The 72,089-nt window shown below is 41.8% G+C and overlaps 1 protein-coding gene and 2 long non-coding RNA genes across 4 annotated transcripts; 1 reads left to right on the top strand and 2 right to left on the bottom strand.

The window, feature by feature from the left end:
* Nucleotides 1-21,335: 21,335 nt before the first annotated feature.
* LOC111959742 (uncharacterized) lies at nucleotides 21,336-56,489 on the top strand. 2 transcript variants are annotated; one of them, XM_023981531.2, is made up of 5 exons: nucleotides 21,336-21,542; nucleotides 30,786-31,106; nucleotides 32,693-32,798; nucleotides 33,031-33,076; nucleotides 56,273-56,489. In XM_023981531.2, the coding sequence occupies exons 1-5, from the start codon at nucleotides 21,479-21,481 to the stop codon at nucleotides 56,369-56,371; spliced, it is 636 nt and encodes a 211-aa protein (XP_023837299.1). In that variant the 5' UTR covers nucleotides 21,336-21,478; the 3' UTR covers nucleotides 56,372-56,489. The 2 variants fall into 2 exon arrangements, with proteins under 2 accessions (XP_023837299.1, XP_023837300.1); XM_023981532.2 differs by lacking the exon at nucleotides 30,786-31,106 and having other exon boundaries at nucleotides 21,386-21,542; nucleotides 56,273-56,473.
* Nucleotides 56,490-66,185: 9,696 nt separating this feature from the next.
* On the bottom strand, nucleotides 66,186-67,027 carry LOC139023753 (uncharacterized). Its single transcript, XR_011474916.1, has 3 exons — nucleotides 66,881-67,027; nucleotides 66,493-66,603; nucleotides 66,186-66,399 (listed from the first exon to the last, which is right to left on the bottom strand). It is a non-coding gene; the product is annotated as an uncharacterized lncRNA (long non-coding RNA).
* Nucleotides 67,028-67,372: 345 nt separating this feature from the next.
* Nucleotides 67,373-68,120, bottom strand: LOC139023747 (uncharacterized). The gene is made up of 3 exons (XR_011474903.1): nucleotides 67,639-68,120; nucleotides 67,523-67,558; nucleotides 67,373-67,426 (listed from the first exon to the last, which is right to left on the bottom strand). It is a non-coding gene; the product is annotated as an uncharacterized lncRNA (long non-coding RNA).
* Between the last annotated feature and the right edge of the window lie 3,969 nt (nucleotides 68,121-72,089).

The raw sequence follows: 72,089 nt of genomic DNA on the forward strand, positions 1-72,089 counted from the left end.
AGTTATCTTTGTTTTCTTTATTATTTTGGTTAGGTCAGGGTGTGACATGGGGGATGTATGTGTTTCGTCTTCTCTAGGGGTTTTGTATGTTTATGGGGTGTTTACTAGTCTAGGTGTTTGTATGTCTATGGTTGCCTAGATTGGTTTTCATTTAGAGGCAGCTGTTTATCGTTGTCTCTGATTGGGAACCATATTTAGGCAGCCATATTCCGTTGGGTATTTCGTGGGTTATTGTCTATGTATTGGTTGCTTGTGTCTGCACTCTATATATGTAGCTTCACGTTCGTTTTGTTGTTTTGATTAGTTTGTTTAAGTGTTCTTCGTTTCGTGTTAAATAAATAGAAGAATGTATTCGTATCACGCTGCGCCTTGGTCCTCCTCTCTTCCTCCATACAACGAATGTGACAGACTGAAATGACTGCAACACTCAACAAAGAGCTGCATTCAATTTCAGAGTGTGTGGCAAGGAATGTTAGCCCTAAATATTTCTAAAATTAAAGCACTGTATTTGTAGCAAAACACTCACTAAACCCTAAACCTCAATTAAATATTGTAATAAATTATATGGAAATTAAGCAAGTTGAGATGACTAAACTGCTTGGAGTAACACTAGATTGTAAACCGTTATCTTCTTTGGGATAGGGGGCGGTATTTTGATGTCCGGATGAAAAGCATGCCCAAAGTAAACTGCCTGCTACCCAGGCCCAGAAGCTAGGATATGCATATGATTGGTAGATTTGGATAGAAAACACTCTAAAGTTTCTAAAACTGTTAAGATAATGTCTGTGAGTATAACAGAACTGAATTGGCAGGCGAAACCCCGAGGACAAACCATAAAAAAAAAGAAAATTCAGCATACCACTGATTTTAATGCCTGGCACTTTTATAATAGGGTGAAATCGTCCCCGATTGGAGTTCCTATGGCTTCCACTAGATGTCAACAGTCTTTAGAAAGAGTTTCAGGCTGGTTTTTGGATAAATGAGGGAGAAGTTGTAGTTTTTCTAAGTGGCTCCCATTTTGGCTGTAGTGTTTCCAAGCGCATGGCCGAGAGAGCACGTTCTTTTTGTTTATCTCCGGTAAAGACAATAACGATTCTCCGTCTTAAATGTTATTGTTTATTTGCATATTAGGGTAGCTAAGGTTTGATTATAAACGTTTATTGACTTCTTTGGATAAGTTTATTGGTAACGTTTGGGATTCATTTTGTATGCATTTTGAAGGAGGGAAACCGAGTGGATTATTGACTGAAGCGCGCCAGCTAAACTGAGCTTTTATGGATAAAAAGAAGGAATTTATCGAACAAAAGGACCATTTGTAATGTAACTGGGACATTTTGGACTGCCAACAGAAGAAGATCTTCAAAGGTAAGGCATATATTATATCGCTATTTCTGACTTTCGTGTCGCAACTCCCTGGTTGAAAATGATTTGTTATGCATTTGTGTGTTGGACGCCGTCCTCAGATAATCGTATGGTTTGCTTTCGCCGTAAAGCCTTTTTGAAATCTGAAACCTTGGCTGGATTAACAACAAGTTAAGCTTTATTTTGATGTATTGTACTTGTGATTTCATGAAAGTTTAATATTTATAGAAATTTTATTTGAATTTGGCGCTCTGCCATTTCACCGGATGTTGGCCAGGTGGGACGCTACCGTCCCACGTATCCATAAGAAGTTTTTAAGACACTAACAGCTTACAGACGGTAGGCAAATAAGGTCACAGTTATGAAAACTTAAGACACTATGCAGGCCTTTCTACTGACTCTGGAAAAACACCAAGGGAAAGATGCCCAGGGTCCCTGCTCATCTGCGTGAACATGCCTTAGGCATGCTACAAGGAGGCATGAGGACTGCAGATGTGGTGAGGGCAATAAATTGCAATGTCCATACAGTGAGACGCCTAAGACAGCGCTACAGGGAGACAGGTCGGACAGATGATCGTCCTCGCAGTGGCAGACCACGTGTAACAACAACTGCACAGGATCGGTACATCCGAACATCACACCTGCGGGACAGGTACAGGATGGCAAAAACAACTGCCCGAGTTACACCAGGAACGCACAATCCCTCCATCAGTGCTCAGACTGTCCGCAATAGGCTGAGAGAGGCTGGACTGAGGGCTTGTAGGCCTGTTGTAAGGCAGGTCCTCACCAGACATCACTGGCAAAAACGTCGCCTATGGGCACAAACCCACTGTCGCTGGACCAGACAGGACTGGCAAAAAGTGCTCTTCACTGATGAGTCGCGGTTTTGTCTCACCAGGGGTGATGGTCGGATCTGCGTTTATCGTCGAAGGAATGAGTGTTACACCGAGGCCTGTACTCTGGAGCGGGATCGATTTGGAGGTGGAGGGTCCGTCATGGTCTGGGGCGGTGTGACACAGCATCATTGGACTGAGCTTGTTGTCATTGCAGGCAATCTCAATGCTGTGCATTACAGGGAAGACATCCTCCTCCCTCATGTGGTACCCTGGTGCTCATCCTGACATGACCCTCCAGCATGACAATACTGCTCGTTCTGTGCAGGATTTGCTGCAAGACAGGAATGTCAGTGTTCTGCCATGGCCAGCGAAGAGCCCGGATCTCAATCCCATTGAGCACGTCTGGGACCTGTTGGATCGGAGGGTGAGGGCTAAGGCCATTCCCTCCAGAATTGTCCGGGAACTTGCAGGAGCCTTGGTGGAAGAGTGGGGTAACATCTCACAGCAAGAACTGGCAAATCTGGTGCAGTCCACGAGGAGGAGATACACTGCAGTACTTAATGCAGCTGGTGGCCACACCAGATACTGACTGTTACTTGTGATTTTGACACCCCTTTTGTTCAGGGACACATTATTCCATTTCTGTTAGTCACATGTCTGTGGAACTTGTTCAGTTTATGTCTCAATTGTTGAATCTTGTTATGGTCATCCAAATATTTTCACTTGTTAAGTTTGCTGAAAATAAACGCAGTTGACAGTGAGAGGACGTTTCTTTTTTTTGCTGAGTTTAGTACTGTGTGCCTCCCATAGTCTTTTCTGGACTTGGGGACTGTGCAGAGACCTCTTGTGGCATGTCTTGTGGAGTATGCATGTGTATCCGAGCTGTGTGCCAGTAGTTGAGACAGACAGCTACCTCTCATAAATAAAAGTAGTGATGAAGTCAATCTCTCCACTTTCAGCCAGGAGAGATTGACATGCATATTATTAATATTAGCTCTCTGTGTACATCCAAGGGCCAGCCGTGCTGCCCTGTTCTAAGCCAATTGCAATTTTCCTAAGTCCTTTCTTGTGGCACCTGACCACACGACTGAACAGTAGTCAAGGTGCGACAAAACTAGGGCCTGTAGGACATGCCTAGTTGATAGTGTTGTTTAGACGGCAGAGCATCGCTTTATTATAGACAGACTTCTCCCCATCTTAGCTACTACTGCATCAATATTTGTTTACCTTAACGACCGTTCCGCAGGTGCATGTTCATTAATTGTTTACGGCTCATCGAACAAGCATGGGAAACAGTGTTTAAACCCTTTACAATGAAGATCTGTTGAAGTTATTTGGATTTTTACGAATTTTCTTTGAAAGATAGGGTCCTGAAAAAAGGACGTTTCTTTTACATAGAGCCATGACTACATGGAACTCTATTCCACATCAAGTAACTGACGCAAGCAGTAAAATTAGATTTAAAAAAAACAGATTTAAAAACACCTTATGGAACAGCGGGGACTGCGAAGCAACATAAACATTGGCACAGACACATGCATACACACGCACACACACACTATAACATACACACTATACATACACTTGGATTTAGTCCTGTAGATATGTTCTTAGTGGTGGAGTATGGGTGTATGGGTGTTTCTTGCTATAATGTTACAGGAATACACCTTAACATAAATAAATACTCGCCGTGTCTACTCATGCTCCTGAAGCGCGCAAGAGAGATAATACTTTGCTTCAGCCAAACGAATATATCTTCTCAAATTTCTTTAAATCGGCTGACCCTTATGTCGTAGCTCCGGAAACTTAATGATTCACCCTACACACTCTGACCTTTTGTCATGACTTGACTTTAACATTAATCTGAAGATGTATTTATTTAATTACCTAAATATGTTTAGTTGTTACCTGATTTAAATGAATCATGTAACAATTAACTCATTGGGATCTGGGGCACCATGAGAGCGGTTCTTTAAAGAGTTACCATCTCCCGAATTAACTCTATCACATCTATAAACAGTCAATTTATTTATCATAACCTAGTATCATATCATCATTCTGAACAGTCGTAACCTACTTGCATCTGCAAAAACCCAAGCCTTATTTATGATTCAGTATAACACAAATTGGTTTAATTATTTATTTACTTGCTAATTAAATGGTAACACAGGATAAACATACACAGTCCCTAGCGGACTGACAACAAAACGGCTGCTTGTTACAAAAGACATGGAGATGGCCAGAGAGAGAGGGATAGAGACAATTAACGTTGGCACATATAGAAACTACTCTCACTTATAGTACTCTTATACTTTGCACATGAATCGCCACACACTTGAAGTAAGAAATAATGAATGTATTTACGTGAAATGCCTTGGTTTCTCTCAGTGGACAGGGCCTTGGAAAGGGGGTTGGGGCTTTTTGCGGGAACGCTTGTAAGGCTCTAATTGTCCCAAAATGGTTCCAACAAGTCTTCTACTGTTGTTCTTTTCTGTAGTTGTCTGGTATCCCTTGACTTGTGTAGTCCTGAACAGAACTACAGAGTTGATTTTCCTTCCATTTGCTCCTGAAGCTGCCTCTTTGAAGATATGCTAGCCAGCCGTGTCAATGGTTCCCAGTAGTGTGATGAGAGTAGCGTAATACGATGGTTTGAGCAGGGTAGTAGAATGGTCCTACTTCAATTCACTTTTCTAGATACTTAGGACAGCTAATCAGCCGTACCAGTGATTGTTCAGGAGGTGAGTTTATAGGAGGTGAGTTTATCATCTCTACCTCGTGTTGAGATTCAGAGGTCAAACCACTTTAAACGTAAAGCTGCAGCTCTATGTCTCTCTGGTCTGGTATGTTAATTCTTAACCCATCATTTTATACAGTTTGTTCAAAAGGGGTGGTTCCGTCAGGCTGACACACACTCCACATCCTATCGCCATACACACACATATCAATATAACTTATGTCATGTTATGTAATTGCCGTGTTGTTCTCTATGATCAATGTTTTGTTTAATCTCTTTTTTCTTTGCAGGTCTCCATTAGAGGAGTGAGAGGCAGATTCAGAGATAAAGAAACTGAGCAGAGCAGTCGGTCTGGGTCTGCACCACAGGCTCACACCAACACCAACACCAACTGGGACTCACAGCAGGTTTTGTTTGTGTGTGTACTCATATCTATGTTCTCAGTGATCACAGAACTTTAAAGTAGTATGGAGTCCTATTTGTAAATGAGTGTGTGTGTGGGAAAGGGGATGCCTAATCAGTTGCACAACTGAATTAATTCAACCAAAATGTATCTTCAGCATTTAACCCGTACTCCAGCCTTCCATACAGAGGGAGGACACGCTAGGCCAGGCAGGGCCAGGTTTGCTCGCCATCCTGCTCTACTCTGTGTTTAATGTAGCTGGAACTCTCCTCTAGGTGTGTGTGCTGGTGAACATGCCAAAGGAGTCTGAGACTGTAGCACACATTCATTCATTAACATGAGAGAGAGAGGGGGATAGAGAGAGATAGGGAGAGCATGATTAGGGTGACCATAATCAAGGGCATGTATTACTGTAAGACATATATCAGAGGCCTGACATCTACAAAGCTGGCTCAATCACACATGCATGCATGCATGCACGATCACACACCTATCCCAACACCATAATGTCCTTGGCAGCACATTAAGCACATCCAAAAATAATGTCAAAAAGAGAATCAGAATGAGAGAAAGAGAATTACAATAAGAAAGACAGACAGACCTACACCACATCACCATGGAGACACAACATGGCAACGGGACACCCAGGCGACATTTCCTCTAGGGGAGAAAAGACTGACGCGTTGCTAATTGACTTTATTCCCTGCATGTCAAAGCTGAACGCTTCCCAATCCAAATAATTTCATTAGACACACACATCCCCCCACACAGACACACGCACACAGTAGACACACCATGGAGAATGATAGACCCCTCTAGTGGCCAAAAGTGTATTTAGCATGGGCTCAATGTGGTGCATTGAGGACTTCCACCATTTTAGTGTAGTCAACTGGGTGGGACTTCCAACTTCTTTGGCTTATCCTTCCTAGTGACCCTGTTGGAGTCATGTCTAGGGTTGCATATTTTGGGGAATATTCAGAGGTGGAAACTTTCTGTGCGAATGAATAGGAATATGGGAATTAACGGAAATATATGCTAATTAATATTAATACCATTTAAAATGTAGATGTTTTTTGCATTGGATATATTTACCATATCATATGGAGACAGAAACATAAACCTTTAACCTTATCATAAGTAGATATAATTGCAAATGTTTTTTTTTTAAATAGTTACGAATTGAACTTTCATTAAATGAGTTGACTCTTCACATGGGATGATTTCACTGAACATCAAAAGAAAGGGAATATTGAATGATCCCCAATGATCCATTGCATCTCCCAGAAACATTTTCAACATACATCTGTAAAATGATAATCTTGAAACTAAAGCTTTGTTTGTCTTCCTCTCAGGCTTCCATGTCTTCTCCCTGGACTTCCTCAATCTCCACCTATTGAACATCAGACTCTGAGGCCTCATCTTCACTGTGACTTTCCAACCTTGTTGAGGATGGCTCATTGTCAGTCTCAAAAAGCCTCAAATTTGCCCGGATGGCCACCAATTGTTCAAACCTTGTATTGGTCAGCCTGTTGCGTGCTTTAGTGTGTGTGTTCCCAAACAAGGACCAGTTGCGCTCTGAGGTGGCTGATGTTGGTGGGATTTGGAGGATGATGGAGGCAAAGTTCCTTCCACCAGGTGGCTGATGAGATATGTTGGCACGACTGCCATATTTTATCTCCATCCCAAAGCCCTTGCTTGGAAGTGTACTTCACCAGACTGCCAAGAACCTTGCTCTCATCCAGGCCAAGTTGGCGAGACACGGTAATGATGACACCATAGGCCTGGTTGATCTCTGCATCAGACAGGATGCTCTTTCCAGCATACTTGAGGTCTAACATGTACGCTACGGCGTGTATGGGCTTCAGGCAGAAGTCTTCACGCTTTTTGATGCATTTCAGAACTGCAGTTTCCTCTGCTTGGAGCAACAGTGCTATAGGTTTCAGGAGTTTCAGGCTGCTTACCACTCTCTCCCAAATTACATCATCCAGGAGGATCCTCTTAATGGGGCTGTCCATATTGGCCATTTCTTCGAGAGACTCCTTCCCCTCCAGGAGACTGTCAAACATGATGACAACACCACCCCAATGGGTGTTGCTGGGCAGCTTCAATGTGGTGCTCTTTTCTTCTCACTTTACTTGGTGAGGTAGATTGCTGCTATAACTTGATGACCCTTCACATACCTAACCATTCCCTTGGCTCTCTTGTAGAGTGTATCCATTGTTTTCAGTGCCATGATATCCTTGAGGAGCAGATTCAACGCATGAGCAGCACAGCCAATGGGTGTGATGTGAGGGTAGGACTCCTCCACTTTAGATCAAGCAGCCTTCATGTTTGCAGCATTGTCTGTCACCAGTGCAAATACCTTCTGTGGTCCAAGGTCATTGATGACTGCATTCAGCTCATCTGCAATGTAAAGACCGGTGTGTGTATTGTCCCTTGTGTCTGTGCTCTTGTAGATACAGTCGGCTTTCTCTGATTTTGCTTGACCTTCACTTGAACTCTGTTGAACTCTGCATCCAGCAAATTAATAGATAAAGCATGTCTGGTTAGAGGGGTGTATGCTGGGCGAAGAACATTCAGAAATCTCTGCAATACACATTGTCTGTGAGCATCAGAGGTGAACCACTTGCATACACAACTCGAGCAAGACATTCATCAGCATTTCTCCTCCATTGAGTCCAATAAACTTCGGATTCCAGGAGGACCATGGGCTGTTGCTATCGATAAGGTGTCTGGTTCATTATTTTCACCTTGAATAGAAGTAGAGGGACTTTTGTCTGAGGTTGCTTGTTTAGAGTGCTGAGGGAACTTTATGCACTTGGCCAGATGATTCTGCATCTTTGTTGCATTGTTCACATATGATTTGGCACATTAGTTGCAGATATACACAGCTTTTCCTTCTAGATTAGCTGCAGTGAAATGTCTCCACACATCAGATACTGCACGTGGCATTTTCCTGTAAGGAATAGAAAAAAAGGAGTAGAAAAACACCAAATGCAATTCCATGTACAAATAAATAGTTAAGCAGATAGATTAAACTACTCCTTTGTAAGATAAATGTTTTAAAATGAAACATGTATGGAAACAGGTGAATTAACACTCATCAAATCAAATTTTATTAGTCACATGTGCCGAACACAACAGTGAAATGGTTACTTATGAGCCACTAACCGACAGTGTAGTTTAAAAAAATATGGATAAGAATAAGAGATAAAAGTAACAAGTAATTAAAGAGGAGCAGTAAAAAATAACAATATATACAGGGGGTGCCTGTACAGAGTCAATGTACTACCTGTACTACCTGGGGGCGGCCCGTCAGGAAGTCCAGGATCCAGTTGCAGAGGGAAGTGTTTAGTCCCAGTGTCCTTAGCTTATTGACGAGCTTTGAGGGCACTATGGTGTTGAATGCTGAGCTGTAGTCAATGAATAGCATTCTCACATAGGTGCTCCTTTTGTTCAGGTGGGAACGGGGAGTGTGGAGTGCAATGGAGATTGCATCATCTGTGGATCAGTTGGGGCAATATGCAAATTCGAATGGGTCTAGGGTTTCTGGGAAAATGGTGTTGATGTGAGCCATGATCAGCCTTTCGAAGCAATTCATGGCTACAGACATGAGTGCAACGGGTCTGTAGTCGTTTGGGCAGATTACCTTAGTGTTCTTGGGCACAGGCACTATGGTGGTCTGCTTAAAACATGTTGGTATTACAGACCTGGACAGGGAGAGGTTGAAAATATCAGTGAAGACACTTGCCAGTTGGTCAGTGCATGCTCGCAGTACACGTCCTGGTAATCCATCTGGCCCTGCGGCCTTGTGAATGTTGACCTGTTTAAAGGTCTTATTCACATCGGCTGCAGATTGTGATCACACAGTCTTCCAGAACAGCTGGTGCTCTCATGCATGTTTCAGTGTTATTTGCCTCGAAGCGAATATAGAAGTAGTTCAGCTCGTCTGGTAGGCTCATGTCACTGGGCAGCTCTCGGCTGTGCTTCCCTTTGTAGTCTGTAATGGGTTGCAAGCTCTGCCACATCCGACGAGTATCAGAGCTGGTGTTGTACGATTCAATCTTAGTCCTGTATTGAAGCATTGCCTGTTTGATGGTTCGTCGGAGGGCATAGTTGGATTTCTTATAAGCTTCCGGGTTAGAGTCCCGCTCCTTGAAAGCGGCAGCTCTAGCCTTTATTTTAGTGCGGATGTTGCCTGTAATCTATGGCTTCCGTTTGGGGTATGTACGTAATGTCACTGTGGGGACAACGTCATCGATGCACTTATTGATGAAGCCAATGACTGATGTGGTGTACTCCTCAATGCCATCGGAGGAGTCCCGGAACATAGTCCAGTCTGTGCTAGCAAAACAGTCCCGTAGCTTAGCATCCGTTTCATCTGACCACTTTTTTATTGATCTAGTCACTGGTGCTTCCTGCTTTAATTTTTGCTTGTAAGCAGGAATCAGGAGTATAGAAGTATGGTCAGATTTGCCAAATGTAGGGCAAGGGAGAGCTTTGTATGTGTCTCTGTGTGTGGAGTAAATGTGGTCCAGAGTTGTTTTCCTCTGGTTGCACATTTAACATGCTGATGGAAATGGATTTAAGTTTCCCTGCATTAAAGTCCCCGGCTACTAGGAGCACTGCCTCTGGGTGAGCGTTTTCTTGTTTGCTTATGGCAGAATACAGCTCATTCAATCCTGTCTTAGTGCCAGCCTCTAACTGTGGTGGTATGTAAACAGCTACGAAAAATACAGATGAAAACTCTCTAGGTTGGTAGTGTGGTCTAAAGTTTATCAAGAGCTCCTCTACCTCAGGCGAGCAATAGCTCGAGACTTCTTTATATCGTGCACCAGCTGTTATTTACAAAAATACATAGTCCGCCGCCCCTTGTCTTCCCAGACGCCGCTGTTCTATCCTGCCGATGCAGCGTATAACCAGCCAGCTGCATGTTGATAGTCTCGTCGTTCAGCCACGTCTCCGTAAACCATAAGATATTACCGTTTTGAATGTCCCGTTGGTAGTTTAATCTTCCGCACAGGTCATCTATTTTATTGTCCAAAGATTGCACGTTTCCTTGCAGAATGGAAGGAAGTGGGGGTTTATTCAATCGATTACGAATTCTCAGAAGGCAACCCACCCCCGGACCCTTTTTCTACACCTCTTCACGCAAATCATGGGGATCTGGGCCTGTTCCCTAGAAAGCAGTGTATCGTTCACGTCGGCCTCGTCAGACTTGCACCATCTGATTGTCTTTTTTTCAGGAGTCATGATTGCCAGTGATTGCCAGTGCAAATAATGTGCAAATAATTAATAGACTTATAGAAAGGTTTAACCTTACCATGGTTTTATAACTTTAAACCAGTCAAATATATGTGTGTATGTGCCTATTACCTCCCTTGTGGCATTGTCACACCTCCATGCTTATATTTGTCTCCCCCTCTCGCTCCTCCTTTCCCCCTCTTTCTCCATCTCTTACCTTTCTTTCTACCCCACCCGCATGAAAAAATGCTAAAGTACTTCAAATATAATTCTGTAGTAGACTGTAGTATACAGTAGAATATTATACTACAAATTGTAGTATCCCTTGAGCATGTGTCGGAAATACTGTTGTCACGTTCTGACCTTTATTTTCCTTAGTTTTGTCTTTAGTTAGTATGGTCAGGGCGTGAGTTGGGGTGGGCAGTTCTATGTTGTCTGTTTCTATGTGGGGTTTTCTAGTTTGGCCTGTCATGGTTCTCAATCAGAGGCAGGTAATTTGTGTTGTCTCTGATTGGGAACCATATTTAGGTAGTCTGTTTTGTATTGTGGGTTGTGGGTTATTGTCTATGTCATTACGTAAGTTGCCTGTGTCTGCACTTGTCGTAGTATAGCTTCCCGTTCGTTCGTTTGTTGTTTTGTTAGTTTGTCAAGTGTTCTTCGTTTCGTATTTGTTAAATAAATTCAAGTATGTATTCAAACCACGCTGCGCTTTGGTCCGATCCTTGCTCCTCCTCAGACGAGGAGGATTACAACTTTCGTGACAACTATAGAATATTGTAGTGTACTGTAGAATAATATAAACTCAGCAAAAAAAGAAACATCCTGTCACACCCTGGCCTTAGTATTCTTTGTTTTCTTTATTATTTTTGTTTAGGTCAGGGTGTGACATGGGGTATGTTTGTGTTTTTGTCTTGTCTATGTTCTATGTTGCATGTGTGCACTAGTTCGTTAATAGCTTCACGTTCGTCTGTTTGTTGTTTTGTTTCATTTTCCTTCCTATAATATTAAAAGAAGATGTATTTTGCACACGCTGCGCCTTGGTCATCTCTCTCTCCTATAGACGATCATGACACATCCCTTTTTCAGGCCAATGTCTTTCAAATAATTCGTAAAAATCCAAATAACTTCACAGATATTAATTGTAAAGGGTTTAAACACTGTTTCCCATGCTTGTTCAATGAACCATAAACAATTAATGAACATGCACCTGTGGAATGGTCGTTAAGACACTAACAGCTTACAGACGGTAGGCAATTAAGATCACAGTTATGAAAACTTAGGACACTAAAAGAGGCCTTTCTACTGACTCTGAAAAACACCAAAAGAAAGATGCTCAGGGTCCCTTCTCATCTGCGTGAACATGGCTTAGGCATGCTGCAAGGAGGCATGAGGACTGCAGATGTGGCAAGGGCAATAAATTGCAATGTCCATACTGTGAGACGCCTAAGACAGCGCTACAGGGAGACAGGACGGACAGATGATCATCCTCGCAGTGGCAGACCACGTGTAACAACACCTGCACAGGATCGGTACATCTGAACATCACACTTTCGGGACAGGTACAGGATGGCAACAACAACTGCCCGAGTTACACCAGGAACGCACAATCCCTCCATCAGTGCTCAGACTGTCCGCAATAGGCTGAGAGAGGCTGGACTGAGGGCTTGTAAGCCTGTTGTAAGGCATGTCCTCACCAGACATCACCGGCAAAAACGTTGCCTATGGGCACAAACCCACTGTCACTGGACCAGACAGGACTGGCAAAAAGTGCTCTTCACTGATGAGTCGCGGTTTTGTCTCACCAGGGGTGATGGTCAGATTCGCGTCTATTGTCGAAGGAATAGGCGTTACACCGAGGCCTGTACTCTGGAGCGGGATCGATTTGGAGGTGGAGGGTCCGTCATGGTCTGGGGTGGGGTGTCACAGAATCATCGGACTGAGCTTGTTGTCATTGCGGGCAATCTCAACACTGTGCGTTACAGGGAAGACATCCTCCTCCCTCATGTGGTACCCTTCCTGCAGGCTCAACCTGACATGACCCTCCAGCATGACAATGCCACCAGCCATACTGCTCGTTCTGTGCAGGATTTCCTGCAAGACAGGAATGTCAGTGTTCTGCCATGGCCAGCGAAGAGCCCAGATCTTGTTATGTTCATACAAATATTTACACATGTTAAGTTTGCTGAAAATAAACGCAGTTGACAGTGAGAGGATGTTTTTTTGTTTGCTGAGTTTAGTAAATACTACAGACATGTCTGCCAAAAACAATACAGTCTGTATTATACATATATCCTGCCAATTCCCCTCCCTCATATTCCAATTTGTGCCACCCATAAGAGAGAAACCTACATGCCAAGTATAGACTATATTGTGTTCCACACCAGTGGAAAAACTCCAGCCCTACCTACTTACTGGTTATGGAAAATGTGCTATTTTAGTATTTCTCCAGTAGGTTTTCTCATAGGTTTCCTATGTCAAAGATATTAAAACAAAAACAATATAGTAAATAATACAGTAATGTCTTCAAACTCTGCAGTAAATATTACAGTCTGCAAAAACACTACAGTAAATACAATCCACAAAAACACAACATTAATTACTATAGTATTTAGGATTTTAAACACTATAGTGAATACTCCAGTAAAGTCTGTAAAACAATAGAGTGAATAATATAGTAGTTATACCATAGTATACTATATCATTTTTTCATATGGGCACTTTCTCCTGTAATAGAGACGTTTAGTGTAGGCAGTGTGTAGGTAGCCAACATTAAAGCAGATCAGGTTGGTTGATGCAAGCGTCAAACACAGTGTTTTAAAACTATTATGCATTGGTGGAGAATTTAATTTGAATCACAGAAAGTTGAAATGGCTCAATTTCTATAGTATAGTTCTATGTAACTGTGTGTGTGTCTGTGTGTGTGTGTGTGTGTGTGTGTGTGTGTGTGTGTGTGTGTGTGTGTGTGTGTGTGTTTCGGTGGTTGTGTGACTGGTGTACTTAGTGCATATTTTTACTGTGTGTGTTTCATTGAAAATGAAGCATGCATTTTTTGCTGCTCTGCTTACCTCTGAAACCTCAGCGTTTTCAGGAAGTGGCAGTTACTTCCTCAAACCTGAACTCAAGGCCTTTCTACAAAATGTATTTAATGTCAATCTCTGTTTCCAAGCCAAGGCAGCACCTGAAAAGTACCCAACGAGAGAAAGCAAATGAAAGATGAAAAGATAAAGGGAGAAAGAGAGGGATGGAGATGAGTGACCATATTTTTATGTATCAAGGAAATTAGAGCTGTCGCAGCCTTTACCAAAGTCGACTTTCCCAAATTACAAACAGTATCTGACCCATTCCACATTACATAAAGAGCAGGAGACAAACAGATCTTATCAGCATGAGCTGAACTATCTGAACTCTTGATTAAGTAATGGAATGGAATTGATGAGTGCATGTTCCAAAATAGCACCTCAGAGTCACACCATTAACACTGTGGTATTTCCTCTGAACACAATACAGGATATATATATATATGTACAGTGCCTTCGGAAAGTATTCAGACCCCTTGACTTTTTTGGCATTTTGTTACATTACAGCCTTATTCTAAAATGGATGAAATAAAAAAAATCCTTAGCAATCTGCACACAATAAGCCATCATGACAAAGCAAAAACAGGTTGAAATGTTTGCTAATTTATGACAAATAAAAAACAGAGTACATAAGAATTCAGCCCCTCTGTTATGTGACTCGAAACTGAGCTCAGGTGCATCCGTTTTCCATTGATCATAATTGAGATGTTTCTACAACTTGATTGGAGTCCACCTCTGCTAAATTCAATTGATTGGACATGATTTTGAAAGGCACACACCTGTCTATATTAGGTCCCACAGTTGACAGTGCATGTTAGAGCAAAAACCAAGCCATGAGGTCGAAGGAATTGTCCTTAGAGATCCGAGACAGGATTGTGTCGAGGCACAGATCTAGGGAAGGGAACCCAAAAATGTCTGCAGCATTGAATGTCCCCAAGAAAACAGTGGCCTCCATCATTCTTAAATGGAAGAAGTTTGGAACCACCAAGACTCTTCCTAGAGCTGGCCGCCCGGCCAAAATGAGCAATGGGAGGAGAAGGGCTTACGTCAAGGAGGTGACCAAGAACCCGATGGTCACTCTGACAGACCTCTAGATTTCCTCTGTGGAAATGGGAGAACCTTACAGAATGACAAACATCTCTGCAGCATTCCACCAATCAGGCCTTATGGTAGACTGGCCAGACGGAAGCCACTCCTCAGTAAAAGGCACATGACAGCCGGCTTGGAGTTTGCCAAAAGGGACCTAAAGACTCTCAGACCATGAGAAACAAGATTCTCTGGTCTGATGAAACCAAGATTGAACTCTTTGGCTTGAATGCCAAGCGTTACGTCTGAAGGAAACCTGGCACCATCCCTACGGTGAAGCATGGTAAGGGCAGAATCATGCTGTGGGGATGTTTTTCAGTGGCAGGGACTGGGAGACTAGTCAGGATCAAGGGAAAGATGAACGGAGCAAAGTACAGATAGATCCTTGATGAAAACCTGATCCAGAGTGCTCAGGACCTCAGACTGGGGGGGAAGGTTCACCTTCCAACAGAACAACGTCCTAAGCACACAACCAAGACAAAGCAGGAGTGGCTTTGAGACAAGTCTCTGAATGTCCTTGAGTGGCTCAGCCAGAGCCCGGACTTGAATCCGATCAAACATACCACCCTGCATACCACTGCTGGCTTGCTTCTGAAGCTAAGCAGGGTTGGTCCTGGTCAGTCCCTGGATGGGAGACCAGGTGCTGCTGGAAGTGGTGTTGGAGGGCCAGTAGGAGGCACTCTTTCCTCTGGTCTAAACAAAGATCCCAATGCCCCAGGGCAGTGATTGGGGACACTGCTCTGTGTAGGGTGCCGTCTTTCGGATGGGACGTTAAACGGGTGTCCTGACTCTCTGAGGTCATTAAAGATCCCATGGCACTTATCGTAAGAGTAGGGGTGTTAACCCCGGTCTCTTATACACATCTAGATGTGTATAAGAGACAGGTGTAGGGTGCCGTCTTTCGGATGGGACGTTAAACGGGTGTCCTGACTCTCTGAGGTCATTAAAGATCCCATGGCACTTATCGTAAGAGTAGGGGTGTTAACCCCGGTGTCCTGGCTAAATTCCCAATCTGGCCCTCAACCATCACGGTCACCTAATAATCCCCAGTTTACAATTGGCTCATTCATCCCCCTCCTCTCCCCTGTAACTATTCCCCAGGTCGTTGCTGCAAATGAGAACGTGTTCTCAGTCAACTTACCTGGTAAAATAACGGTAAAATAAAATAAAATAAATAAATAAAAACATCTCTGGAGATTCCTGAAAATAGCTGTGCAGCAACGCTCCCCATCCAACCTGACAGAGCTTGAGAGGATCCTGTCTCTTATACACATCTAGATGTGTATAAGAGACAGGCTATATATATGAGTATATCTGCTTTTCCATCACACTGCGGTCCAACTCATCCCAAACCATCTCAATCGGGTTGAGGTCAGGTGCTTGTGGAGGCCAGGTCATCTGATGCAGCACTACATCACTCTACTTCTTGGTCAAATAGCCCTTACACAGCCTGGAGGTGTGTTGGGTCATTGTCCTGTTGAAAAACAAATGTTAGTCCCACTTAGCGCAAACCAGATGGGATGGCGTATCTTTGCAGAATTCTGTGGTAGCCATGCTGGTTAAGTGTGCTTTGAATTCTAAATAAATCACTGACAGTTTCACCAGCAAAGCATCCCCACACCCTCACACCTCCTCCTCCATGCTTCACAGTGGGAACCACACATGCGGAGATCATCCGTTCACCTACTCTGCGTCTCACAAAGACACGGCGGTTGGAACCAAAAAATCTCAAATTTGGAGTCATCTGACCGAAGGACAGATTTCCACCGGTCTAATGTCCATTTCTACTGTTTTTTTGCCCAAGCAAGTCTCTTCTTATTGGTGTCCTTAGTTGTGGTTTCTTTGCAGTAATTCAACCATGAACGCCAGTTTCACGCAGTCTCCTCTGAACAGTTGATGTCTGTTACTTGAACTAGGTGAAGCATTTATTTGGGCTGCAATTTCTTGGACTAGTAACTCAAATGATCTTATCCTCTGCAGCAGAGGTAACTCTGGGTCTACCGCTCCTGTGGCGATTGTAACGGCAGCCTTCCTCCTTTTCGTCTGAAGAGGAGGTGTAGCAGGGATCGGACCAAGACGCAGCGTAGTTTGTGCTCAACATATTTAATAAAGACGAATAAACGTGAACACTTACAAAACAAAATAACAAATGTGGCAAACCGATACAGCCCTATCTGGTGCAGAGAAAACACAAAGACAGGAAACAACCACCCACAAACCCCAACACAAAACAAGCCACCTATATATGATTCCCAATCAGAGGTCGAAATAAGGTCGAATCATAACGTAAGTGATCTTCAGGTCGGAGCTCTAGAAAGAGGTCCGAGTTCCCGACTTGGAATTCCGAATTGGATGACCGTTCAAAACTATTTTCCCAGTCGGAGCTCGTTTTTTCTGAGTTCCCAGTTGTCTTGAACTCACTGAAGTCTGAGATTTCCCAGTTCTGAGTTTCCAGTTGTATTGAGCGTGGCAGAAGTCATGCTGGATTGACAGCATGGCCAATGTATTCAACCTTTTCTGGCCCATGATGTTGCGTGTGACTGTTTATCATTTTAAGCTTTGAGAAGAGACCCTTAAACCCAGACTTGGACCACACACCCACTCCACCAAATAGCAGGCAGGGGAAGCAAAATAGTAAGAGCTTTGCAACGCTTGCAGTTAGCCACCGATTCCTTCCAAACCACTCATTGTTGTGGAATGTTTATCTCCAATTGCAGATGAGTACCGATACGTTTTATCAATAATCTCTCTTCATATGACAAGGTTTGAAAAGGATTTACCAATAGATTGTCAATGTGATTCATGACGATGACTGCTTGTCTAGCTTGCTAGCTAAGATTTTGAAAGTATGATGTTGACATGATCAGTTCCATCAAAGCTATGGTTGATATAACGTGATTTGATTGCATTTTATCTGTGGCCATGACCTTGAGCCTTCTTGGATGGGCATTTCTAATGTAAATCTATGGCAGTACCCAAGGGGGCTTTAACTGCCTAGCTCTCCCTGTAGATTCTGCGGTGACGAAGTATCCCCATGAGTGACAGAACACTGAGCCAATCACGGCACAACTAGAGAAGATTACCAATGCCTACACTCTGTATTTTCCACTGGCTGCCCCTCCACCACAGAAGGCACTGAGCTAGGCTGAAACAGCATTTTGGAGCTGCCTTACTCAAGAAAGCAAAAAAGAGACCATGTTTGTTCATTAACTCAATCTTCTTATTTTTTTACATTGTTTTCAAACTGATATGTGCCACTGATTAGTGCCCAAATAACATGCAAAACAGGCAATATTTTTATATTTTATACATTATTTTTTATCTGAACAGGTGGGGCTCAAAACAGGTGGGGCATATCATACTAATTTGAGGGTCCCGGTTTTACGTTTACTATGTTATGTCTAGCCTATGAGATCGGGCTGCAAGAAGGGTTGAGATGGTAGGTACAGTAGGATTTGGGGGAAGGATTGCATTTTATTTTATTTTGTAGCCTGGCCTACAATGTTTCAGAATTTGCGGGAGGTCTATCATGGTTGGGGGAAAAGTTGATGCAAAACATTGATGGATTCAAACGTGCTGCTGACAGATCCACGACAATTTTCCAGAAACTGACACAGTCCTTTTCCAGATACAGCAATAATCACTTCTAAAGATTAAAACATTCTGCCAACACAGTAAATAGGCTGATAGTTTATGTAAAATATTTGACAGTAGGGGTAGGCTACAGTATTGCTGTGCGATAGGACCACAATATAATTGCATATTTAATCTCAGAGCCTATACCAAGGTAGGACAAAGATACTCAATCTATTTATAAACTAAATATTTAACAACAATTTGTATTATGCATGCCGTGGCCTAATGCCAATAGTTCTACATTATACCTCAAATAAAGGGCATTGTTGTCACCATAAAAGGTAAATGGAGGGCGTTTTCCAGCCTGAGTTTTACAACGGGTCTGATTTTATAACGGGAAACGTGTATGTATGACGTGCGCTAAATTTATAAATCTCTATATTTTTGTATTTGCCCAGACTATTCAGAAATGTGGCAAGCAGAAATTTTGCGGAAAATTTACGCAAAGGTTATAAATTACGCATATGGTCTGACACACACAATTGTAGCTCCACCACCTTCCGCCGCAGCTGCGAAAGGCAGACATCGGTGGTAGTGGTAGATTGAGACCTAACACATGCAAAAAACGCAGTCCCTGACGGCAATTTTATTTATCATGCAACTTATATCGACCTCGGGGGTTGTATCAAGGAAATCAAAATAATGACATTTACAGTGGTCAATGCTAGAAAAGAAGGACATAGAGAGCTGTAGCAGCCTTTCCCAAAGAAGACTTTCCAAAATTACAAACAGTATCAGACCCACTCCACATAACAGCAGGAGATGAACCGATCTTATCAGCATGAACTGAACTCTCTGAACTCTCCATTAAGAAATATAATGGAATTTATGAGTGCATGTTCAAAACAGCCCCTCACAGTTACAGCCTGTGGTATTGCCACTTTCCATACCTCTGCTCTTTTCAAGACCAAACACATCCTGTATCAGTTTGACACCCACACTCCAGCCTCTCACTCTTTTGCATGGCTGCCTCTCACCATCTGTATCTTACATACAGTTGAAGTTTACATACACCTTAGCCAAATACATTTAAACTCAGTTTTTCACAATTCCTGACATTTAATCCTAGTAAAAAATCCCTGTTTTAGGTTAGTTAGGATCACCACTTAATTTTAAGAATGTGAAATGTCAGAATAATAGTAGAGAGAGTGATTTATATCAGCTTTTATTTCTTTCATCACATTCCCAGTGGGTCAGAAGTTTACATACACTCAATTAGCATTTGGTAGTATTGCCTTTAAATTGTTTAACTTGGGTCAAATGTTTTGGATAGCCTTCCACAAGCTTCCCACAATAAGTTGGGTGAATTTTGGCCCATTCCTCCTGACAGAGCTGGTGTAACTTTATTATATATGTTTTTATTGAACCTTTATTTAACCAGGTAGGCCAGTTGAGAACAAGTTCTCATTTACAACTGCGACCTGGCCAAGATAAAGCAAAGCAGTTTGACACATACATTAACACAGAGTTACACATGTAATAAACAAAACATACAGTTAATAATACAGTAGAAAAAGTCTATATACAGTGTGTGCAAATGAGGTAAGATAAGGGAGGTAAGGCAATAAATAGGCCATGGTGGCGAAGTAATTACAATATAGCAATTAAACACTGGAATGGCAGGGTGTGCAGAAGATGAATGTGCTACGCGTGCTATTCACCAAATGTAATACCATTTCATAGTTTTAACAAGAGTAATAGTTACCATATTACATTTACGCAAATCATGAATGCTTTTAAAAATATCTATATATTTATTACTTTCCAAATAAATGTTATATTTCCATGGAAATACATGGGTAGCCATGAGAAAGACACCCCCCCCCAATAGTGATCGACTATAGAAGATCGCTATGGGGCGCAATCGGGTGATGTAGACTTGTACACAATCACCCAAACTTGTTTTAGGAACATCAACGTGCAATGATCACGTTCCCGCACTGACTGACTGTGTGGAGGCTCATTGATTTAACGTTACCCTAGCCTACATGATACCCTAGTAAAGTAATAAAATATATACCTTCCGCCTTATTAGCCACGACTTACCATTCTTTGTGCAGCTTCAAATGTCGAACAAAGTTGGAAATTGTTGCGCCTTCGTCTGTAATTTTCTTCCGGCATGTTTTGCAAGTTGCAATCGTTTTTTTGTTGATACAGCGTTGTCTTTATATCCGAAAATAATAATCTTTCCCATCTTTCCAAGGGCTCCATCTGAATTCACCCGCCGACTTTCCTCTGCACTGCCACGCACAACCTTTTCTCAGCTGGCACAATTTTATTGGCTGCTGTCCGATTCAAGCTGTAATCCATTAAATGAAGAGTTGATGCGCTGCACACTTTTTTTAATAGCATCATTTTTAATATTTGGGCTTGGGGAGGGTATCAAGTCAGGTCGAGTCATAAGGCTCAAGTCCAAGTTAAGTCATTGGTGTTAAAGTCAAAGTCGAGTTGCAAGTCATCATATTTGTGACTCGAGTCTGACTCGAGTCCAAGTCATGTGACTCGAGTCCACACCTCTGCTGAATGGCCCCACAGCAATGTTCCAACATCTAGCGGAAAGCTTTCCCAAAAGATTGGAGGCTGTTATAACAGCAAAGGGGGGACCAACTCTGTATTAATGCCCATGATTTTGGAATGAGATGTTCGACGAGCAGGTGTCCACACACAGGGTATTTGCATATGTCATATACTAACAAAATAACCAGAAATTGAAAGAAATGGTAATTCCTGGGTCAACTCATGAGTTGATCATGTGGTACGAATTCGACCACTTCTTAACAGACATTGATGGGGGATGGGGGATTAAATTAATTTGGATGTTTTGGATGTTAATTCCACTTTGAAATCAAACTCTGAGCACACAGTCAATCACTCAGTAATCACTGCTGAATGGGTATGTGTGATGTCTCTGAGCTCCATGGTTGTGAGGTTTTAAACATCTCTGTGCTTCTCTCTAAGACGACCACTTCCTCGTTTCTCCGTCCTCCTCAGCCTAAACAGTGGCATGGTTCCTGGTTAGCTAGCTGTGGCACTGATCACTAACTCTAAAGTTCCACTCCACTCTGTCCGTCTCTCTCTGTCAGTCACTTCCAGGGTCTTCATGGCGACTCTCCTGTTCTGGGATTTGGTTTCTGTGGTCATCACGCTGTTCCTTGTCTACACAGGTAAGCTACAGTACTATGTGTGTGTTTGTGACTGTGTGCGTGCATGTCTGCCTGCTAGCAATCCTGCCTATCTGCCTACTTTTTTAGGGGGTAGATCAGCTTTAATATTGCAGATAGAGTGTAGCTTCCATCAATGTTATTGTCTGCATCATTTCCAATCCCCCATATATGTTTGTATTATTATATAAAATATATATATAGATTTTAAAATATATATTCCTTTGTTATTTTCCCTTAACCCTACCATCCCTCCCCTAATTGGAGAAAACTAATGGACAACAACAATTAGACTTCTACTTCCAGTTTATATATACTATATTAATGTTATGGACACAGTATATTTTACAATAGTTATCTTTTGTTTGTTTTTAGTCCCATCCTTCAGCTCCACTCAGCCCCTCCCATCTATTGCTGAACACCATCCAGTTTTTATTTATATTTTCCATATATTTTTCAATTGTGCTGTGATGTTTCACAAAAGTTCTGAACCTTTCTATTCTCATTGATTCTACATATTGTAAGTTAAGGATAAACAATTTTGCTAAGAGTATTACTATATTATTTATTGATTTACTAAAACTTTTTAAATCACCCAGCAGTGCAATTTGCAGAGTTAGCTCCAGGTAAATGCTGCAATTCTTCAGCCATTCCTGAACCTGCGACCAAAAACAAGCTACATATGGACAGTACCAAAAACCTCAAATTTGGACTACTCAGACCAAAGGACAGATTTCCACCGGTCAAATGTCCATTGATCGTGTTTCTTGGTCCAAGAAGTCTCTTCTTATTATCGGCGTCCTTTAGTAGTGCTTTTTTTTCAGCAATGCTACCATGAACGCCTGATTCACTCAGTCAAATCAAATCAATCAAATCAAATGTATTTATATAGCCCTTCTTACATCAGCTGATATCTCAAAGTGCTGTACAGAACCCAGCCTAAACCCCAAACAGCAAGCAATGCAGGTGTAGAAGCACAGTGGCTAGGAAAAACTCCCTAGAAAGGCCAAAACCTAGGAAGAACCTAGAGAGGAACCAGGCTATGAGGGGTGGCCAGTCCTCTTCTGGCTGTGCGCGGTGGAGATTATAACAGAACATGGCCAAGATGTTCAAATGTTAAATAAATATAATAATCACTGTAGTTGTCGAGGGTGCAACAAGTCAGCACCTCAGGAGTAAATGTCAGTTGGCTTTTCATAGCCGATCATTAAGAGTATCTCTACCACTCCTGCTGTCTCTAGAGAGTTGAAAACAGCAGGTCTGGGCACGGGTAGCGCGTCCGGTGAACAGGTCAGGGTTCCATAGCCGCAGGCAGACAGTTGAAACTGGACCAGCAGCACGGCCAGGTGGACTGGGGACAGCAAGGAGTCATCATGCAGGTAGTCCTGAGGCATGGTCCTAGAGCTCAGGTCCTCCGAGAGAGAGAAAGAAAGAAAGAAAGAGAGAAAGAGAGACTTAGAGAGAGCATACTTAAATTCACACAGGACACCAGATGAGACAGGAGAAGCACTCCTGATATAACAGACTGACCCTAGCCCCCCGACACATAAACTACTGCAGCATAAATACTGGAGGCTGAGACAGGAGGGGTCAGGAGACACTGTGGCCCCATCCGATGATATCCCCGGACAGGGCCAAACAGGCAGGATATAACCCCACCCACTTTTCCAAAGCACAGCCCCCACACCACTAGAGGGATATCTTCAACCACCAACTTACCATCCTGAGACAAGACCGAGTATAGCCCACAAAGAGCTCCGCCACGGCACAACCCAAGGGGGGTTGCCAACCCAGAGAGGAAGATCACGTCAGTGACTCAACCCACTCAAGTGACGCACCCCTCCAAGGGACGGCATGGAAGAGCACCAGTAAGCCAGTGACTCAGCCCCTGTAATAGGGTTAGAGACAGAGAATCCCAGTGGAGGGGAACTGGCCAGGCAGAGACAGCAAGGGCGGTTCGTTGCTCCTGAGCCTTTCCGTTCACCTTCACACTCCTGGGCCAGACTACACTCAATCATATGACCTACTGAAGAGATGAGTCTTCAGTAAAGACTTAAAGGTTGAGACCGAGTCTGCGTCTCTCACATGGGTAGGCAGACCATTCCATAAAAATGGAGCTCTATAGGAGAAAGTTCTGCCTCCAGCTGTTTGCTTAGAAATTCTAGGGACAAWTAGGAGGCCTGCGTCTTGTGACCGTAGCGTACGTGTAGGTATGTACGGCAGGACCAAATCGAAAAGATAGGTAGGAGCAAGCCCATGTAATGCTTTGTAGGTTAGCAGTAAAACCTTGAAATCAGCCCTTGCCTTAACAGGAAGCCAGTGTAGGGAGGCTAGCACTGGAGTAATATGATCACATTTTTGGTTCTAGTCAGGATTCTAGCAGCCGTATTTAGCACTAACTGAAGTTTATTTAGTGCTTTATCCGGGTAGCCGGAAAGTAGAGCATTGCAGTTGTCTAACCTAGAAGTAACAAAAGCATGGATACATTTTTCTGCATCTTTTTTGGACAGAAAGTTTCTGATTTTTGCAATGTTACGTAGATGGAAAAAACTGTCCTTGAAACAGTCTTGATACGTTCGTCAAAAGAGAGATCAGGGTCCAGAGTAACGCCGAGGTCCTTCACAGTTTTTTTTTGAGATGACTGTACAACCATCAAGATTAATTGTCAGATTCAACAGAAGATATCTTTGTATCTTGGGACCTAGAACAAGTATCTCTATTTTGTCCGAGTTTATAAGTAGAAAGTTTGCAGCCATCCACTTCCTTATGTCTGAAACACAGGCTTCTAGCGAGGGCAATTTTGGGGCTTCACCTTGTTTCATTAAAATGTACAGCTGTGTGTCATCCGCATAGCAGTGAAAGTTAACATTATGTTTTCGAATGACATCCCCAAGAGGTAAAATACATAGTGAAAACAATAGTGGTCCTAAAACGGAACCTTGAGGAACACCGAAATTTACAGTTGATTTGTCAGAGGACAAATCATTCACAGAGACAAACTGATATCTTTCCAACAGATAAGATCTAAACCAGGCCAGAACTTGTCCGTGTAGACCAATTTGGGTTTCCAATCTCTACAAAAGAATGTGGTGATCGATGGTATCAAAAGCAGCACTAAGGTCTAGGAGCACGAGGACAGATGCAGAGCCTCGGGCTGACGCCATTAAAAGGTCATTTTCCACCTTCACAAGTGCAGTCTCAGTGCTATGATGGGGTCTAAAACCAGACTGAAGCATTTCGTATACATTGTTTGTCTTCAGGAAGGCAGTGAGTTGCTGCGCAACAGCTTTTAAAACATTTTTTGAGAGGAATGGAAGATTCGATATAGGCCAATAGTTTTTTATATTTTCTGGGTCAAGGTTTGGCTTTTTCAAGAGAGGCTTTATTACTGCCACTTTTAGTGAGTTTGAAACACATCCGGTGGATAGAGAGTCGTTTATTATGTTCAACATAGGAGGGCCAAGCACAGGAAGCAGCTCTTTCAGTAGTTGGAATAGGATCCAGTATGCAGCTTGAAGGTTTAGAGGCCATGATTATTTTCATCATTGTGTCAAGAGATAGAGTACTAAAACACTTGAGTGTCTCTCTTGATCCTAGGTCCTGGCAGAGTTATGCAGACTCAGGACAACTGAGCTTTGGAGGAATACGCAGATTTAAAGAGGAGTCCGTACTTTGCTTTCTAATGATCATGATCTTTTCCTCAAAGAAGTTCATGAATTTATTACTGCTGAAGTGAAAGCCATCCTCTCTTGGGGAATGCTGCTTTTTAGTTAGCTTTGCGACAGTATCAAAAATACATTTTGGATTGTTCTTATTTTCCTCAATTAACTTCTAGTTCCTCCCAAACCCGGATCCGGGAGCACCCCCCACAGTAAAAAAGCTGACTAGCATACCCTAGCATAGCGTCACAAGTAAATACTAGCATCTAAATATCATTAAATCACAAGTCCAAGACACCAGATGAAAGATACACTTCTTGTGAATCCAGCCATCATTTCTGATTTTTTAAATGTTTTACAGGGAAGACACAATATGTAAATCTATTAGCTAACCACGTTAGCAAAAGACACCACTTTTTTTACTCCACCAGTTTTTTACTCCATCAGTAGCTATCACTAATTCGACTAAATAAAGAGATATAGATAGCACACTAACCAAGAAACAACTTCATAAGATGACAGTCTGACGGGATAAGGCATAATTATACTAGATAAAAAAGTCCTAAACTCATTCTTACCAAAAAACCCCACTTTTTTACCGTCCACCCAGGTTTTACGTTCCATCCATAAGCGACCTATGTCCAATACTTATAAAAAATTCCGAGCTAATCATTTTTATCAAGGTATAAATCATAAAGATTATTTAGAAAGCACACCCATTAACATAACGAAGCCACTCTTCACCAAATACTCACAAATAGACGCATACAACATATTAGAATTTATATGGACTAACAGTGAGACGCAAGGATTCTTTTGTTAATTAACACTAATAAATTAGTGTCGGAAGGGTTTATCCATGGAAACATTTCTTAAAAAGCAAACAACAGCGGTATACAGGCGCCAACCAATATGACCCAAACCATCATTGTGATAATCCATACAACACACTAATTACAAAGAGTAACTTCTAAAAGAATGAATCTTTACATAACGAAACAAAACAAACAAGACAGTAAGTACGTGGACTCAGTTAGGTATCTAGACATACACACAGATGCAGGCTAAAACAAAATCAACACAACAGCCATTGAACTTCAACAGGCAAAGAAAGAGCGGATTAACTCAATCCGATTGCGGAACCGACACCGAAAATCCATAGATTTAATAATTTTCAACAATAACGCTTCTCAGGAAAATCTAAATAATCAAACAGATCGAAGTCCTAGTAACATGCATATTACACAATGCATATAGAGTTTGTTCGATAAAATGTGCATATTAGCATCACAAATCATACGCATGAAAGATCGTGATGTCAATGCAATGAATTGCTGGCCGGAAAACATGGCAATGCATTGGCGGCGCCATCTAACTAAGCCACCATTATATTATCGATTAGATTGACACAAAAAAATACAGATTGGAACAGCAATAGAAAGAGCATTAGTTATAATGCACGGCTGAGTTAGATTTTTAAATAACGTTACTAGACATACAGTGTGCGTTACAGCCAGATAGAGCCGCAACAATGGCCGACAAATGCGTTTACATTTTCCACATAAATACAGGAATAAATCATAAATAGCTCTTACTTTTGGACGAGCTTCCATCAGTACTTGGGCAGAAGGTGTCCTTTGTCCAAAAGAATCGTTGCTTTGTTGTAAAACGTCCTCTTCAACTTCGGAACTAGCAGCTAACAATAGCTACGTGGCACACACATGTCCAAATCCTCAAAGCGCAATACTACGAAAATTCCGAAATAGCAATATACTCGCATAAACTGATATAAATCGGTTAAAATAACTTCGTTATGATGTTTCTAACATATATCGAATTAAATCACAGACGGATATATCTTAGCCCGATAACGAGAGCTTTTGAGCATGCCATTCTGATGTCTCTCTTTGCGTCTTGAGAGCGTCCAAAAGAACGGACATGTCACTCCATGGCGTTTTATAAACTCTGAGAAATACGTAGAGACTCCATTCCACTTCTCATTACTAACATCCAGGGGAAGGCGGGTGCAGTTCATTTCGACCCATAGGGCACATACAGTTTTAAACTGATCTCAGAACAGAGCCTAGTTTTCAGACCTTCGCATGTCCTGTCATGATTTTCACTGTAGAAAGAGTTCTGGTTCACCCACAGACATAATTCAAACGGTTTTAGAAACTGAGATTGTTTTCTATCCAATAGTAATAATAATATGCATATGTACGAGCAAGAATTGAGTACGAGGCAGTTAATTTGGAAATGTAAAAAAAGAAATAGTGCTAACAGCTCCCCCTATTGACAAATTAAGTTGGAAAAATAGGATGATCGAGCAGCAGTGAGGGCTCTTCGATACTGCACGGTACTGTCTTTCCAAGCTAGTCGGAGACTTCCAGTTTGGTGTTGCGCCATTTCCGTTCCAATTTTCTGGAAGCTTGCTTCAGAGCTCGGGTATTTTCTGTATACCATGGAGCTAGTTTCTTATGACAAATGTTTTTCGTTTTTAGGGGTGCAACTGCATCTAAGGTATTGCGCAAGGTTATATGAGTTCCCAGTTAGGCGGTTAACTGATTTTTGTCCTCTGACGTCCTTGGGTAGGGAGAGGGAGTCTGGAAGGGCATCAAGGAATCTTTGGGTTGTCTGAGAATTTATAGCATGACTTTTGATGCTCCTTGTTGGGGTCTGAGCAGATTATTTGTTGCGATTACAAACATAATAAAATGGTGGTCCGATAGTCCAGGATTATGAGGAAAAACATGAAGATCCACAACATTTATTCCATGGGACAAAACTAGGTCCAGAGTATATGCTGTGACAGTGAGTAGGTCCAGAGACATGTTGGACAAAACCCACTGAGTCGATGATGGCTCCGAAAGCCTTTTGGAGTCTGTGGACTTTCCATGTGAATATTAAAATCACCAAAAATTAATATTATCTTCCTCTGAACAGTTGATGTTGAGATGTGTCTGTTACTTGAACTCTGTGAACCATTTATTTGGGCTGCAATTTCTGAGGCTGGTAACTCTAATGAACTTATCCTCTGCAGCAGAGGTACTTCTGGGTCTTCCTTTCCTGTGGCAGTCCTCATGAGAGCCAGTTTCATCATAGTGCTTGATGGTTTTAGCGACTGCACTTGAAGAAGCGTTCAAGTTGTTGAAATTTTACACATTGACTGACCTTCATGTCTTCAAGTATTGATGGACTGCTGTTTCCCTTCGCTTATTTGAGCTGTTCTTTCCCTAATACTTGGTATTTTACCAAATAGGGTTATCATCTGTATACCACCCACACCTTGTCAAAACACAACTATGATAACATATTTTGATTTGTTTAACACTTTTTTGGTTACATATGATTCCATGTGTGTTATTTCATAGTTTTGATGTCTTCACTATTATTTTACATTGTAGAAAATAGTCAAAATCAAGAAAAACCCTTGAATGAGTAGGTGTGTCTGAACTTTTGACATGTATGTATATAACATTGCATTATATTGAAAAACAAAGTTTTGAATCCAGTGTTGTTTTGTGTATCAAATCATAAACCATGTGCCATGGAATCGGTACATCGAAAATATATTTTCAACTATTTTGCAATCTATATGGCACAGCTGTACATTTTTTGGTCCTTAAATGAAACTGGTATACTTTTTTATTTATCACAATTTTCTTTAGCCAATTTTGGTCTTTAATGCAGGGACGACAGATAAGTTCCTTATTTTCTCCCCCTTCCACTTGCCTCTTCCATTTTTGCGGTAATGCTGCAATTAGTCAGTTGTAATTTTGAGAGAGCAGACATTTCCATATATTTTTATTAGCTGCATGTGTAACATATCTCCACCAGTCCTATTTATAATATAATTTACAAGATTAGACCTATTTTATTATTTTTTTCAAAAATATTGTTGTTTTTATCTGGTGGATTAAACTGAAATTGTAACCAACTTTTTATGACTTGTTTTAAAAATAACATTATTTTAGAGTTCATTTCATTTTCAAATTACCGAAAGTGAGAGGTTGTAATCTGAATAAAGGGAAAAAGGCCATTCTTGAACATGGGGTGAGACATTGTTATTAATCTGCTAGAGAACCAGTTCGGATTTAAGTATAACTTTTGTATGACTGAAGCCTTTAGTGAGAGGTCTACTGCTTTAATATTTCAACATTTCTGCCCTCCAAATTCATATTAATTATATAAATAGGCCCATTTAATTTTATCTGGCTTGCCGTTCCAAATAAAATTGAATATGTTTTGCTCATATAATTAAAAAAACAAGTCGCTAGGTGTAGACAAGCCATAAGCAAATAGGTAAACTGAGATATGAATACATAGTTAATCATGGGGATTTTTCAACAGACAGGTATTTTCCTTTCCACCGTAACGAGATCTTATCTTTTTTTGCCAACTTTCTATTAAAATATATTGTAGTGAGATCATTTCTTTCATTCGATATATGAATTCCGAGTATATCCACTTCACCGTCTGTCACACCCTGGCCTTAGTTATCTTTGTGTTCATTATTATTTTAGTCAGGTCAGGGTGTGACATCATGAAGTATGTGTTTTTGTATATGTCTAGTCTATGTCGAACGTAAGTAGTTTGTGTGTACACTTGCGTTTGTAGTTTCACGGTCGTTTGTTGTTTTGTTAGTTTGAATAAGTGTTTCGTGTTCCGTCTTCAATATAATAAAAAGAAGATGTATTCATATCATGCTGCGCCTTGGTCCTCTCACTCATATCAAGACGATCGTGACACCGTCAGACCATTTTATTGGTAAACTACACGGTAATGTAAAAGTAATATTTTTTGTGATCCAATAGGTAATATAATACACTTATCATAATTTGGTTGTAATCCAGAAAGGTTCGAAAAAGTATCTAGATCATCTATGAGGCTGTGGAAGGATCCAAAGTGTGGATTTAAAGTAAAACATGAATAATCAGCAAACAATGACACCTTCGATTATAACCCCTGGATTTCTAGGCCCTTGATATTATTGTTAGAGCTAATTTAACAGCTAACATTTCGATGGCCATAATAAGTAGATATACCGATAATGGACAACATTGTTTTACTCCTCTTGACGGTTTAATACTTTCTGAGAAGTAGCTATTATTTACTATTTTACACCTGGGGTTACTATACATAACTTTAACACATTGTATTAGATATTCTCCAAAATGTAAATATTCCATGCATTTATAATGCCAGTCGTACTTTATCAAAAGCCTTTTCAAAGTCAACTATGAATACCAGGCCGGGTTTCCCAGATTATTCATAATGTTCTGTTGTTTACAGTACTTGTCTTATATTATCTTCAATGTATTGTCCATGTAAAAAATCTGTCTGATTAGGATGAATAATATCCAACAATACCTTTTTAATTCTATGTGCTACGCACTTTGCTAGAATTTATGCATCACAACACTGTAGTGTAAGTGACCTGGACTGGATGTTTATATTTACCACTTGGGTCCTGTTTCAGTAATAATGAATTCTGACCTTCTTGTTTAATATCTGATCACCTTGTTGTCTATCTGCCTACCTGCCTGTCTGTCTGTAAACATTGTCTTTGTTCTTTTCTCTCCCATAGAGTCAGCGACAAAAATGAAAACAAATAAATCAGCTTCTTTGGGAGAAGATGTTTATTTGGTGTGCAATGAATCCATGACGAACACAGCTAATCAAGTAATCTGGAGAAAGGACACGGTTCTTATTCTCTCTCATTCCAAGGGGAAAATAACTTACAGAAACTTCACCTCAGGCAGGATGTGTGCTGACCCTCTTACTCCTACAGAGCTTATTATATCTATTGTAGAGCTAACTGACACCGGGACCTACAACTGTACTGTCACAGATCAAAAGGGTGTTAAGACAATGGAGTGGAATTTGACTATCACAGATAACCTCATAGGTAATGATTGTGATTTTCTGTTGATACTGTAACATGTGGAGAAGAAACCGTATTCTGTAACACTAGATATAAAGTCAAGTAGAATTGTGACAAAACTGCACAGGAATTGTGACATGAACAAAACTGCCCAGGAAAATTGTCGGTGTTCATATCCTGGTGATAGCAGTTTTGGTGTTGATATGGTTTTGGTGTTACTTTCTGTTACTCTGAATGGATTGAACACCGGCTGGTGTTGCTTTTTATGCTGGTGTAAAAAAATATCAGGGTGTCAAATTGGCCAATATTACCTAATGTAGATTTTTCTGTGTAATATTTGTCGTTTTGATTCAGGTGTTAAATTAACTCTGAAAGTCTTAAATTAACACTCATTGGTGTTAAAGAACCCCAGTGTTGGTATTAATAACCGGTGTTAAACCAGCATGCTCTATTGCAGTTAGATTTTTTTGAATCGTTTGTTTCACTATCTATGTTTTTGCATGTATATTGATTGATTAATTCATCTTATGCTTATATAAATAACATACATTTTTCTAAGATAATCCAATCTGTTAAATGGATTTATTGCTCCCTTTACTGAAATGGTTGTTCCATTGAAGGTAGTCTCATATTTTTATCTTTTAAACCGAGCAGTCATTCTGAATGCAGGTTGCGGGTGAAAACAATTCCAACGGTTGGCAATTTTTTTATTTAACCTTTTTTTAACTTGGCAAGCCAGTTAAGATCTCATTCTTATTTACAATGACAGCCTATGACGGCTATCCCCACTCTGGCTGGATTCCAATAGGAATTACACATCACTTCGCAAACCAGCATAATGTGACTTGCTTTGTATTAGGGTAAAAGTAGGCCCTCATAATGTCTCATGAAGTACCTGTGGTATTGTGTTAAACAATTAGATTATAATGATAACATTCACTTAGGATCTCACTTACTGAAGGCCACACGACTGAAAATGGATGAATGCAACAACCATGTCTTGTCACTAACAAATACAGTCATGGGTGGTAACTCTACATTTCACATTGAAAGGCACTCTGGGAAATATGCAAATAAGGCTTTACACTAAGCAGTGTGTTAATTTAACACTGAAAAGTGTGGACCCTTATAGACACAGGACCAGTGTTAATTTAACACTGGAGAATTTGCTGTGAAGGTATCAGCTGTGAAGGTAACACCATAACAGTGTACCTTTAACAGTGACCTTGTATAAATCTATTTCAAAAGTGTTAAATACAAGGTAGTAGGGAAAACCATAACAGTGTACTTTTAAGTGTTAAGTGTAAAATGTTATGTTGCAAACTATCGGTGTTTAAAAGAGCAACACTTTGAAAAGTGTGAATTCAACACTTTCTGGTGGTTCTCATATAAACACTTTTGAAGTGTTATATTGAACAGCCACAGTGTTCAATTTACCAATCAAATGTTGTTGTGTGGACATTATTGTGATAATTATTGCAAACAATTAATATTGTATGTTATTCCCCCAATTTAATATATTGTAGTAAAGCAAAGGAATATGACACTCATTTTAGATCTTTGAGACTTTTCTGATAATCCCAATTTTTTGTCTGTTTGACTTAACACAGATAATGCTGAACATGGCCTACAGATGTTGTTGGTCTTCACAATTCCGTCTGCTATTGGAGGAGTGGCTCTGTGCATTGGTATCTGCTGTATGGTCTGGCTGTGTAGGTGAGCAACTCAAATAAGTGTATCTAAGGGCTCAATCTGATCATTGGTCAATCCACGTTATAGCACGTTTGACATTTATTAAAAGGTCATTTCCGATTGAGCCGACATATGCAGCATTTACTGTGATAGTGGGCTCCACTAATGCTGAAAGAGTGCCTTTAAAAGGTGCAACGCCCACAAAGCACGATTGGATTGAATCCCAGCCCTAATACATGTTACCTTGTTTCTGCAGGAAAATAAAAAAGGAACAGACAAGTCATTGTGAAAGGCGAGGAGAGGTCAGTAGCTGAAAGCACTTGATTCTTTTTCTAAACGGAATGGCTGCTCAACCTGTGTTCGTCCTGCCCCCAGGACACCATTTCACGTTTTCTAAAACTCCTGTTTTTCACGTTTTCCTTACACACTAAAACCTTTACACATCCTACTTATGTTTATGTTGTTTAAAAAAAAGTAAAGTACGTAAGGAGTTTTAGAAAATGGGAATTGTCAACCTGGGGGCTGAACGAACACACGTTTGCACAGCCTCTGCCTTTTTCTAAAACCAGGGATGTTGTCTTCTCTTAATCAGTTTATATGTTCATTATTATTCAACATGTCCTTACCTGGGATGGGAACTCACAACCTCTTGGTTCATGGAATTCCAATCTTCCTGGTAGGCCACCATGTCTGTGTCAATAACTGATTTCACTTGTAGTCCTACACTTTGGACATCAAAGTCAATCTCAGCTTTGTTAAAAATATACTCAAGAAAAACTATTATATTTATCATAGTGATTCAGGAGTAACATTAAAACAGAGTAATATGCCCCAGCAACATTAGACAACTAGACAGAAAACGTTAATATTGCTGAAATAAGTCAAAGAAATCAATGATGAGAGAATAGTCAGAATAACGGATAACTAAGGTCTCCATTCAATCTGTTATTGCTGAAACGTTACAGATTCTGCGATAGAAATCTAAAAGTAATATCCGATTGAGCCGACATATGCAGCATTTACCGTGAATGGAGTCTCCTCTAACGCAGGAACATTGCCTTTAAAAGCTGCAATGCCTATGACATTGATCGGATTAAATTCTGGCCAAAAATAGCAGTGAAGATGGCACTCTTTTGCTAAGTGCAGAGATGTGTATTATAGGTAATGAATGTATAGAAGAATGCTACAGTCTTTGTGGTGCAGCAGAAAGATCAGTGTACTTCACATTCAGAGGTTATGAGTTCAAATCAAAGGTGGATTCATATTTTAGCTGAACAGCAATAACTCATGAAATTACACATGAAAACATGTCATCACATGTGAAATGTCACTTGAAGTGTTGAAACAACTAATGTTTCCACATGATTTCACATGCGGAATGTCACGAAGTGTTCCAAAAATATGTTTTCACATTATTTTGGATGAAATGTCAAATATGAAGTGTTCCAGGAACACGTTTTCACAAGTGAAATGTCACATGAAGATTTACAAAAACACATTTTCACATGTGAAATTTCACGTTCCACTTGTGAAGTCATGTTTTTTAACATGCGATAACATGAAACTACACAGTTAGCCATTGCTGCTAATTTTGAGATCTTTTTTTCATTTGACAGTAAATTTATATAGTAATAATGCATTAGTGTTTTAGCTGAACAGCGATAACACATGAAAATACACATGAAAACATGATCACATGTGAAGTGTTTCAAAAACACATTTTCACGTGAAATGTTGCGTGACGTGTTCATAAAACAAATGTTTTCACATGATTTCACATGTGATATGTCACATGTGAAGTGGTCCAAAAACAAATGTTTTCACATGAAATGTTGGGTGATGTGTTCCAAAAACAAATGTTTTCACATGAAATGTTGGGTTTAGTGTTCCAAAAACAAATGTTTTCACATGATTTCAAATCTGAAATGTCACGAAGTTTTACAGAAACACATTTTCACATGTGAAGTGTTACAAAAACACGTGAAACGTGAAACGTCTGTCATTTTACAGTACATGTACGGTAATAGGATACTGTATTAGTTTTGCTATATACTTACTGTCAATTGCAATGCACTTGAGTAGCTTACTTTTTGGCCTGCAAATTAACTTAGCATGCCTCACTTGCATTTGCATTTAAACTTATATGACACTATATATGCGCTTATTATGTTATAGTAGGTTACCAGCTACTGAGTTGAAGTGAAAATAGTGGAAACAACCTTTTATGTATTTATACAGCTGAACTGCATTTTGTCAGTAAATATAGAAAAACAAACTATATTCAGGAAGTACACAGAAATTCTCATTCTAATTCCAATTAATTTCAATACCTGAAAGTTAGGAGTTGGAATTTGGTTTACTTTCTGAGTTGAATGAAACGTAAATGGAATTGACCTCAACATTGGTTAGCACAGTTGGGACGCAACCGCTCCTGGGATTTGAATCACAACCTTTGAGATTAAAGCAATCAGAATTTCCAGCTTCGCCACCAGGTCTGTGGCCAAAACAGATATCGGCCACAGATTTATTGGCAAGAACACATTTCTGCACTTTGCTAAAAGTTTCCCGGAATCAAGTCAATAATTGTGTGATTAACTGACAACACCAATGAAAAAGTAACAGTGCTCAGGGACACTTGAATTTAAGGCCTAGATTCAATCAGATCAACCACAAACACTTGGAGGTGTAACTGCATTAGAGCTGTCAAATCGGTGAGCAGCTGCTCGTGTGGTCATTGTCACGAAGCCGCACCCATCCTTTCACGCGTTAGAAGGTCAGGGGGCTGGAACATAATAATAAATCATTTGTAGACTGCAAATTGACTGCAAGAAGCCCAAACAGATACAATATTTTACTAAACATAATCATTTTAAACCATGCTTACATGTGTATACAACCACATACAAGGCCTCAGAAAGTATTCACACCCCTTCACTTTTTCCACATTTTGTTGTGTTACAAAGTAATATTAAAATGTACGTAATTGTATTTTTCTCAACAATCTACACAAAATACACTAATGTCAAGGTGGAAGAAAAAATCTAAAATTTGAAAATAAAATGTTTTATATACAGTACCAGTCAAAAGTTTGGACACACCTACTCATTACAGGGTTTTTCTTTATTTTCTAAATTGTAGAATAATAGTGAAGACATCAAAACTATGAAATAACACATATGGAATCATGTAGTAACCAAAAAGGGTTAAACAGATAATTTATTTTATATTTGAGATTCTTCAAAGTAGCCACCCTTTGCCTTGATGACAGCTTTGCACACTCCTGGCATTCTCTCAACCAGCTTCATGAGGTAGTCACATGGAATGCATTTCAATTATCAGGTGTACCTTGTTAAAAGTTAATGTGTGGAATTTATTTCCTTCTTAAAGCGTTTGAGCCAGTCAGTTGTGCTGTGACAAGGTAGGGGTGGTATACAGAAGATAGCCCTATTTGGTAAAAGACCAAGTCTATATTATAGCTCAAATAAGAAAAGAGAAACGACAGTCCATCAATACTTGAAGACATGAAGGTGAGTTAATCCGTAAAATTTCAAGAACATTTACAGTTTCTTCAAGTGCAGTCGCCAAAACCATCAAGCGCTATGATGAAACTGGCTCTCATGAGGACCGCCACAGGCAAGGAAGACCCAGAGTAACCTCTGCTGCAGGGGATAGGTTCATTAGAGTTACCAGCCTCAGAAATTGCAGCCCAACTAAATGCTTCACAGAGTTCAAGTAACAGACACATCTCAACATCAACTGTTCAGAGAAGACGGTGTGAATCAGGCCTTCATGGTCGAATTGCTGCAAAGAAACCACTACTAAAGGACACCAATAAGAAGAAGAGACTTGCTTGGGCCAAGAAACACAAGGAGCAGCATGGAGGAGGAGGTGTGATGTGTGGAGGTGACTACCTCATGAAGCTGGTTGAGAGAATGCCAAGAATGTGCAAAGCTGTCATCAAGACAAAGGATAGCCACTTTGAAGAATCTCAAATATAAAATATTTTGGGATTTGTTTAACACTTTTGTGGTTATTACATGATTCCATATGTGTTATTTCATAGTGTTGATGTCTTCACTATTATTCTACAATGTAGAAAATAGTAAAAATAAAGAAAAAGCCTTGAATGAGTAGATGTGTCCAAACTTTTGACTGGTACTGAATTTCTTCATTAGATAAGTATTCAACCTCCAGAGTCAATTCATGTTAGAATCAACTTGAGCATCGATTACAGCTGTTAGTCTTTCTTGGTAAGTCTCTAAGAGCTTGCCCATTTATTCTTAAAAAAATTATTCAAGCTCTGACAAATTGGTTGTTGATCATTGCCAGACAACCATTTTCAGGTCTTGCCATAGATTTAAGTCAAAATTGCCGCTCAGGAACATTCACTGTCTTCTTGGTAAGCACATCCAGTGTAGATTTGGCCTTGTATTGTAGGTTATTGTCCTTCTGAAAGGTGTATTTCTCTGCAGACACTGGACAGACACACTTCCTCTAGGATTTTGCATGTGCTTAGCTCTATCAAGACGGAGCCTTACTGGATGGCCGCTGTTTTGCGAGCTCAGACCCAAATTTGCTATATTTTGTTGTTTATCTTTATTTTCACTACATGTATCTACTATCAATTCCTAGTAGTGGCGATATTAAGACAAAGGGAAAACTGACCACCTCTTCCCTCCATTCTATTGGCATAATAAGATGGATGACCTCTGATCGTGGATTTCCTACCAACAGTACTCTCGTAAATATTCTCAGCTTTTCTGCAACATTGCTATTGGACCAGATACACCACATGGCTCTCCAACACGATGGATTCTCTATTCACAGAGCAGACAGGACAGTGGAGTCAGATAAATTGAGGGGGTGAGGGTTTTGCGTCTTGATTAACAAAAAATGGTGTGCTGACTTGAGCGCAGTGGAAGTATTGACCCATTGTTCACATGTCTTGGAACACCTGATGGTCAAATGCCGACCATTCTACCTCCAAGCTAGTTTTCAGCTGTTATGGGGAATGTTACGTACATGCATTCGGAAAGTACTCAGACCCCTTGACTTTTTCCACATTTTGTTACGTTAAAGCCTTATTCTCAAAGAGATGTTTTTTAATTGTCCTCATCAATCTACACAAAATACCGCATAATGGCAAAGCGAAAACAGTTTTTTGGAAAATGTTTCCAATAAAAATCTGAAATAGCTAATTTACATAAGTATTCAGACCCAAAATTGAGCTCAGATGCATTCTGTTTTCATTGATCATCCTTGATGTTTCTACAACTTGATTGGATTCCACCTGGGGTAAATTCAATTGATTGGACATGATTTGGAAAGGCACACCTGTCTATATAAGGTCCCACAGTTGACAGTGCATGTCAGAGCAAAAACCAAGCAATGAGGTCGTAGGAATTGTCCATAGAGTTTCGAGACATGATCGTGTCGAGGCACAGATCTGGGGAATGGTACCAAAACATTTCTGCAGCTTTAAAGGTCCCGAAGAAAACAGTGGCCTCCATACGGAAGAAGTTTGGAACCATCAAGACTCTTCCTAGAGCTGTCCGCTCGGTCAAACTTTGCAATCGGGGAGAAGGGCCTTGGTCAGGAAGGTGACCAAGAACCCGATGGTCACTCTGACAGAGCTCCAGAGTTCCTCTGTGGAGATGGGAGAACCTTCCAGAAGGACAACTATCTCAGCAGCACTCCACCAATCAGGCCTGTATGGTAGAGTAGCTAGATAGAAGCCACTCCTCAGTAAAAGGCACATGACAGCCCGCTTGGAGTTTGCCAAAACGCCCCTAAAGGACTCTCAGACCATGAGAAACAAGATTCTCTGGTCTGATGAAACCAAGATTGAACTCTTTGGCTTGAATGCCAACCATCACGTCTGAAGGAAACCTGGCACCAACCCTACGGTGAAGCATGGTGGTGGCAGCATCATGCTGTAGGCATGTTTTTCAGCGGCAGGGATTGGGAGAACAGTCAGGATCGGGGGAAAGATGAACGGAGAAAAGTACAAACGGATCCTTGATGAAAACCTGCTCCAGAGAGCTCAGGACCTCAGACTGGGGAAAAGGTTCACCTTCCAACAGGACAAGGACCCTAAGCACACAGCCAAGACAACACAGGAGCGGCTTCAGCACAAGTCTCTGAATGTCTTTGAGTGGCCCAGCCAGAGCCTGGACTTGAACCTGATGGAACATCTCTGGAGAGACCTGAAAATAGCTCTGCAGCAACGCTCCCCATCCAACCTGCCAGGGCTTGAGAGGATCTGCAGAGAAGAATGGGAGAAACTCCCCAAATACAGGTGTGCAAAGCTTGTAGCGTCATACCCAAGAAGGTCTGAATACTTATGTAAATATGTTATTTCAGTTTTTATTTTTTATTTTTTTGCAAAAATGTCTTAAAACCTGTTTTTGCTTTGTCATTATGAGGATATTGTGTGTATATTGATGTGCGATTTAAAAGAAAAAAATCTAATTTATAATAAGGCTGTAACGTAACAAAATGTGGAAAAAGACAAGGGGTCTGAATAATTTCTGAATGCACTGTACATTCCGCCTCAGGACAAGAAAAAGAGCAAGCTGGCACTCAACGAACTGTACGAGGCTATAAACAAGGAGGATACCTTACATCCGGAGGATGCCTTTCTTGTGGCTGCCAATTTAAATTCAGTGTCATTAATAAAACCCTTTACTGCAGTGGGATAAATCAGGGTCACACAGATTAATCTACTTTGAAATCTACTTTGAAACAAAAGTATACACCTCAGACACATGGTTATGGACCTAAAAAAGAAGACGCCTGTACCATGTCAGATATAGAGATGAAATGCATTCAATTTTAAATATGCATCCCAATATTACACTTTATATACACTACCAGTCAAAAGTTTGGACAAACCTACTCATACAATGTAGAATAATAGTGAAGACATCCAAACTATGAAATAACACATATGGAATCATGTAGTAACCAAAAAAGTGTTTAACTAATCAAAATATATTTAATATTTGAGATTCTTCAAATAGCCACCCTTTGCCTTGATGACAGCTTTGCACGTACCTGGCATTCACTCAACCAGCTTCATGAGGCGGTCAACTGGAATGCATTTAAATTAACAGGTGTGCCTTGTTAAAAGTTCATTTGTGGAATGTATTTCCTTCTTAATGCGTTTGAGCCAATCAGTTGTGTTGTGACAAGGTAGGGGTGGTATACAGAGATAGCCCTATTTGGTAAAAGACCAAGTCCATATGTAACGATGTGTGCTGAGAGTCGGGAAGCAAGTTCAGAAAGTGAATGTTTTAGCAAATAAATGAAAACATAATACAAAACAAGAAACACGAACAACGAACAGACATGAAACAGAAACAGAAACAATGACGCCTGGGGAAGGAACCAAAGGGAGTGACATGTATAGGGCAGGCAATCAAGGAGGTGGAGTCCAGGTGAGTGTCATAATGCGCGTAACAATGGTGACTGGTGTGCACCATAACGAACAGCCTGGTGACCTAGAGGCCGGAGAGGGAGCACACGTGACACCAAATTATGGCAAGAACAGCTCAAATAAGAAAAGCTAAACGACAGTCCATCATTACTTGAAGACATGAAGGTCAGTCAATCTGGAACATTTCAAGAACTTTGAAAGTTTCTTCAAGTGCAGTCGCAAAAACCATCAAGCTCTATGATGAAACTGGCTCTCATGAGGACCGCCACAGGAAAGGAAGACGCAAAGTTAACTCTGCTGTAGAGGATAAGTTCATTAGTTACCAGCCTCAGAAATTGCAGCCGAAATAAATGCTAACAGACACATCTCATCATCAACTTTTCAGAGGAGACTGCGTGAATCAGGTCTTCTTTGTCAAATTGCTGCAAAGAAACGACTACTGAAGGACACCAATAAGAAGAATAGACTTGCTTGGGTCAAGAAACACGAGCAATGGACATTAGACCGGTGGAAATCTGTCCTTTGGTCTGATATGTCCAAATTTGACATTTTTGGTTCCAACCGATGTGTCTTTGTAAGACGCAGAGTAGGTGAACAGATGATCTCTCCTTCATGACTGTTTGAAAAGCATTCACGGGGAAACTGGTTGAGAGAATGCCAAGAGTGTGCAAAGCTGTCATCAAGGCAAAGGGTGGCTACTTTCAAGAATCTAAAATATCTAAAATATTTTGATTTGTTTAACACTTTTTTGGTTACTACATGATTCCTTATGTGTTATTTCATAGTTTTGATGTCTTCACTATTATTCTACAATGTAGAAAATAGTAATAAAAAAAATAATAACTTGAATTAGTTGTTGCGTACAAACTTGACTGTTACTGTATTTATAATTCCAAAAATAGATGTAGGAACTACAGATTTCACCTTTAAGTCTATCAACAGTGTCCAGGTTTGAGAATGTGTCCATTAGGCCTATGGATATTTTTTTATCAGCATGAATTACATTGAGCAATAAAAGCCCCACTTTTATTCCATAGGCTTATGCCTATGCCTTATGCCTTTATTCCATAGGCACTATGCAGCTGTTGCAAGAGCGCTGTAATGTCTGATTCCAACTCACATCCTCAAACATGTAGATCCCCTGAACACAGCTCACTTCCCAGCCCACTTTCAGGCTCACACTCTCAAAAACCTAGATACCCTGAATGCAGCTCACGCTCCAGATCCCAATCACCTGAATTCTAATCACCTGTTCACACACCTGTACGTCATTATCACACACTATTTAGTTCTGTTCTTTGCACCCCATCACTGTGACGTATTGTTTGTTTTGTGACACACGGCTTTCAGAGTGCTGGGTGTCCCGTGATGTACTCCTCCAGTGTATGAGAGTTTTGCCTGCCTCACTAACGATGCCTCTAGCCTTTACCCTGCCTGTACTGGTGCCCTTTTGGACCCCCTGTGTATGACCTTCTGCCTGCCCCTGTGGTCCTTTGCAATAAACACCTGCTGCGCCCTGTGCTTGAAACCTTACCAAAAAACCGACAGATGGATTCAGCGGAGCTGCAGCTACGTCTAGCCCGACAAGAGGAACGAATCGATGCGCTCTGCGACCTCCTTTGCCAGTCCATTCCTGCTTCACCCATATCAGGTGCCACAGCCTCCTCTCATTCATCTCCCCCCATATCCATGCCTAATAAATATGACGGCTCCCCAAGGAAATATCAATGATTTCTCATGCAGTGTAACCTGTACATAGACCATCACCCCGCTGACTTCACCTCTAACAAAGACAGGGTGGACTTCATCATCTCCCTACTCACAGGCAAAGCTCTGGATTGGGTCACAGCCCTATGGGCCACTCAAAGTTCTGATCTGTCCTCTGAATCATGTTTCCACGCCCTTTTCAAGGAGGTGTTCGACCATTCAGTTTCAGGTCGTCACACCGGGGACCTGTTATGTGAGCTGCGACAGGGCCGTCGCTCCACCACTGAGTATGCCCTTGAGTTCCGTACCATGGCTGCCGGCAGTGGATGGAGTGAACCAGCTCTCCTTACAGTCTACCGGAGGGGTCTTAATCGGGAGTTACAGACCAAACTGGCCTGCAGAGGTTTAACAGACCTAAACCAATACATCCGGATGTCCATATCCATTGGCAACCTACTGATGGACCGCAGACCTATACAGTCGTCCATGGCCTGCGAGTCTTCCAAACCCTTCTCTCGTCCACCAAGGTCCAATAACCCCGAACCCATGCAACTCGGCCGCGCCCCTCTCACGCCTGCCGAGAGACACCGGAGGTTACGTGAAAACATGTGCCTCTATTGTGGAGAGAGTAACCACCTACTCAATAGCTGTCCAATTTCCCCCCCCCCCCCCACACGAAGGGGTGACCACAACCCCTCCACTTCCGCCCGGGTAAGCACCTCTACGTTTTTGAACATTACCAAAAGGCAGTTTGGGATCCCGGCTCTTCTTTCTGCTAATGGGCTCACTCAGTTTGTGGAGGGACTTGGGGGCTGCAGGAAATGTCATTGACGAACAATTGGCACAACAGTTAAGAGTCAAGCTAATCCCTGTTAATCCTCCCGTTATGATTAATGCGCTGGACGGACAACCTCTCGGAACTGGTCTTGTGACTCGCATGACTGAAAGTTTCAACCTTCAGATTGGCCTCCTTCACTCCGAGGTCAATCAGTTAATGGTGTTGTCTTCACCTAAAGATCCCCTCATCCTCGGTCACCCCTGGCTAAGCCTTCACGACCCTGCCATCTCCTGGCGGCAAGGGGAACTGCTGTCATGGGCTCACGCCTGTTTTAAGAACTGCTTCAGTCTAGCCTGTTGAGCCACCTCTATAGAAGGATCGGAGTCTGCAATTCCAACCCACATCCCACCTGTATCTGCCCAGTTCCTGAGTGTCTTCAGCAAGAAAAAGGCATCCATTCTGCCCTCTCATCGCCCGGAGGACTGCGCGATCGACCTCCTTCTTGGGGCATCGCCCCTAAGGGTCGGATCTACCCCTTGTCCATCCCAGAGAATAAGCCTATGGACACCTATATAGAAGAGGCTCTCGCCATGGGATTCATCCGTTGATCCACGTCTCCGGCTGCATCCAGTGTCTTTTTTTTATTTAAAAAAGGATGGTAGTCTCCGTCCCTGCATAGATTACCGACCCCTCAATGACCTTACCATCAAGAATCGCTTCCCTCTGATTCCGGCCGCACTAAAACAAGTTGGACAGGCTACCATCTACTCCAAACTGGACCTACGTAGTGCTTACAACCTGGTCCGTAGCTGAAGTGAGGATCAATGGAAGACTGCGTTCATCACCGCTAGAGGTCACTATGAATACCTAGTCATGCCCTACGATCTCACCAATGCTCCCGCAGTCTTCCAGTCCTTCATGAATGAAGTTTTCCAGGTCATGATCAACCAGTTCCTCATTGTGTACATTGACAATATCTTGATCTACTCTCACTCCATTGCAAAACACGTGCAACAGGTCCTCCAACGGCTACAGGACCACCATCTTTATGTCAAGGCTGAGAAGAGCGCCTTTCACGTTACTACGGTAACCGTCCTAGGGTTCGTGCTGACACCAGGAGGGTCAACATGGACGAAGGCAAAGTCACGGCCGTGCTTAACTGGCCCAAACTTACCACCGTAAAGAAACTACAACGTTTCCAAGGATTCTCCAACTACTACCGCCGGTTCATCCGAAACTGCAGCAGCACAACCGCTCCACTCTCAGCTCTCTAACCCGTACCCTCCAATGGACTGACACCGCCCGTACTGCATTTGAGACCTTGAAATGCCTCTTCACCTCTGCACTCATACTTAGGCAGCCAGATCCTACCCTTCCTTTTGTTCTGTAGGTGGATGCATCCGAGGTCGGCATGGGAGCGGTTCTCTCTGTGGGTCAGGACACCTCCCAAATTACACCCATGTGGCTTCTTTTCCAAGAAACTGTCACCCACTTAGAGGAACTATGATGTCGGGAACCGAGAATTCCTCACCATTAAGCTGGCTATCGAAGAGTGGTGCCACTGGTTAGAGGGAGCTCATCACCCATTCCTTGTCCTTACCGACCACCGCAATTTGGAGTACTTAAGTGCTAAGAGGCTCAACCCCAGACATGCTCGCTGGGCACTCTTCACCCGATTCAACTTCACCTTCACTTCACCTTCACCTCACCTATCTGCCCGGCAAGAAAAATATGAAGGCTGAGTCCTTATCCCGTCTATTTGACGCCCCTTCCTTTAACCCAGCTCCCGAGCCCATCCTGCCTCTGTCTTGTGTCGTGGGACCCACACAGTGGGAAATCCAAGCAGCCATCCAAGAGGCCCTACGCCATGACCCAGCACCTCCCGACACCTCTGCAGGCAAGACCTACATTCCTGCGTCCGTCAGACCCCAAGTAATGCAGTGGTGCCATACCTCGCTGAGTTCTGGCCATCCCAGAATTAACCATTACCACAGAGCTACTGACAAGCAAGTTCTGGTGGTCATCCCTAACAGCCGACGTCCGAGATTACGTTCTTTCCTGTCCCGCCTGTGCTTGGGCAAAGAGCCCACGCCAACTACCTACCGGTAAGCTCGAGCCTTTACCTACACCACATGGTCCCACATCGCCATGGATTTCCTCCCGGATCTGCCGGACTCTTCGGGCTTCACGACTATTTTAGTTGTAGTGGACTGGTGCTCCAAGATGTGCCAACTAATCCCCCTTCTGCATCTACCTAATGCCATGGAAATGGCCGAGTGCATGTTCCAACAGGTGTTTCGTCCTTATGGGATCCCAGAAGACATTGTTTTGGATCGGGGACCCCAGTTTGTCTCCAGGGTGTGGCAAGCCTTCTGCAACCAACTGGGGGTTTCCATCAGCCTATCCTACGGATACCATCCCCAAACCAAGGGGCAAACGGAACACCTGAATCAGAAAATAGGGAAGTACCTTCGCCAACACTGCACCCACCAACCACACGAGTGGAGTCACTATCTAGCCTGGGCAGAATACACACAGAACTCCACGCTGCATTCCTCACTCCATCTGACTCCTTTTCAGTGTGTCCTTGGATACCAACTAGAGGTCGACCGATTATGATTTTTCAATGCCGATACCGATACCGATTATTGGAGGACAAAAAAAGCCGATACCGATTAATCGGCCGATTTATATAAAAAAATTATATAATAATAATATATATATATATATCATACACACACACACACACATTTTTGTAATAATGACAATTGCAACAATACTGAATGAACAATGAACACTTTTATTTTAACTTAATATAATACATAAATACACACACGCACACAGCTCTGAAGTGACAATGATACTGAAGAGTCTGCTTAGGAGACAAATACTCTCAACTGTTTGAATAAAAATAGAGTTTAAGTTACGTGTGATGAATGTTGAAAACATAACCTTTCATTTCTATATGCAGGAAATCCTATTTTAATAATGGGCATGGTAAGAATTGACAACCAAAGTGCGAGTCATAATTCCCATAACACCTAGCAAAATCTGAAAAGCGGTTCCTTCATTTATTCCATAGGATATTTTTAGATTCACTTAAAATAAGGTCTGTGTTTCGTGTAGGCTTACATCACCGTGCCAATTTTATAACTGTGTAGATATCCATAGGACAAGGTAACTCTGATCAATATTGGCTCAATATATAAGCGAAGATTTAAAAAATATTGTAGAGTGGATTTATGAAAATATGTTGACAAACGTTACCTTATCATAGTGAGATTTACACGGGTATCAAAACGTCGAGGCGGTTTAAGCCTGCACGAAACACAGACCTTATTTGAAGTAGATCMAGACATTCTCTATGGAAKACATGAACGGTAAAATAACGAAGGAACCCCTTTCAAATTCAGCCGCAAGTTATTACAGGAATTATAACGCGTCGACTATTTCTCTCTAAACCATATACTTTTGACTAATCAGGAAACTATCACCTCGAAAACAAAACGTTTATTCCGTTCCGTATTTTATCTAACAGGTGGCATCCATGAGTCTAAATATTCCTGTTACATTGCGCAACCTTCAATGTTGTCATAATTACGTAAAGTTCTGGCAAATTAGTTCGCAAAGAGCCAGGCGGCCCAAACTGTTGCATATACCCTGACTCTGCGTGCAATGAACGCAAGAGAAATGACACAATTTCACCTGGTTAATATTGCCTGCTAACCTGGATTTCTTTTAGCTAAATATGCAGGTTTAAAAATATATACTTGTGTATTGATTTTAAGAAAGGCATTGATGTTTATGGTTAAGTACACATTKGAGCAATGACAGTCATTGATTGATTGTTTTTTATAAGATAAGTTTAATGCTAGCTAGCAACTTGCCTTAGCTTACTGCATTTGCTAACAGGCAGGCTCCTCGTGGATTGCAATGTAATCAATGCAAGATTGGATCCCCCGAACTGACAAGGTTAAAAATCTGTCGTTCTGCCCCTTTCCTAGGCCGTCATTGAAAATAAGAATGTGTTCTTAACTGACTTGCCTAGTTAAATAAAGATTTTTAAAAATAAAAAAATAAAAAATAAAAATCGGCAAATCGGCCCCGATTAATCGGCCATTCCGATTAATCGGTCGACCTCTAATACCAGCCCCCCGTGTTCCCATGGGAGACAGAGCCCGGAGCTGTGCCTGCCGTCGATGAGTGGTTTCGATGGAGCGAGCAGGTTTGGGAGACAGCACAAATACTTTAGTACGGGACGGCAGGTAGCCTAGTGGTTAGAGTGTTGGACTAGTAAGTGAGAAATTGCAAGATTGAATCCCCGAGCTGACAAGGTAAAAATGTGTCTTTCTTCACCTGAACAATGTACTGTTCCTAGGCCATCATTGAAAATAAGAATGTGTTCTTTACTGACTTGCCTAGTAAAATAAAAAGTATAAAACTGAAAATTATTTAAAATTGCTTATTTTAAGCGAACCAGATGTCTTTGTTATTTACCGATAGCCAGGGGCACACTACAACACACAGACATAATTTACAAACAAAGTATTTGTGTTTAGTGAGTTCACCAGATCTGAGGCAGTAGGGATGACGAGGGATGTTTTCTTGATAAGTGCGTGAATTGGACCATTTTCCTGTCCTGCTAAGCATTCATAATGTAATGAGTACTTTTGGGTGTCAGGGGACATGTATGGAGTAAAAAGTACATTATTTTAATTAGGAATGTAGTGAAGTAAAATAAAAAGTTGTCAAAAATATAAAGTACAGATACACCAAAAAACGACTTAAGTACTTGAAAGTATTTTTACTTACACCACTGGCCCTCCCTCATTCGGCAAATCAATTCATGACTCCGTACCTGCTCCTGTTTACAAGCACAAGCTCAAACAGGAAGTACCTGTGACTCGCTCATTGAGAAATGGACATCAGAATCAGAGATTATGCTACAGTACTGCTTTGCTAGTGCTGATTGGAATATGTTCTGAGGCTCCACCAATAATACAGATGAGCTAACCACCTCCGTCACCGGCTTCATTAGGAAATGCATCGGCGACGATGTCCCCCCAATATAAAGCCCTGGATTAACACAAGGTTGGACCCTGTATATGGCTTACTTATGAATGGCATTTCACTGTAATTGTGCACGTGCCATTAAAACTTGAAATGATCCTGTTTATTTTTATCCTTTTTATACCCCGTATTTGACCGATGTCAAGCATACCCATACCACGATGCAGTCCCACCATGCTTGAAAATAAAGAAGCAGTTAGTCAGAGATGTGTTGGATTTGCCCCAAACGCAAGGCTTTGCAATTAGGCCTAAAAGTGTATTCCTTTGCCGTGTTTCTTTGCAGTATTACTTTAGTGCCATGTTGCATAAAAGATGCAACATGGGGTAGGTGGGACACTACCGTCCCACCTGGCCAACATCCGGTGAAATTGCAGAACGCGAAATTCAAAATACAAAATGGTAATATTTAACATTCATGAAAATACAAGTGTCATACATCAGTTAAAACCTCTTGAAGCTAGGGGGCAGAATTTTTATGTTTGGAAAAATAACGTTCCCATTGTAAGCTGCCTATTTCTCAGGTCCAGATGCTAGAATATGCATATAATTGACAGAGTAGGATAGAAAACACTCTAAAGTTTCCAAAACTGTCAAAATATTGTCTGTGAGTATAACAGAACTGATTTTGCAGGCGAAAACCTGAGAAAATCCAACCCGGAAGTGACTTCTATTTTGAAAAATCCCTGTTCCATTGCCTGCCTATCCTCCATTTAAAGGGATATCAACCAGATTCCTTTTCCTGTGGCTTCCTCAGCGTGTGAACAGTCTTTAGACATAGTTTCAAGCTTTTATTTTGAAAAATGAGCGAGATTTCTTAAAACGCGTCAGTGGATACACGGATGTCCCTCCATTAGTTGATGCGCTCGACACTGTATGCTCGATCTTTTCTTTCTCTCCAGTATTGAATAGTTTACAGTCCGGTTGAAATATTATCGTTTATTGATGTTAAAAACAACCTGGGGCCTCCCGGGTGGTGCAGTGGTCTAGGGCACTGCATCGCAGTGCTAGCTGCGCCACCAGAGTCTCTGGGTTCGCGCCCAGGCTCTGTCGCAGCCGGCCGCGACCGGGAGGTCCGTGGGGCGATGCACAATTGGGTTAGCGTCGTCCGGGTTAGGCCGGTAGGGATATCCTTGTCTCATCGCGCTCCAGCGACTCCTGTGGCGGGCCGGGCGCAGTGCGCGCTAACCAAGGGGGCCTGGTGCACGGTGTTTCCTCCGACACATTGGTGCGGCTGGCTTCCAGCGCGCTGTGTTAAGAAGCAGTGCGGCTTGGTTGGGTTGTGCTTCGGAGGACGCGTGGCTTTCGACCTTCGTCTCTCCCGAGCCCGTACGGGAGTTGTAGCGATGAGACAAGATAGTAATTACTAGTGATTGGATACCACGAAAATTGGGGAGAAAAGGGGATAACATTTATTTTAAAAAAATACAAAAGAAATAAAAATAAAATAAAACAACCTGGGATTGATTATTAAAAACGTTTGACATGTTTCTAAGAACTTTACAGATACTCTTTGGAATTTTCGTCAAGCCTTGATGACCTGTAAGGCTGTGGAATACTGAACATAACGCGCCAAACAAATGGAGGTTTTTGAATATAAAAATAATCTTTATCGAACAAAAGGAACATTTATTGTGTAACTGGGAGTCTCGTGAGTGCAAACATCCGAAGATCAAAGGTAAGCGATTAATTTTATTGCTTTCGTGACCAATCTACACTGCTGCTAGGTGTTCTTAATGTTTTACCTCGTGATCGATAAACTCACACAAACGCTTGGATTGCTTTCGCTGTAAAGCATATTTTCAAAATCTGACACGACAGATGGATTAACAACAAGCTAAGCTGTGTTTTGCTATATTGCACTTGTGATTTGATGAATATAAATATTTTTAGCAAATTGTTTTTTATTTGGCGCTATGCAATTTAGCGGTTGTTGATGAAAATGATCCCGCTAAAGGGATCCGTGCGTCAAGAAGTTAAAAGCTTAACTTCTTGTTAATCCAGCCGCTTTGTCAGATTTCAAAAAGGCTTTACGGCGAAAGCATACCATGCGATTATCTGAGGACAGCGCCCAGCACACAAAAGCATTAAAAACATTTTCCAACCAGGCAGAGGAGTAACGAAAGTCAGAAATAGCAATAAAATAAATCACTTACCTTTGAAGATATTCCTCTGTTTGCAATCCAAAGGGTCCCAGCTACATCACAAATGGTCGTTTTGTTCGATAAAGTCCTTCTTTATATCCCAAAAAAGTCAGTTTAGTTGACGCGCTTCATTCAGTAATCCACCGGTTTCCCTCGTTCAAAATGAATCCCAAACGTTACCAATAAACGTTATCAAAACAAGTCAAACAACGTTTCTAATAAATCCTCAGGTACCCAAATATGTAAATAAACAATCAAATTTAATACGGAGAATAGTATGTTCGTTACCGGAGATAAATAATGAAGTGCGCGCCCTCACCAGAACGCGCTACAAACACTACGGCCAAAATGGGAGCCACTTAGAAAAACTACAAATTCTTGCTAATTTTTCCAAAAACAAGCCTGAAACTCTTTCTAAAGACTGTTGACATCTAGTGGAAGCCCTAGGAACTGCAAATTGGGAGGTATTCCTTATATATTCCCATAGAAAGGCATTGTAATCAGTGGTGAGCTAAAATATTCTGGATGGATTGTCCTCGGGTTTTCGCATGCCACATCAGTTCTGTTATACTCACAGACATTATTTTAACATTTTTAGAAACTTTAGTGTTTTCTATCCAATACTACCAATTATATGCATATCCTAGCTTCTAGGCCTGAGTAACAGCCAGTTTACTTTGGGCACCTCATTCATCCAAACTTCCGAATACTGCCCCCTACCCCGAAGAAGTTAAGAATATTTGCATTCTGTGTATTTGCATTCTTCCTTTAAGTTATTCTTGTGGAGTCACTACAATGTTGTTTTTCCATCCTCAGTTTTCTCCAGTCATAGCCAATAGCAATGTCTGCTATCGGTATAATGCCAGGAGCTGCTTGTGGATTTGACAGCTCTAACGCAGTTCCACCTCCGACACCGCCAAAACAACTGCTATGCTAAGTCCGCACTCAATGAGCTGTATAAGGCCATAAGCAAACAGAAAAATGCTCATCCAGAGGCGACACTCCTAGTGGCTGGGGACTTTAATGCAGAGAAACTTAAATCCGTTTTACCTCATTTCTACCAGCATGTTAAATGTGCAACCAGAGGAAAAAACTCTAGGCCACCTTTACTCCACACACAGAGATGTGTACAAAACTCTCCCTCACCCTCCATTTGGCAAAATCTGTCCTTAATTCTCTCCTCCTGATTCCTGCTTACAAGCAAAAACTAAAGCAGGAAGCACCAGTGACTCAGTCAATAAAAAAGTGGTCAGATGACGCAGATGCTAACTGTTTTGCTAGCACATACTGGAATATGTTCCGGGATTCTTCCAGAAGCATTGAGGTGTACACCACATCAGTCACTGGCTTAATCAATAAGTGCATCGATGATGTTGTCTCCACAGTAAGCGTACGTACATACCACAACCAGAAGCCATGGATTACAGGCAACATCTGCACTGAGCTAAAGGGTAGAGAAGTCACTTTCAAGGAGCGGGACTCTAACCCGGATGTTTATAAGAAATCCAACTATGCCCTCAGACGAACAATCAAACAGGCAACGTGTCAATACAGGACTAAGATTGAATCGTACTACACCGGCTCCTACGCTCGTCGGATTTGGCAAGGCTTGCAAACTATTACAGACTTCAAAGGGAAGCACAGACGCGAGTTGCCCAGTGACACAAGCCTACCAGACGAGCTAAATTAGTTCTTTGCTCGCTTCGAGACAAGCAAAACTGAAGCATGCATGAGAGCATCAGCTGTTCCGGACGACTGTGTGATCACGCTCTCCGTAGCCGATGTGAGTAAGACCTTAAAAAAGGTCAACATTCGCAAGGCCGCAAGGCCAGATAGATTACCAGGATGTGTACTCCGAGCATGCACTGACTAACTGGCAAGTGTCTTCACTGACATTTTCAACCTGTCCCTGACTGAGTCTGTAATACCAACATGTTTCAAGCAGACTAACATAGTCCCTGTGCTCAAGAACACTAAGGTAACCTGCCTAAATGACTGCAGACCCGTAGCACTCATGTCTGTAGCCCTTGAAGTGCTTTGAAAGGCTGGTCATGGCTCACATCAACACCATTATCCCAGAAATCCTAGACCCACTCCAATTTACATACCATCCAAAAGATCCACAGATGATGCAATCTTTATTGCACTCCACACTGCCCTTTCCCACCTGGACAAAAGGAACACCTATGTGAGAATGCTATCCATTGACTACAGCTCAGCGTTCAACACCATAGTGCCCTCAAAGCTCATCACTAAGCTAAGGACCCTGGGACTAAACACCTCCCTCTGCAACTGGATCCTGGACTTCCTGACGGGCAGACCCCAGGTGATAAGGGTAGGTAACAACATATCTGCCACGTTGATCCTCAACACAGGGGCCCCTCAGGGGTGCGTGCTCAGTCCCCTCCTGTACTCCCTGTTCACCCATGACTGCATGGCTAGGCACAACTCCAACACCATTAAGTTTGCAGACGACACAACATTGGTAGGCCTGATCACCGACAACGACGAGACAGTGTATAAGGAGAAGGTCAGAGACATGGCCGTGTGGTGCCAGGGCAACAACCTCTCCCTCAACGTTATCAAGACAAAGGAGATGATTGTGGACTATAGGAAAAGGAGGACAGAGCGTGCCCCCATTCTCATCGACGGGGCTGTAGTGGAGCAGGTTGAGAGCTTCAAGTTCCTTGGCGTCCACATCACCAACAAACTAACATGGTCCAAACACACCAAGACAGTTGTGAAGAGTGCATGACAAAACCTATCAGGAGACTGAAAAGATTTGGTATGGGTCCTCAGATCCTCAAAAGATTCTACAGCTGCACTGGTTGCATCACTGCCTGGTATGGAAACTGCTCAGCCTCCAATCGCAAGGCACTACAGAGGGTAGTGCGTACGGCCCAGTACATCACTAGGGCCAAGCTTCCTGCCATCCAGGACCTCTACCAGGCAGTGTCAGAGGAAGGCCCTAAAAATTATCAAAGACTCCAGACACCCTAGTCATAGACTGTTCTCTCTGCTACCAAACGGCAAGCGTTACCAGAGCACCAAGTCTATGTCCAAAAGGCTTCTGAACAGCTTCTACCCCCAAGCCATAAGACTCCTGAACAGTTAATCAAATGGCTACCCAGACTATTTCCATTGCCCCTCTCCCCCACCCCCTCTTTTACGCTGCTGCTACTCTCTGGTTATTATCCATGCATAGTCACTTTACCTCTACCTACATGTACATATTACCTCAATTACCTCGACTAACCTGTGCTCCCGCACATTGTCTCTGTACCGGTACCCCCTGTATATAGCCCTCGCTACTTTTATTTTACTGCTCCTCTTTAACTATTTTTTTACTTTTTATTATACATTTTTTATTTAACACTTTTTAACACTTTTCTTAACTGCAGTTTTGGTTAAGGACTTGTAAGTATTTCAGTGTAAGGTCTAACTGCATCTGTTGTATTCGGCGCACGTGACAAATACAATTTGATTTGTCCGCTAGAATCTAACCCTAAGCTAGAATCTAGCCCTAAGTGTGCATAAATGCTCTCTGGATTTTAACTTGCAACCTTTTGGTCTGGAGTGTATTAATGTTTCAGCAGTGCCTTCAGATGGTTACTTTCATAGCAGCCACATAACGACAGCAGTCTTTGGATTTTATATGGCGGTTGGCAACCAACATTAAGGTGCATTACCACCACCAACTGGACTTGAGTATGGACCTCAGTTCATCTTTCAATCACCCACGTGGGTATATGCTCCTAAATACCAATGAGGAGATGGGAGAGGCGGGACTTGCAGCGCGTCAAGCGTCACAAATAAAACCAAGTTCTATTTTAGCGCCTGGCTACGCAGACGCTCGCGATCAGCGTGGGTGCAATGACTGATTAACATGTATGTGTAAATGTATTTTGCAATGCTCGCTCGGTGCTCGAGCACGCAATGGAAGCGGTGTGGTCAGTATGTTAGTAAACCCGCTTCAATCATGCAGTACAGTGTACAGTCAGAAAGCAGTTTAGCAGTTACACCGGTGGGTCCCGGTGGCAATAAATTAATTAAACCAAAAGCTTACATTGACTTGGAAGAATTCCAGTGTTGGATAGCCATAGCCAGCTAGCTAACATAGCATCTCTTTTTGTTTGAGCCGGGGTGTTTGTTAAGGCTAAGCTAGCAAGCTGCATTTGCTAGCTAAGTAAGTGAAAGTGAAAAAAATACATCAAAACATAGCTAGCTCTCTCTCTCACTTTTGCTTCTCCTTAATTTTTAAGAAATGTATTTGTACATAACTGTTCAACTATTGTCTTTCTATCCCTTTGAGTCAACTACTCACCGCATTTTATGCACTGCAGTGTTAGCTAGTACTAGATTCATTCTCTAATCCTTTGACAACATGTGGACAACATGTCAGTTCATGCTGCAAGAGCTCTGATAGGTTGGAGGACGTCCTCCGGAAGTTGTTATAATTACTGTGCAAGTCTAAGGGGATGAGAACCATGAGCCTCCTAGGTTTTGTATTCAAGTCAATGTAACCAGAGGTAGATGGAAACTAGCCTTCCTCCGGCTACACAATGATGCTACCCCGAAGAGTGCTATTAAGTGTTTATGTTAATGTTTATGTTCATGTGTTAATGTGTTTACTGTGGACCTTCATTGCAAAACAATGTTTTAATCAATTTTTTGGTGACGTGAATATACACTACATGACCAAAAGTATGTGGACACCTACTCATCGAACATCTTATTCCAAAATCATGGGCATTAATGTCAAGTTGGTCCCCCTTTGCTGCTATAACAGCCTCCACTCATCTGGGAAGGCTTTCCACTAGATGTTGGGACATTGTTGCAGGGACTTGCTTCCATTCAGGCACAAAAGCATTAATAAGGTTGTGCAATGATGTTGTGCGATTATCCAAATCTACTAATAGTATGCATATATTAGCTTCTGGGCCTGAGTAGCAGGCAGTTTACTCTGGGCAAGCTTTTCATCCGAACGTGAAAATGCTGCCCCCTATCCCTAACAGGTTTTAATAAGGTCGTGCAATGATGTTGTGCGATTAGGCCTGGCTCGCAGTTGCCGTTTCAATTCATCCCAAAGATGTTCGATGGGGTTGAGGTCAGGGCTCTGTGCAGGCCAGTCAAGTTCTTCCACATCGATCTCGACAAACCATTTCTGTATGCACCTCGCTTTGTGCACAGGGGCATTGTCATGCTGACAAAGGAAAGGGCCTTCCCCAAACAGTTGCCACAACGCTGGAAGCATTGAATCGTCTAGAATGTCATTGTATGCTGTAGCTTTAAGAGTTCCCTTCACTGGAACTAAGGGGCCTAGCCTGAACCATGAAAAACATGCCCATACCATTTTTCCTCCACCACCATACTGTACATTTTGCACTATGCATTAGGGCAGGTATTGTTCTCCTGGCATCCGCCAAACCCAGATAAGTCCGTCAGACTGCTAGATGGTGAAGCGTGATTTATCACTCCAGAGAACACGTTTCCACTGCTCCAAAGTCCAGTAGCGGCAAGCTTTACAGCACTCCATCCGACGCTTGGCATTGCACATGGTAATCTTAGGCTTGTGTGCGGCTCACAAAGTTAATGTGCTGAAGTTACTTCCAGAGGCAGTTAGATGTTTCCAATAAGTCTGTGGCCCTTCCCTTTTACTTCCACAGATCTGGTGGTGGAGCTGCACAGTAGCAGGATATTATAGATTGCTATTGACCAAGAAGTTAAGAAGTCCCAATTGTCATCACAGTACAAGATTTTACAGTAATTTAAATCAGAATACAGTAGCATACTGTTCATTTAAAGAAATAACACCTTCATGTTTTTGTATATATTTACTTAATTTTTACTGGAATTTTAGGCAAAGCGCAGAAATGTGTTGTTGCTAATAAATATATACTCTATCACCATTATGTCCACAGACCTGGTGGCACAGCTGGAACTTCAGGTAGTTAGCAACCAAGAAGTTGTTAGTTCAAATCCTGGTTGAGTCCCAAGTAAACATTATACAGCAGCATACTGTCCTTCAGTATAAACACCTTAGTTTCTCTGTAAAAATAGTATCTAACTCATGGGATCATATGTTGAAATTTTTCCTCCCATTTTGTCATGTTGTTTATTTCACATGAGATATTGTTCTCACATGTACTAAGATGTTGTCATGTGTAGTTTTATGTTATCACATGTTGCTTCGCATGTCGTCACGTTTCTTCACGTTGTCACATTAACTTCTCTTTTTGTCTCACATCTTTTAACTCCCTCCTTTCATCCCCCTTTTCACCTCTCATCTATCTCTTATCTTCATTCTTCTCTCCTTCTCTCCTTCACTACTCTCTTCTGCTCACCTCTCTTCTCTCCCCTACAGGAGAGCAATGCCCCATCTCAAGGTCACACTGCCCAAAGAGCACAGCGCCAGCGGAGTCAGTACTTCGAAAGATTCAACTCAGTCTACGAACATTACTGAACACATCAGAAGCAATCAGAAGTTGAATCAATAACAAATCACTCCCCACCCGTTTTGGTAAAAATCTGAGGGATGGGCCTGGAGAAATGTAACCACTCTCAAATTCCTGGACAGAGCTATGGATGCAAGGACTGATTATATAACAATTATAGTTTCGCCATGTTTTGAGGCACCATGTTTGTTTACATTTAGTTTGTTTGCAAACATTGGAGTAAAATATGCTTATATATCGGGTTCTGATAGGGTAAAACAGCTGAACTAAGTTCATGAGGCATTTCTAAGTTATATTCTTCAAGAATCAATGGGTACATATCACAAATGTATAAATTGACAAAACTACTGCAGATTTCCCCTTTAAAGTGAATTCACCTATACCTCATAAAGACCTTACTTTATGTAAATAAAGTAGGAATGTGTGTAAACCTACTCTCTCCTCTGGCTATGGAATTACACTCAAATGTACAGTAAGAATAAGAGTAAAACAATTAAACTAAAAACATTGCCTTCTTATTAGGTAATATACATTAAAGGAGCATTATGCAGAAATCACTGCCATTTCCTGGTTGCTAAAATTCTAATTGTTTGCCTAATTTCAGTTTATGTGACAAAACAAGCAGTAATTGTGTAGAGAATCATTGCACCATCTAAACCGCTGTGAAATATACTTTCTACAACAAAATGCATTGTATTTTCAGCTGTTTGAAGCTAGTGTACAAAACTAAAAGTAAAATATGCAAAAACGCGGTTTTGAGGCCAGTCGGTCATACAATACTGCAAAATTCTCTAAAACGACGTTGGTAGAAAAATTAACATTATATTATCTGGCAACAGCTTTGGTGTACGTTCATGCAGTTAGCATGCCAATTGCACGCTCCCTCAAAACTTGAGACATTTGTGGCATTGTGTTATGGGACAAAACTGCACATTTTAGAGAGGCCTTTTATTGTCCCCAGGACAAGGTGCACCTTATTAATGATCATGCTGTTTAATCAGCTTCTTTAAATGCCACACTACGCAAGAAAGTATAGAACAGTATTGCAGAAAGTGCCACCCTGTGTTATATTGTGTTGTAGGGTTAATGATGAAATGCAAACAGTCATTCATCTCTCACCACAACATGTCCAAGATGTATTCTACCCTTGTCAACAATGGGTATGGTTAATGCATTGGTTTAAAACTCTCAAATCAAATCATATCAAATGTTATTTGTCACATGCACCGAATACAAAAGGTGTAGACCTTACAGTGAAATGCTTACTTACAAGTCTTTAACCAACAATGCAGTTTTACGAAAAATACCTCGAAAAATGTTTTTTTTTAAAGAAACAAAAGTAGCAAATAAATAAAGAGCAGCAGTAAAATAACAATACCGAGGCTATATACAGGGGGTACCGGTACAGAGTCAATGTGCGGGGGCACAGCTTAGTCAAGGTAATTGAGGTAATATGTACATAGAGTAGGTAGATGGAGTTATTAAAGTGACTATGCATGGATAATAAACAGAGTAGCAGCAGTGTAAAATAGGGGGGAGATGTGGGGGGCAATGCAAATAGTCTGGATAGCCATTTGATTAGATGTTCAGGAGTCTTACAGCTTGAGTGTATAAGCTGTTTAGAAGCCTCTTGGACCTAGACTTGGCGCGCCGGTACCGCTTGCCGTGCGGTAGCAGAGAGTATAGTCTATGACTAGGGTGGCTGAAGTCCTTGACCATTTTTAGGGCCTTCCTCTGACACCGCCTGGTATAGAGGTCCTGGATGGCAGAAAGCTTGGCCCCAGTGATGTACTGGGCCATACACACTACCCTCTGTAGTGCCTTGCGGTCGGAGGCCGAGCAGTTGCCATACCAGGCAGTGATACAACCAGTCAGGATGCTCTCAATAGTACAGCTGTAGAATCTTTTGACGATCTTAGGACCAATGCCAAATCTTTTCAGTCTCCTGAGGGGGAATAGGTTTTGTCGTGCCCTCTTCCCGACTGTCTTGGTGTGCTTGGACCATGTTAGTTTGTTGGTGATGTGGACACCATGGAACTTGAAACTCTCAACCTGCTCCACTACAGCCCCGTCAATAAGTATGGGGGCATGCTCAGTCCTCCTTTACCTGTAGTCCACAATCATCTCCTTTGTCTTGATCATGTTGAGGGAGAGGTTGTTGCCCTGGCACCACACAGCCAGGTCTCTGACTTCCTCCCTATAGGCTGTCTCGCCGTTGTCGGTGATCAGGCCTACCACTGTTGTGGCATCGGCAAACTTAATGATTGTGTTGGAGTCGTGCCTGGCCATGCAGTCAGGGGAGAACAGGGAGTACAGGAGGGGACTGAGTACGTACCCCTGAGGGGCCCCCGTGTTGAGGATCAGCGTGGCATATGTGTTACCTACCCTTACCACCTGGGGGCGGCCCGTCAGGAAGTCCAGGATACAGTAGCAGAGGGAGGTGTTTAGTCCCAGGGTCCTTAGCTTAGTGATGAGAATTGAGGGCACTATGGTGTTGAATGCTGAGCTGTAGTCAATGTAGTCATTCTCACGTAGGTGTTCCTTTTGTCCATGTGGGAAAGGGCGTGGAGTGCAATAGAGATTGCATCATCTGTGGATCTTTTGGCCGGTATGCAAAAGGCCCTGCAAGGCCCTGCAGCCTTGTGTATATTGACCTGTTTAAAGGTCTTACTCACGTCGGCTACGGAGAGCGTGATCACACAGTCCGTTGTTGTCAGTGACTCTTTGTTAGTTCCCCCTTCTGTTCTGTTTGAGCAACTATTTTGGTTTTCTTACTGGAGAACGTAACAGATTTTAGAGCCTCACATCCCTGAAATGTCATTTCTTGAATAAGAAAATCACGTGGTAAATGAGGTTAGTGGGAGACTGGAGTGAGTGTTGAAAGGGTCTGCCGGAGGCACAAGAGGATTTCAAATAGGATTGCTCTGTAATTCCAAGTCCATTCCCGCATTTGAATTGATTCTAGATCATCCACTTTTGACAAAATGCTGGAAAAAAAATTCTTATTGCAGGCAGTCAGTCATGCTAGATCAAATGATAGAGTGAAGAACACCGTATGGGTGGAGAGTGTCCTGAATATAGAATTGTGAAGGGGTTAAAGGTCCAATTAGTTTTTTTTTAAAGGCCATAATGGCAATAGTAACATACAGTGGGGAGAACAAGTATTGGATACACTGCCGATTTTGCAGGTTTTCCTACTTACAAAGCATGTAGAGGTCTGTAATTTTTTATCATAGGTACACTTCAACTGTGAGAGACGGAATCTAAAACAAAATTCCAGAAAATCACATTGTATGATTTTTAAGTAATTAATTTGCATTATTTTGTATGACATAAATATTTGATACATCAGAAAAGCAGAACTTAATATTTGGTACAGAAACCTTTGTTTGCAATATACAGAGATCATACGTTTCCTGTAGTTCTTGACCAGGTTTGCACACACTGCAGCAGGGATTTTGGCCCACTCCTCCATACAGACCTTCTCCAGATCCTTCAGGTTTCGATGCTGTCCTGGGCAATACGGACTTTCATCTCCCTCTAAAGATTTTCTATTGGGTTCAGGTATGGAGGCTGGCTAGGCCACTCCAGGACCTTGAGATGCTTCTTACGGAGCCACTCCTTAGTTGCCCTGGCTGTGTGTTTCGGGTCTTGTCATGCTGGAAGACCCAGCCACGACCCATCTTCAATGCTCTTACTGAGGGAAGGAGGTTGTTGGCCAAGATCTCGCGATCCATGGCCCCATCCATCCTCCCCTCAATACGGTGCAGTCGTCCTGTCCCCTTGCAGAAAAGCATCCCCAAAGAATGATGTTTCCACCTCCATGCTTCACGTTTGGGATGTGTTCTTGGGGTTGTACTCATCCTTCTTCTTCCTCCAAACACGGCGAGTGGAGTTTAGACCAAAAAGATCCTCTGGATCATCCAGATGGTCATTGGCAAACTTCAGACGGCCTGGACATGCTGCTGGCTTGAGCAGGGACCTTGCGTGCGCTACAGGATTTTAATCCATGACGGCATAGTGTGTTACTAATGGTTTTCTTTGAGACTGTGGTCCCAGCTCTCTTCGGGTCATTGACCAGGTCCTGCCGTGTAGTTCTGGGCTGATCCCTCACCTTCCTCATGACATTGATGCCCCACGAGGTGAGATCTTTCATGGAGCCCCAGACCGAGGTGATTGACCGTCATCTTGAACTTCTTCCATTTTCTAATAATTGCACCAACAGTTGTTGCCTTCTCACCAAGCTGCTTGCCTATTGTCCTGTAGCCCATCCCAGCCTTGTGCAGGTCTACAATTGTATCCCTGATGTCCTTCCACAGCTCTGGTCTTGGCCATTGTGGAGAAGTTGGAGTCTGTTTGATTGAGTGTGTGGACAGGTGTCTTTTATACAGGTAACGAGTTCAAACAGGTGCAGTTAATAAAGGTAATGAGGGGAACAGGACGGCTTCTTAAAGAAAACTAACAGGTCTGTGAGAGAGCCGAACCTTACTGGTTGGTAGGTGATCAAATACTTATGTCATGCAATAAAATGCAAATGAATTACTTAAAAATCATACAATGTGATTTTCTGGATTTTTGTTTTAGATTCCGTCTCTCACAATTGAAGTGTACCTATGATAAAATTACAGACCTCTACATGCTTTGTAAGTAGGAAAACCTGCAAAATCGGCAGTGTATCAAATACTTGTTCTCCCCACTGTATGTAGGTGAAATACCCTGTAATTGACTAGAATGACTGACTGCATTATCAGACAAACATGTAGGCATGTATTATCATAACAGTATTCTTTATTATGCAATATACAGAAACATTGAAACGATGTTTTCTGCTACCTTGGTGGTCTGCAGCACCACCAAGGACCATTCTCAGATGATGTAGTAGACCATATCAGAAAACATTTAGTTACTTTTGTCATTTATTATGCTTTAAGTCAAGCATATACAAAAGCTATTTCTCCAATTTGGTCCAAGTAGGCCATTGGCTAACCACAACTTTTCATACAGTGTCTAATATGCTCCGAACAACAAGCACTAACTTGAGGATCTGACAGTGTGGGCAGAGACATTGGAACTAATGAGTGAAAATGAACCGGATCTTTTCTGTGTATGTGCTGGTCTTAAAGCGTAACTGTATACAAACATACTATTCATGCATCAAGGCTCTGTTTATGGGTGATACTTTCCATTATGCCCATTTTGCCCCATTGTTACCTTTGACCCTTGGAAATGGGCTTACATTTCAATATTCAGATGACATCCTGCTGATTTGTTCTCATATCAGTTTACAGTGGGGCAAAAAAGTATTTAGTCAGCCACCAATTGTGCAAGTTCTCCCACTTAAAAAGATGAGAGAGGCCTGTAATTTTCATCATAGGTACACTTCAACTATGACAGACAAAATGAGAAAAAAAAATCCAGAAAATCACATTGTAGGATTTTTAATGAATTTATTTGCAAATTATGGTGGAAAATAAGTATTTGGTCACCTACAAACAAGCAAGATTTCTGGCTCTCACAGACCTGTAACTTCTTCTTTAAGAGCCTCCTCTGTCCTCCACTCGTTACCTGTATTAATGGCACCTGTTTGAACTTGTTATCAGTATAAAAGACACCTGTCCACAACCTCAAACAGTCACAACTCCTTCCTCCCTCCTTAAAGTAATCGCTGCTTAGACAGGATTGGGCAGGTGAAGCCAAGGGCTCCATTACATGGCTTTTACCTGTCTAGTCATTTCTAATAAGTGATTACTTCTAGGGAGGGAGAAAGGAGGGACGTATGTAAAGATTGAGCGAGCCACTTTCAGTTGCACAACCCAATCCTGTTATTTGCATATAAGACTTTTGACCTCTGACCTGTATACTGTCTGTAACCATTCCACAGATATCTTGTACAGTGGAAACACTTGAGCCTCTGCCTCATCCACGTCAGCGACAACTGCATCACTCCTACTCCAGGTAAATTCCTGAGGTATTATATAATATTATTTTTTTGCATTTTAACTAGGCAAGTCAATTAAGAACAAATTCTTATTTACAATGACAGCCTACCAAGACGCAAACACTTGTTTTTCACAAGGGCTATTAGCAGGACAATAGAAACGATGTGGTCCCAAAAACACCTCTCTGACATAGGGTCCAGCATATCTCTTGATGATGTCATTGAATGTCTCGCCAGCTTTGATCCATGCCTGGGCCTGGGGTACGCAAAGTTCTTTTTGTCAGACGAATCATTGGGTCGAAACTACAGAACAGTCAAAACAAGAGAACACACATGGTTAACGTTCTGGGAAGAAGAAAAAAAATATATATATTATGTACAACTCCAGTCAGAACCAAAACCTGCCCAAACTTGTTCAGTGCAGCAGCACATTTTACTGCCTATTGGTTATATCTTGATATTGTAATAGTAATTACTCTTTCTTTGCTGTTCTGTGTTCTATACCCTCAGCTACTACAGATTTTTTTTTTTTTTGCAGGGCCAGTAAAACCCAACAGTTACATCCCTGAGGTTGGCATCCAGCATAGGAATGCCAAGGATCATCCCTCGTGTAGCCAGTGACCCAGGTAATCTTGGCCTTCTCCCTGACATTACACCACCACCCATCCAGGAGCTGGTTCAGGCACATGTCAGCTGAGGGCTATGTATGAGTGATACGATAGTGTTTTTAAAAAGTACGGTCAAACAGAGTGTTTCTAGATGTATCTTTTCCTCCCTCTCCCTAGAATCTGAACAGCTACAATGACTGGAAACCCCATGTCCATACACACTGAATACCAATAGCTAACTATTAGTTCCTATAGTTTCTTGTAAATAACAATTACAAATAACCATTATGTTATTGTACAGTCCCATCTACTCAATTAAATATACCACATTTTCTTATTAATAGCAATTGTAACTAACCTCATGTTATTGATAATGTTTTATGCAGTCCCCTCTACTCAATCCACCTATAAATATACCTTATAAATACTTTGTCACTTATTAATGTTGTCTTATGTCTAAATAAATGTAGTTAGTCTTATTTGTTCTATGATTGTTTCATATAAACATTTTGAACTATTTGTGGAACAAAAAAAAGTGCACTTACACTATATTCAACCTTTGTCTAACATCAGCTGTTTTATTAAACAGCTAACACATATACAAAAATAACCAAACAAAACATTTCAAAATACATGGACAATTCTTTAGGTCAGTCTGCCAGGAGTGAATCCTTTATACTGGCCATTAGGGTCTGGGAAAGTGTCTCTGATGCGCAGCAGCTTGGAATAACAATTCTGGGGCCCTGCCGAAAGCGTGCCATGCTGCCAACAGATTAACTGCTGGTAGGCAGTATGCCTGTAAAACTGCATGGTCTTCTCCCTGTTTTGTGCTCTCATCCAGGGCTAATAGATCATTACTATCAACCCTGATGTTTCCAGCCTCCAAGCAGTAAGTGTATGTGCAGCGTTGTACTGATGCAGGTATTTGGCCCCCCACCACAGCACTTCTCCATGTCAGTTGGCATTTCTTGACACCTGCCAAAGGTGCACCAAAAAGGGCCTCCTTCTGCACCTCCACCACCTCCCTGGATGAGATGGACCACATCAAACTGCTTCTGGTGTCCTCTCCAGCATCATCAAGACACCATGCCTCTTTCTCTCGAACAGCTGTTCAAGATACACCTAAAGTGAATAAAAAAAAGAGCTATATTTCCTGGTTGACATGAGAACCAGAGTTGACAATCTGGTCTAGATTTTGTTTAGACTAATCAGACATGATGTAATGTGGCTTACAAACCTTCACCTGTGCAAGTCTATCTTGAGGATGATGATCAACTCTCTCCCTATCAGCCATGGATATTTCCCAGATTCTGCCTCTGCCCCTTCTACCTGTCCCCCTGTTCCCTCTCCTGGCCCTGTTTGATCCTCTTGCCCTGCCCTCTACATGGGCCCGTCTTTACACTGGGCCTCAGCAGTCCTCCACGGACCCTTGGACCTCTGCCCCTGGCTCTATGTGTGCCATGTTCAGGCAGCAGATTCTCCCAAAAGCAATAATTTCAAGAATCAGGATCACCTTTTATCTGCCAAGTACATTTGACCTGTGTCAGAAATTTGACCTGGTGAAATGGTGCTGCCAGCAATTGACAGAAAATATGCTCTATGTAAGAATAGCAATTAGATGGTAATCTTATTTGTTGTAAATATTTCATAGACCTAGCTATGACTGATAGCTAACGTAGCTACAACTATTGATACATTCATATGGTCATTAGATATTATCTATATTACCTCGACGTGATCTGACATTTCTAATAACGTTAGCTCTTTGGATTTTTATGTTGTGGAAGGAAGACAAACATGACTAATTAGCTAACATGAATATACTCAATGTTTGCAAATACATGAAATGAAAACAAGGATTTTTGATTTCGACGAGCTTAAGGTTAGCTAACAGTTATTTTGCTAGCTAGCTAGCAAAATAATTTAGCCAGCTAGCTACTAGTAGCTGCCTAGTGTAGCCAACAACAGGCAGAACACAGCTAAACACTACAGAACATGCAGAACAGGGGCCTGTTGCACAAAACTAGGATAAGGGATTAAGCCAGGATATCTTGGTGATCCTGGCTCAATTGATCCGTAATCCGGTTGCACTAAAGATGGATAGGGGGCAGGAGGATATGTTATGGTATAAATTACCATGGAGATTTATTCTGTGGAGCTAGCCTGCTCCAGACCAGGCTAAATTCCAGGATCTATTTAATCTCATCCCTAATGTCAGTCAGCAGTCACCACAAATGGAAACCAATAGTTATTTCACTGCTCACTATACATTGTTATCACATATAACTAGACCCACTGTTATTATTTAAACGTTTGTGATCATTAATTTCAATGATTTTGGATAAAAAAATGATTTTTAGATGAATGTGCTATCATTAGATAATTTACAGTTTCCCATAGACTATAAGGCTATATATAAAATTATAGAATATTAGGGCCACAGAGGGGAAAAAAACAAAGTCATAATATTGTAACCAGTTGTTTTAAAGGAGGACAGTTGTTAAAATGACAGATGTGGGGCATTTCGAAATTGTACTTCAGTATGGTTTCATAAACAAAGACATGCTGATGTGCCAGAATATTAAGTATCACATTGTCATAAGTATCAAAACTGTAAAACAATATGTAGCTTTCTGCAGAAAGAACCAGCCTCATAAATTTATGACTTTATCCTTTTTCTTCAGTGTGGCCCTAGTACTCTGTCATATAAACAAATACACATTCCATATGAATATAAAAACACAATGTGTAACATTATGTTCCTTTATTGAATAAGGACAAACAAAAGCAGGTAAACCATCAGCTCCTTTCGAAACTGAAGTCACAGTGACTCTACAAGATGGAAAGCACAGAATCCAAGCATATTATACAAAATGATACATACACATTCAAAGGTCTGTATATAACACACCCTGCATGTCTGCACACTAAAATAAATGCAGGACAAACCATACACATCAACTGAACAGACAAATGAATGGATGCAGTAGCCTCCCTGCAGCCTTGTATTACACACAGTATACCGCACAAACATCATAAGAGGCCAAATTCGTCAAAAAACGAACCCAAAAAAACCCAAAGTCCTCTGCCACCGCAGGACATATTTAACCAAAATTGAAAGCACACATACTAACTAAAATAATTCAACACAATATTCCTCAGCAGCCGACACTGTCGTCATCAGGGAAGATTGCCGGATTGTCCCAGTCCATGCGGTGGCACTCTGGGGCCCTCTCCTTCTCAGGCAGCCACATTGTGGAGGACAGCACAAGCCACAGTAATATCACATGCCCTAACAGGGCTGACCCTTAATTTGTGAAGGCAGTGAAGCGTGCCTTCAGGAGGCCAAAGGTCATTTCAACTCTGGCCCTGGTCCTGGCATGGGCATGGTTGTAGGCCTGCTGTGCTTCCTGGGGGTCTGTGAAAGGTGTCAGGAGAAAAGGCTGGCAGCCATACCCCCTGTCTCCCAGCAACACACCAGAGAATTCACCTGTCAACACAAAATCTCATCATTACTACCTCATAAACACAGTGATATTCTTGACACAGCCATGATGTTATAAATAGGGGTTGTGTGGCTTACCTTGTGATAGGCACTGATAGATTTCAGAGGCCCGAAAGATTCTGGAGTCATGGACTGAGCCAGCCATTTTGCCACAACATTGCTGATCACACAGTCAGCATTGCAGACCATCTGAAATCATAAGATGAGGAATATTACACCAATCAATGCACATCACTGCAATGCAGAGTGTTCGTCAATGGACAATATCAAAAAGTTATGTTCACCTGAACATTAATGCTGTGAAAGGATTCCTATTCACAAAATCGGCCTCATGGGCAACTGAGGGGCTTTTATCCTTATGTGTGTGCAGTCCACTGCACCAATGACATTGGGGAACCTGTCACACAAAGTAATGAGTATCCTACTATGTGTTAACAGTTGTCCTGTAATTTGTAGATCCTCTTACCTGCAATCCTATAGAACTCCTCTTTGATGTCACAGAGTCTCTGTGGCCAGGGAAGGAGATGAAGACATCTGCTAATGCTTTGATAGCCAGACACACACTCCTTATTGTGCGGCAAATTGTGGCCTTGTTCAGCTGTTCTGCATCCCCCACTGATACAGGAAGGCTCCACTAGCAAAAAGCGCAAGGCCACACAAACCATTTGCTCCACACTCAGTGCATGGCTCCGTGCAGTGCGGTGCTTAATCCTGGGACCCAGTAGTCTGCATAGATACCTGATGCCATCTGCAGAAAACCTGTATCTTTCATATAGATGGTCATCAGGGAAGGCCAGTGGGTCCAACCGGTCCCTGAAGACCCTTCTCGCCTGAAGGCTCTCCTAGCACAAGTGCTTCTTCATCCACCACATCGCGCACGAATGGCATGCCATTGTCAGAGCAGAAAGGAACACACAATTTTGGGCCTTCATATAGGCTAGTGGCCACACTGGTGCTGGGGGGTGGGCAAAAGAGGCAATGCCTTATAACGATGACTTGGTTGTACTGATTGCTGGGAAAATAAAAAAACTTAGAAAGATGCCACCGTCCTGTGTGCTCACAATAAGAGCTCATATGTCATGGCTCACTTGACTTTACGAGAATATACCTAATTTTTATTTTGAGCTGTGTCATCTTCTTGGAGCTGGGGGAGGAAAGAAAAATAATGATTAATACATTTGTGTTACAGTTAGCATAACAGTGTACATTGAAGGCATATCTCACCTCCCTCTCAAGTTTTTTTTTTCAAGGTCCAGTTCCTAATTGTCCTCTTTTTTATTTCGGACTCCAGTGCAAGATTTTCCATCTTTTCTTCTTTGTACTGAATGTCTATGTCTGCCAGTTCTATTTGGCGCCGGAGGTGGTTGCCATACAACTTCTTGATAGCTTGTGAGCTCTGTGAACACAATACAATTAGCGCAGCTGGAATTTGGCAGGATGTGGTGTCCTTTTATTAATACGCACTATGTTGCCAGGCTGGTTTCCCACTGTATAGCATCTGGGTCCTGTAAAAGAAATTAGATTTTTTGATTTTGATGAGGACTCCTCACCATTGTAGAGTAAATAGTACTTTCACAGTCTTAACATGATACCTCATGCCTTCTGGAATCCAGAGAGATGGTCTCCTCCTCATCATCGTCTCCATCATGTGCTGTTGCTGCTGCACTGGGGCCTTCACCCTATCACATTTAATCGGATTCATATTGAAGCTATAGACAAGACATGCCAGGCCTACAGTATGCCTTTGATGGAGTACTCACTGATCAGCATCGTCTGGGGCTTGTGCTGGTGGCTCTAACAGGACACAGTGCTGCCAGACACTGCAAGGCAATAGGTAAACCAAAGTCAGACAGTCCAAATTGATTCAATATGAATGTGTTGTTCCCATGTAGAGATGGAAGGACATACCTTGAATGAAGCGGGTGGCATCTTGGGAGGAACCTATGCTCGTCTCTTTCCCCCCAGGGATCCCCTCTAAGACGGGCCTGCCTTTATTTAGCTCCAAGGCCATGTCCTCTGCTGGGTAAGGTCAGCCTTGTGACCCACCACCCGTGCCTTGTCTGTGGGTATTCTTTTTCACTGCTAAAACAGTACAGACAATGTGTGAGCAGGCACCTTCTGGGTACAATATATGCTTGTGCTTTGTTAAATATTAGTCAGGGACCATACCATTCTGCAGAATGTTCTTGTATTTGATTTTGACCGCTGCCATGTCCGTTTTGGCCCGTTCATGTTTAATCTACACACACACACACACACACACACACACACACACTTAATGGAGTCACACTGCAAAAAATTACTTGGTATTTTTGTCTTGTTTTCAGTAAAAAATCAAAAAATTTAATTCATATGCTTGATATATCAGTGTGATGGAGTTACTTTACACAATTTCACTCATATCTGCAGTGCATTTCAATTAAACATTTAACCGTTTCATAATTACAGTACAACTGCATTTTTGGAGATGTGAATTAAATATTTGAATTGTAATTGTGATGTTTCAGCGGAGCGGTGAGTGTGTAATTGTGCACTACTTACGCATTCAGGCGGTCTGCAATACTTTGCCACGCTTTTTCTCTTTGYTTTATCACTGTGGCGGTGTTGCCTTTCTTCTTAATTATATMTTTTACCTCCTCGTATGCCTCCATGAGGATTTGTGCTTCCGACGGGGAAAAGTACGCRGCTCTAGTTGCCATGGTAAATCAGTTAATCTGTGATCTGTGGCGGGGTCTATTTGAGTGAGCCGTGAGCGCGCACCTATCCAGGATTGGTTTCACCTGGCTTAATGAATCCGTGTCTGCTCATCCTGGCTTGGTCTTTGTGCAACCAATTAAGCCTGGACGCACATGTTTTGGCTTCATTGAGCTCAGCTGAGTCATTTATCCCGGATGTCTTAATTCTACTTTTGTGCATCAGGCCCCAGGTTGGCAGAAACGAGCTATTTTCCAAAACAGAACAAAGTACAATATAATAGATGATGACTAATAAAACATTGTACAATATAACGGATGATGGCTAATTACATAAAATAATTGAATGTTTTATTCCAAAAGGTCCTCTTACCAGTATCTTTGGTTATAATCCGACTGAATTGACTGCAAGGCTAACTAGCACTATGGCAGTGACAGTTGAGTAGTAAACATCACTCAGCACATGAGCAAGATTACGTTTTGGCTACACGAGCCCTACATCATCATGTCACCTGGCTGAGAAATCAGCTGCAAAATATAAACAAACCTGAAGGGGAAAATGGAAAAAAGCTCTGGTATTTCCAGTGCTGTGTCGTCAAGGCACTGAACAAGTAAAATGAAGACTTCAAATATCTTATATTTTATATTGTACTAACTGAGTCTGGCTTTAAAGCAGGTAGTGACTTCAATCTTCAGGTTTTTCAATTTTCAGATTTGCTTTAGCTGTCCACGACCAACAAATGCTTATTATCATTTTCTTGAACAAACTGTCTTTGTCACATTCATGTCCAAATCATCTCTTGCATAAATTGTCAGTGAATGATTTCACCTAGAATTTAATGGCAGTGGCTAGTTAAACAAAACAATTAGCAATCATGGATTGGACTATTGTGTGGAATCGATATAATGTCCAGAGTTCTAAAGTAACTAATTACAACTAGATGGTAATTTTACATGAAGTAAAACTGTGGGACTTGTTTTAGCTCTTAAAGTATTTTTGTGGTAGTGGAGGAAGTGTTCTGATTTAAATAGCAGAGAAGTAGATAAAGATTTAATACGCTCTAAGTTTGTCAAACTTTTTTGGGAAAGTAGTCAATATCAGTTATTTGTAAAAATGAACAGAACATGTAGTTGCTGCAGTTACTAAAATGGCTGTATCATTTGATTGGTAGAAGTTATTTGTGTTCTGGTTTCAGATATGAATAGCAGAGATGTCGACTAAGTTTTCATGCACTCTCAGTTATTGTCTAAGATTTTGGGAAAGTGGTGAAAAGTAGCAGATCTTACAGTGCATTGCGTGTTGGAAGTCATGGGATCTTTAGAATGTTGAAGAAATCCCATTATTAGATGAAGAGGAACAAGGGCAAGCACAATAGTTTAAAAAGTATAAAAGATATCAAAACGTTGTATACAAGCAACATATTTCAGACTGGTCTGTACAATTTAAAGTTTGAATGACATTTCCCGCTTAAACTGTGTACTAAAAATTGCATGCTGAAGTATGACAAAGATTTAGAATGGGACTTTTGCTGTGGCAAGTCCCACCAACTACTCTCGGTACTGTAATTGAGTCGCTTTTACCAATTAGAAATATTTATTTTAGTCTGGAAACTTTGATAATGCAATTTAATTTGTATAGCTTTTATCAATTGCTTTGTATGTTTAATTTCTTTTCAAATGTTAATAGTTTATTGGACAAATCCTGAGGGTTTTTTGGACACACAGAAAGTAAAATTAACTTAGTTCCTACAGTACATTTGTTACATCTCCCTTACATTTTATGTATGGAAAAGGTAATGTGTGACATTTCAGGTAACCATAGAAAAACGTGTTTATAGTCAAGGTCAATGTTAGATTGTTTAAATAACTTCATTACTTTTACTCCGAGTACTTTAAAATAGATACTTTTTACTTGTACTTTATTTTTACACCAGTAATTTTACCACAAGTAAAATGTCATTAAAATAACTGTACTTTTACCTTAGGATATTTCAGTACTCTTTGCACCCCGATAATGTCAAATAATATTGCAATACTCGACTGTATAGACAGTTACTATGGTTGAAGAGCTGTAGGAGCAGGCATAAGTGAAGGACAGTGGATTTCAGTAGACTTATGTTATGTCTTGTTTGGGTTTCTTTTGTTGTAGGTTGTCTGACTGTTGAAATTGAAGTCCAGGTGTCACATGGAATGACGCTGGAGAGACGAAGCAGGTACGGGGAGTAAAACATTTACTAAATAACGAACATGGCATGAAACAGGAACAGTGTCAAAAATACTGGAAACAAAGACAAATAAATGCAGACGTGGGGAACAGAGCTGGGGGGGGGAGGAGCAGAAGTGACAGTAGCCTCCTCCTCATGGGGCGCCACTCGGCGTCCCACCAGGGTGAACCGGACGAGACATGGGCGCTGGGCAAGTCGGTTGGGACGTGGGAGCCCAACGAATCGGCAGGAGCGTGAGAACCTGGTGAGCCGGCTGAGGCATGGAAGCCAGACAATCCGGCTGAGGCAAGACGCTTGTCAATCTCGCTGCAGCGAGGGAGGCGTGATGCAGGACAACCTGACGCCCTCGAGTGCCAGGGGGGGAAAAGCGGGAGCAGACGTGACAGTATCCCCCCTCTTGGGGCACCACTCGGCATCCCACCTGGGCGAACCGGCCGAGACATGGGCGCTGGGCAAGCCGGTTGGGGCGTGGAAGCACGACGAACTGGCAGGAGTGTGAGAGCCTGGCGAGCCGGCTGAGGCATGGGAGCCTGACGATCCGGCTGAGGCAAGACGCCTGTCGATCCCGCTGCAGAGAGGGAGCCCGATGATCCGGTGGAGTGTGACGTGGGATGGAAAGCCGCCGAGCCAACCGAGGCAAGGAAACCTCTCGAGCCAGCCAGGGCGTGGAAGCCAGACGGGTTGGCTTAGGCACCCCCGGTTCCATCGGCGGCGGAATCCACCCCGACGTCACCAAAAAAAAAAAAAAAACTCCTGG

Source organism: Salvelinus sp. IW2-2015, linkage group LG36, assembly GCF_002910315.2.
Source record: "Salvelinus sp. IW2-2015 linkage group LG36, ASM291031v2, whole genome shotgun sequence".
Classification (NCBI taxonomy): domain Eukaryota; kingdom Metazoa; phylum Chordata; class Actinopteri; order Salmoniformes; family Salmonidae; genus Salvelinus; species Salvelinus sp. IW2-2015.

What these genes read in the sequence shown, in the direction of transcription:
- LOC111959742 (XM_023981531.2), top strand. Translation starts at nt 21,479, where the DNA reads ATGGCGACTCTCCTGTTCTGGGATTTGGTTTCTGTGGTCATCACGCTG. An exon ending in GCTGTTCCTTGTCTACACAG is followed by an intron (nt 21,543 to 30,785) that starts GTAAGCTACAGT and finishes TCTCTCCCATAG; the next exon opens with AGTCAGCGACAAAAATGAAA. An exon ending in TGTATGGTCTGGCTGTGTAG is followed by an intron (nt 32,799 to 33,030) that starts GTGAGCAACTCA and finishes TTGTTTCTGCAG; the next exon opens with GAAAATAAAAAAGGAACAGA.